The following is a 58,831-nucleotide window of genomic DNA, read 5'->3' on the forward strand; positions in this document are numbered from 1 at the left end:
AGTGGGGCGTGGCAGCTGGAGTAAGACAGGAAGTAGGCTTGCTTTACGACTGAAGGTCATAAAAAGGTTGCTTATGACGCTGAAGGTCGAAGAGGAGCTGAAGGTGGCAGACGTGGCTGAGGTGTGGTGAGCAGTTTTTTGGCACATTTTTTGGGAAAAAAGCCCGTGTGAAAGCTTCTGGGTTACAGAATCATCAGATTTTCTACCTGTAAGTGACTTAAGACTTTTTAGTGTGAACTTGCAAGCAAGTTCCGGACATGTTAGCAGCAAGTCTGGACTCCGTGAGGTTTCAGCCATTAAACAAGATGGCAGAGGGTGGCTCCGGTGAAAAGGCTGTGGGGCAACATGTTTTGGATGATGTATCCTGTCAGGAAGAGGACCAGAAAAGCTCTGGAAATGGTCTTGTGCGTTCTCAGCATCCTGCTCAAAACGTCAGTAAGAAGTTAGGAGCCACTGATAGTATGTCAGGAGAATTTCCTTCCTGTACTCCCGTATGCGCTACTTGCAAAAAGCCTGATTTCTTGCATGCTAGAAAAGTTAGTGTTCAGGAAAGACAGAGTTGTAGCTCTGTGGTTCATTTAGAAAGTAACAGCCCTCCACTAGTTTGTCAGAATGTATCACCTGAACATGAGATTTATAACTCCACCTCCCCAGTTAATCAGAATTCACTCCAGGATCCCGAGACTTACACCCCCACCTCCCCGGTTAATCAGAACTCACCCCATGAATCCGAGAGTTACAGCCCCAACTCCTCGGTTAATCAGATCTCATCCCAGGATCCTGATTATATCCTCACCTCCCCGGTTAATCAGAACTCATCCCAGGATTCTGAGAGTTACAGCCCCACCTCCCCGGTTAATCAGAACTCAACCCAGGATCCTGAGAGTTACAGCCCCACCTCCCCGGTTAATCAGAACTCATCCCAGGATCCCGAGAGTTAAAGCCCCACTTCCTCAGTTAATCAGAAATCATCCCAGGATCCCGAGAGTTACAGCCCCACTGCCCCAGTTAATCAGAATTCACCCCAGGGTCCCAATTATAGCCCCACCTCCCCGGTTAATCAGAACTCATCCCAGGATCCCAATTATAGCCCTACCTCCCCGGTTAACCAGAACTCATCCATGGATCCTGAGAGTTACAGCCCCACCTCCTTGGTTAATCAGAACTCATCCCAGGATCCCAATTACAGCCCCACCTCCCTGGTTAATCAGAACTCACCCCAGGATCCTGAGAGTTACAGCCCCACCTCCCCGGTTAATCAGAACTCATTCCAGGATCCTGAGAGTTACAGCCCCACTTCCACAATTAATGAAAACTCACCCCAGGATCCCACCAGTTACAGCCCCACTTCCCCGGTTTATCCTAATTCACCTCAGGATCCCAGTTACAGCCCTACCTCCCTGGTTAATGAGAACGCACCCCACGGTCCTGTGAGTTACAACCCTATCTCCCCAGGTTATCCCAATTCACCCCAGGATCTCCTGAGTTACAACCCCACCTCCTCGGCTTATCCCAGTTCACAGCAAGATCTTGTGAGTTATAGTCCCACCTCCCTGGTTTATCCTAATTCAGCCCAGAATTCCAGTTACAACCCTACCTCCCCATTTAATCAGAACTCACCCGAGGTTCCACTGAGTTACAGCCCCACCTCCCCGGTTTATCCTGATTCACCCCAGGATCAGGAGAGTTACAGTTCCACCTCTCAAGGATTCCTCACCTGATAGTGAAAATTACAGTCCCACTTCCCCTGGTCTTGGGAATTCCTCACCTGAGTATGAGAGTTATAGTTCCACCTCCCCAGTTCTCAGGAATTCCTCACCTGATGATGAGAATTACAGTCCCACTTCTCCACCTGATGGGAATTCACCTAGTAATGGGAGTTACAGTCCCACCTTCCCAACTCCTGGAAATTAACCTATGATGGACATTAACAGCCTTGAAGCTCAGGTTCATCAGAATTCATCACCTGATGAATCATCAAAATTCATCACCTGATAGGGTCAGTCTTGCCACCCAAGCTTTTCAAAATTCATCACATGATTACATGACTTACAGTCCAGTTGGCTGATAGGACAGTAATGACCAAAGCAACAGGTGAATGCATCATTCAAACTTAAGATGTCTAGTACCAGAGATGCTGGGACTGAGAGACAATTACCTTTACTTTAGATGTTCCTGCCATTCTTGCTGCAGGCCACATGATGGCATGCCTGGCTTCTCTGTCATGATATGCTGTGCCTGCCTTCAGTCTCATAGCACCAGTACCAACAGCTCTGCTGGGACTTCAGATTTTGGAGCCTGTCCTGGTGACTTTCAACAGGATGCTGTGGACAACTCTTGAACTTGGTGGAAACACTATTTCCTCTTCTCTGAGCAACCTTTGATCATACCTTCCCAATTGAAGAATTCCTGGAGCCCAAGGAGGTGGGCCTGAGAGACAGTTTGTTACATTTTTTCTGGATGTTCCCACTGTTCCTGCTGCAGGCCACATGATGGCACATCTGGCTTCTCTGTAATGTTCTGCTTTGCTGGCCTCCAGGCTTGCAGCACCAGCACCAAAAGCTTTGCTGGAGCTTCAGAGTTTGCAGCTTGGCCCTGGTGACTTTCAACAGGATGTTGTGGAGAACTCTTCAACTTGGTGTAAATAGTATTTCATCTTCTTGTGAGCAACCTGTGATCACACTTTCCCGAGTTAAGATTTCTGGAGCAAGAGATGATCGGCCTGAGTTTGTTACTTATAGTTTCTCTGGATGTTCCCACTGTTCCTGCTACAGGCCACATGATGTCATGTCTTGCTTCTCTGTCATGTTGTGATTTTTTGGCCTTCAGGCTCATAGCAGCACCAACAGCTTTGCTGGAACTTCAGACTTTACATCCTGGCCCTTGTGACTTTCAACAGGATGCTGTGGCCAACTCTTCAATTTGTTGTAAATAGTACTTCATCTTCTTGTGAGCAACCTGTGATCACATTTTCTTAAGATTTCCAGGAGCCACAGCTAGTGACCCAGAAGAGACAGTTTGCTACATTTTCCTTAGAGTCTCCCGCCATTCTTGCTGCAGGCTACATGATAGCATGCCTGGCTTCTCTGTCATGTTCTTCTTTGCCTGCTCAGTCTCATAGCACCAGTACCAACAGCTCTACTGGGATTTCAGATTTTGGAGCCTGGCCCTGGTGACTTTCAACAGGATGCTGTGGACAACTCTTGAACTTGGTGGAAACACTATTTCCTCTTCTCTGAGCAACCTTTGATCACACCTTCCCAATTTAAGATTTCTGGAGCCAGAGAAGGTGGGCCTGAGAGAGTTTGTTACTTATATTTTTTCTGGATGTTCCCACTGTTTCTGCTACAGGCCATATGATGGCACATCTGGCTTCTCTGTCATGTTCTGCTTTGCTGGCCTCCAGGCTCGCAGCACCAGCAACAGTAGCTTTGCTGGATCTTCAGAGTTTGCAGCTTGGCTCTGGTGACTTTGAACAGGTGTAAATACTATTTCATCATCTTGTGAGCAACCTCTGATCACACTTTTCCAATTTAAGAATTCCTGGAGTTGGAGCTGGTGGGCCTGAGAGGCAGTTTGTTACTTAAATTTTTTTTAGATTCTTCCATTCCTGCTGCAGGCCATGTGCCTGGGTTCTCTGTCATGCTCTTCTTTGCCAGCCCACAGGCTCCTAGAAACTGCACCAACAGCTTTGCTGGAATTTTCAGACTTTAAAGCCTGCCCTATTGTCTTGCAAAAGTGTGCCTTGGAAAACTTTTAAACTTGATGTAAATACTTTAGAGTGCTTTCGTGAGCAACTTGTGATCACAAGTTTCCAAATTTAAGTTTTGTTCAGGCTGAAAGAATGTGGCTTACACCTGTAATCCTAGATACTCAGGATGCTGAAATCTGAGGATGATGGATCGAAGCCATCCCGGGCAGAAAAGTTCCTGTGAAACTCTTATCTCTTAATTAACCTCTTGAAAAGTGAAAGTGGTACTGTGGCTCAAAGTGGTAGAGTGCTATCCTTGAGCAGAAGAGCTCAGGGACAGTGCTCAGGCCTTGAGTTCAGGCCCCAAAACCATGAAAGAAAGAGAGAGAGAGAGAGAGAGAGAGAGAGAGAGAGAGAGAGAGAGAGAGAGAGAGAGAGAGAGAGAGAGAGAGACATTCCCAGGAGTTAGAGCTAGTGGTCCTGAGGGACTGTTTGAAACTTACATGTTACTGCTTCAGGCCAGATGATGGTATGCCTGGCTTCTCTGTTGTGTTCTGATTTGCCTACCCTCAGACTCCTAGCAACTGTACCACCAGCTTTTCTGGAACTTCCAGAATTTAGAGCCCAGCCCTGTTATCTTGCAACAGGGTGCTTTGGAGAACTCTTGAATTGGTGTAAATACAGTATGATGTTTTTGTCAGCAACTTGTGATCACAAGTTTCCAAATTAAGATTTCCTTTTGGCTGAGCACTGGTGGCTCATGCCTATAATCCTAGCTATTCAGTTAGCTGAAATGTTGGGTTTGTGGTTCGAAGCCAGCCCGGGCAGGAAACTGGAAGTGGTACTGTGGCTCAAAGTGGTAGAGTTCTAGCCTTGAGCAGAAGAGCTCAGGGACAGCACTCAGGCCCTGAGTTCAAGCCCTACAACCAAGAAACAAAAACTAAATATTTCTAGGAGCCAGAGCCTGTGGACCTGAGAAACTGTTACTTACATTTTCTCTAGAAGTTCCAACTGTTGTTGCTGCAGGCCACATGATGGCATGCCTGATTTCTCTGTCATGTCCTGCTTTTTGCCAGCCCTCAGGCCCCTAGCACCAGCACCAACTCCTTTGCTGAAACTTCCAGATGTACAGCCTGGCCCTGTTGTCCTGCAACAGGGTGCCTTGGAAAATGCTTGAACTTGATATAAATACTATATGATCATTTTTCTGAGGAACATGTGATCACAATTTTCCAATTTAAGATTTCCAGGAGCCAGAGCAGATGCTCCCACCATTCCAACTGCAGGCCGCATGTTGGCATGATTGGCTTCCTGTGGTTGTTTTGGTTTGCCAGTCTGCAGGCTAATAGCAGCAACACCATCTCCTTTGCTGAAATTTCCAGACTTTACAGCCTGGCCCCATTGTCCTAAAGATGCTTTGGCAAACTGTTGAACCTGTTGTAAATAGTATATGATCCTTTTTCTGTAGTAGATTCTCAGATGGCAGCCTACCTCCACAGTCTTGGTGAGAAATAAGATACTACAAAAGTGTTATTACACAATTGGGACAATTTCCAAATACAAAATTGGTACTTTGTACTACTACAGAGAGTCACAATCTATGGTGTTGTGCCTAGTGTTTTGTCGTTTGTGCCAAAGAACTTTGGAAGGTGTCCTATATTACATATTGTTTGAAGCTTTGGTGTATAAATTAGAACTTTAGTCAGAAACATGCTGATCTGTATTGTTATTACTTGTTATTGCATGGTGTTATATTTGATATCAAATTCATGAGCAATGATAGTTTGTGCTATTTGCCACAAGTGCCTATAAAATGTTCACAAAAATTATACTATTGAAGAGAGGAAACTGAGTCTAAATAATTACACAGCCATCTCAGCATTTGACCAGGTGATGGGACTGTCCACAAGCTCCAAGGCCTAGAAGTGAGACAAGTTGCCTTAGAATTGCAGATGCCTGGATCAATAGGTAGAGCTAGGAGGGCCCAGATTTAGGGAATATCTACATACTTTTTGTTGTTTAGCCTCAGGGGAGCCCCGATCCTTGTGCTGTGTGTGTGTGTGATGCTTTGCTGAGACTTGGTCTCCACCCAAACGTGGCTGTTGTCTTTAAAAGCTTGGTTTAAGGTTTACTAGATGCTGCAAGTCTTTGAAACAGTTTACTAACTGCAGATCACTAGCACTCCAATAAAGACTCCAAAATGCATCCTCTCAAAATGTGGCTTCTCTGTTTTCTCATGTCTGGATTAATATCTGATTTAAGTTACAATATAATGGGGGCTCATCCAGGATGTGAGCCAGTGAGACCCCAGTGTCAAGGAGGACACCTGGGTTCCTTGAAGCCACTTCAAGCCTTGGCAAGCAGGTTGCCAGCGGATGAAAACCACCAGAGGGGAGGTACCCAGGGCCCTATGGACTTTCTGACGTTCTGACAGCCAGCTTGTGGAAGACAGACACGCCATCCAAAAAATCTTTTTGGAGTCACTCAAAAATTTTCTGGAAATAAGTCTCTGTCCTGTCTTCTTTCTATCTGCATTTCCTTAAATTCTGAGGATCGATCCATCTGGAACAGTGGAGATAATGGGGTGTGGATGCACTCGGTAACCCATCCATGATTTCCAAGGGTGTGATGGCACCTTGAGGCTCTGTTTGGCCATGTTAGGGTGAGGGTACCTGTCATAGGGCTGGGGTTGGGGTCGACCACTCACTCGGTGCCCGGTCTGGCCATGGTTGGGTGGGACCCTAGGGGAGCCTTGATCTGGTCTGGCTATGGTTTGGAAGACCACCCATCTAGTATCTCTGACCGTAGTTGGAGAGGACAACTCACCCCACATCTAGTCTGTCTGATCTTGTCTGGTCGTAGTTGGAGGGGACCACTCACCACAGCCATGCTTTCGGAAGGGCCACTACCTGGCATCTGGTCCTGCCATGGTTGGGAGGGGGTACCTGGACAGCCCACCTGGTATCTGGTAGTGCTCTCAAACTGTACAGTGGGGAGTTTGGCTAGCTGAGTGAGAGTGGCAAACTGGGTTCAGTTCACTGAATGGGAGTGGCCAGCCCACTTAGCAGACTCAGTTCTGATAGGGATGAGCTGGGTGCTCCCTGGGTCCAACTCGGCATTCGGTTTTTTATTTTTCTGTTTATAACATTGGTACCAGTATTAAATGTGAATCCTTGTTTTCTTTGTTCTTTATTTGGTCATCTTTGGAGGAATAAAAGTTTCAGGCTCTGCTGTGGCTGGGTCACAGAACAGGCCTCAGTCTTAGTTCTCCCAGGTTAAATCTTGGCTTCAGTGTAAATTGTTATGTAAAATGCTCTAGTCAAAATTGGGCTAAAGACTAGAGTCATGTACTGGGTGGACTGAGTTCAGTGTCAGGGGACCCTGACCCAGCTTTCCTTAGCTAAGGTGTTTGATATGCTATTGTGCCTGGAAAAATGGGGCCCAACTAAAGTGCTTTGTTAGAAAAGATTGTCTTAAATTATGGTCATCTATAAGAGTAAGATTAGCAAAAATAGCTCTTGCCACTGAAAAATGTACAGCCAATAGTCCTTTTTATGTACTTTAAAATTGTGCATAACTGTGTGTAAATGTGTTCAAGATAAAACTATCAGCATGCTGTAAAAAATGAATGGGTTTATACTTAAACCACAAAAAGATAAATGGATGGGTTTAAGTTCCCCAAGGAAGGTCATCAGGTCAAGAGGGTAACCTTACACAAAGAAAGTTCATCTAACCCTAAGGAGTCAGATGGGAATATACCCATTTTCTAGGATGGGTCTGTTGGCTCATCTTTGTTCTGTCTCTTTTTCCTTGTAGATGGACACTGGAAAACCTGATGGTAAACTGTGTGATATAATTGGTATTCTAAAACTACCCCTGGGGATGTATTAAAAAATTGAAAAGACTTAAAAGGAGAGTAAAAATAAAAAGGGTTAGCTAACGTAATTTGGTTTCTATGCTCTTTTGCAGTTGGATTTTTTTTTTAAAGGCATAAAGATGCTAAGGCAGGATTCTTGGCACAGTGCAGATGCTTGTAATTCTTGCATTTGAGTTAAAAGATTTTCTAAGTTAAATCAGACTGCAAAAAAAAAAAAAAAAAGGAATGGCTGTTTTAAAACCGGTGGCAATGGGCAGTACCTAGTGCCTCCAGGTTTCAAAAAGGTTAATTCAAATGCAAATGAGAGCTGAGGTGAAGAAGTGGTTACTAAAAGGTTTTGGGGGGAAAAAGTCAGGAATGGATTCATGGATATAAAATTTGGAAGTACAATTGTCCTAAATGTTTGTTTCAAAGTGGAAAAAAGAAAAAAAAATAGGCTTATCAAAATGATTGTTTAATTAGTATTTCAGTTTGCCCTTATAGATCTTTTGTAACTATTTCTAGCAGGACCAAAAAAGGACAGATGATTCTTAAAAGTTTGTTAGATGTAACTTTGGTCCTTAATAATTTCCAGGTAAGACCATACTTAAAAACTACTTCTAATGGGCACTTTGCTGCGTTTAATTGGAGTAAAGTAGATTTTTGTAAAGACTCATAATTTTTCTGACAACTGCAGTTCAAAGCCAGCCAGGGCAGAGAAAGGTCCCTGTGAGACTGTTATCTCTAATCAGCCAGCAGAGTGGTGAAAGGAGGAGGTACTGTCTCTTGAAGTGGCAGAGTGCTGTTCTTGAGCTGGAGAGCTTGAGGACAGTGCTCAGCCCCTGAGTTCAAGTCCAGCCACTGACAAGGGAAATGCCAGTGGGGCATTTATCCTAGTGTAGAGAAAACATTCCTGAGACAAAGCAATGGAGCATCTAGAGATGCTTGGATGACAGAGATGATGTCAGATACTGGAGATACTTGTTTGGCCCTTTCAAAAAGTAATAAGAGCCAGAAGGCCATAGGAAAATAGTTTGTAAACATGACTTTCAAGTTCCCTTCTCTGTCAACTTAGTAACTGGGCAGGAATTTGCCAGTCATCTGTGATAGTGGGTAGTAAAAATCTAAGGTTGTCAAATGGGAGGGGATAGTTTCAAATCCCCCTCATGACACGCCCCCCCCCCCGCAACGACCCTTCCCCCCCCCCAAACTGCTCAAAGTTCTAATTGGCTGTGATTTCTGGCTGGCACCAGCCACATAAGTTCATGTGTTCAGGAAAGGAAGTTTGTGGAGCTGAAATCATGTCCCTATTGAGAGCTGTCGAAAGGTCTACACAGATAACTTAGGCATTGTTAGGGACACCAGAGATCAAGTTCCCCAGGCAGTCAGGAAAATGCTTTTGCAAAATTAAGGTATTAAACATGCTATACTGCTATAGCCCAAGAAAAAGGTTTGTGAAGTTAAAAGTTAAACATATGTGCACTTTACAGTTTGGAGTAAATATTGCTCCTAATGACATCTGATCCTGGCAACCTCTTGGTAAATAGGCTGTTTTAGGTCCCTGGCTTGGCAGGGTCAGTGTCCCTGAGTCAGCCTGAAGAAGTTGCACAAGATGTATCTTTGCCCATCAACTCCCCTTAAGATCAAAGTACCAGAGTGAGTTTTGGAAAAATAAGGCATGATAAAGGGAGAGGCATGGGAAACTTTGGTAACAAGTATGCAAAGTGGAGACTGCACCTGTAAGAGATGGTTACAGGCTCAAGCCTTCTATGTCTGCCTAGGAAATCCCAGCCTTAGTTTTAAAATACCTTGTTAACAAAGTTGTTGCCCTGGTAAATTACCTAGGGGCCACTGCCTAAAACTGCCTTAAACCAGTGGGACTTCAGCTTGCCAAGCGTATGCAATACATCTTTAACCAGTCTGTGTAGAAATTTGCAGGCAACCAAGTAGAAGGTATTACAAACTGTTGGACAGACTCTGGGAGACAATACTGCTGCTCATCCCTTCCTACCTGGAGATTTCATTTGGGTAAAGTTCAACTACAGCCAAAAAGTCATCTGGAGGGGACTCTACATCATTATCCTCACCACCTCCACCATGGTGGTTAAAGGAGAGTGGACTCCTGCCTGACTCCATTACATGCAGATGATTCTTGGTGGAAGGCTGCTTTGGATCTCCTAAATCTAAGTCTTTTGTCGGACATAGATTTATAAATATTACCTACCCAGACCTGGGAGAGGCTGATTATGTTGCTATGCTAATAAGACAGGTATAGGCCAGAAGGGCTTTCCTTGTAAACTTCGGTTAAAGTAACTTAGATAAATGGGCCCTCTTACTGAAAAATCAGTGATTTGATTAATGTACATAAGAGCAGTGGGGAATGAAGAGAGGAAACTGTATCTAAATAATGTTACAGCCATCCAGGTGCCTGCCCAGGTGATGAGGCTGTTTTCACGGCCATACAGGTACCTAGACTGGAGGTAGGGGCTGTCTGCCCAGCTCCAAGGCCTGGGGGTGAGACAAGCCATCCTCTGAATTGCAGATGCCTGGCTCACTGGGTAGAGCCAGGAGTGCCTTACTCTGGGGAATATGTCCATATGTTTTGATGTTTAGCCCCAGGGGAGCCCTGATCCCTGTGCTGTTTTTATGTATAATGCTTTGCTGAGGCTTGGTCTCCACCCAAACATGTAGCTGTTGTCTTTAAAAGCTTGGTGTAAGCTCTATTGGGGACTACAGGTCTTCGAAACAATTTGCCACCTGCAGACCACTAGCATTCTAATAAAGACTCCAAAATTCCACCTCTGAAAAAATTGCTTCTCTATTTTCTCCTGGCTGGATTTATATCTGATTTAATGTATAACATTATCTCTTTAGAAATACAAATGTGATTTGTAAGTGAATGTGGAATGTCAAATGCAGCTATTTACTGGATATACATGACTTATATAATTCCTTGTATGGTGTCAGATAAGTTGCTAACAATCTTGATACATTTGTATAAGGATGCTGTTCTCAACTAAAAATTCCTTTGGTGTTTGAAAAATACTATGTTATACTTTTAGACTTTAGAATCTAATAAAACGAAATAGCTGCAACAAAATATTTTTTAGTCTTTAGTGTATTTACTAAGATAAATACACTCCTTTAGAAAAATTACCTATTACGTCTATGAGATATCTAACACCTTCTTTATGTTGGATTCCTTATAAGATACCTGAAGGATGCATCTCCCTTCTTTATAAAACATTCAGTCCTTCTTGAACAACTCCTTAACCTACTGATAAAGCAGAGAAAGTGGAGATTGCTCTACTACCAAGTAACTAACATGAATTTCTGTTATCTTTCCTCAGAGATCTAGTAAGAGAGAAACTAGGATGCACATTGAAAGCTGTGCCTGAGGGAATTATATGAAATCTGAGCTTGGAATTAGGACCTGATGGGTCTCAAATATCAGGGCTGAGGATTGTAGGTGAAGGTGAAGATTAGAGGGGAGAACTGAAGGGGAAGAACAAACAACTATATGACATTTGATAAAATCTAGGGTTCAAGTTAGTTTTCTCACCCATTAAAGAATTAAAATGCAGGAAAGTGTCTACAGTAGAAAGAACAGGTTTATTGAAAGTGAAAGTAAAACAGCAAAATGGACTCCATTCCATGAGAAAGGAAAGCAGGGGAGTGTAATGCCCAAGTACCCTCTAGGTATTAGGTCTTCTGTTCTCCCCATAAGTGCATGTTCCTGGTCCATTTTGCCAGAGGGGCAGTCATGTGTTGATGAAAGTCCTGGAATTGGTTGACTTTCCCCACCTTAGAGCACAATCATGGAAATTCCCTTATGATTGAGACCCCTGTTTCCACACACAGGAACAGAAAGAACTTTTTCGCTGGATGGAGGCTAGGTGACAGGTGTCAGGCTATAGGCATAACATGTGCATGGTGTTCAATTGGAACAAGACAGGTACTTTTAAGTTAGTCATGCCATGTTAGAGTCAGTCTCAGCCATCATTTTTTGTCCCTATCTACCTAAAGAGAAATGCCTAACTTCCCACCTTCCCTTCATTTCCCCCTCTCATATGGTACTCCTAACTGCCATTAGGGAATGAAGGCAACAAACTGTTCTAGCTTCTTCCTTGCTAGTAAAGGGCAAAGCACTTATGTCTATTGGGATCCTCCAGAATGACTCTTGTACTCAGAGGGAGCATGATCAGTGTGTTGTTCCAGTGGACCAGGATAAAACTCTAAAGTACAGTTCATATGAGGTTTCATTTTTATGACCACCAGTAGCATTATGACCTCCAAACTAGAAGAGGCACATCTAACAAGCTGATTGAGAATGCAAGGTTAGAACATTAACACTATTACTATACTAGGTTAAGGGTCCCAGGAAAGACAACAGTTAAGATAGTCAAGACTGTGATAACCTGAGGGGCAGGAAGTCCCAGCCCAGGTTGGCATCATTGCTATGCCCCATAGCGGAGTGTCAAAGGGGATCCCACCCCCACGATGAGGGGGCCAGAACTGACACCAACCCTACTGCAGGAGGCTGGGGGATATAAGAGGGTGGGATTTCCTGAAAAGGAAACAGAAATACAGACTTGTCACCAAAGAGGTTATTGCCTTGTTTCTACTGCCTACCCCTTCATTTCCTTTCAACATCAGATAGGTGAGGGTACATGGTATCCTAGACATCTAAAAAGACAAACTACATCCTGAGAAAAAGTCCAATGTTGACATAGCCAATCATAGATGGGAGAACAAAAAGTTTAAGAGACATGAAGGGAGGACAATTATTGATGGCATTTTCCCGCTCTCTAATGATTTCATAGGGATGAAATAAAGTTGTCAAATGGTGGGGAGTTTAGCCACACTTATCTTGAGGTGTTCCCCCAACCAGAAAACACCAGGAAAGCCAGATGTTCAGCCATTTTTTCCTGACTTCTTCACCATTTTGCCAAGTGCATACTAAACTTGAGGTGGTAGTTTCAAATCAATCCCAGCCCAGCCCCTAAGATAGTATAAATAGGCTTCTGGTCAGTTATCTCCACTGATTAAAGAATTAAAGAGCAGGAAAGTGTTTAGAACAAAGCAGGTTTATTTGAAAGCAAACTTAAAACAGCAAGACGGACTCTTGTTGCAAGAAGTCCCAGAATTGGGACACTGCAATCTCCTTCTAAGAACCTAATAGATAGAGTTCCCTGTTCTCCTTGTAAGGTCCAATTGGCCAGAGACATGGTCATGAGTCCTCAAGTTTGTTCCCCTACCATGGACCATGAAGTTTCCCATTGGTTTGAGCCCCCATCCCTGCACACACATGTACAGAATGAACTATTGATTGAATAGTGGCTAGTGTGACATGTGCCAGGGCACAGCACATGCATTTGAGACCCAGAGTCCATGGTGCCTGATGGAAAAAAGATGAGCATTTCTTTTTTTTTCTTTTTAAATTTTATTGCCAAGGTGATGTACAAAGGGGTTATAGTTACATACAAAGGTAGTCAAATTTTTTACTCCCTTCCTCATTTTCCTCCCACCTTCCCTCCCCCAACCCCCTCCACTTTCATCTTTTATTTTTAACCTTCCCAATGATGGACATCATCATTCTAATCTACAAAGCTTATAAACTCTACGAACATGAACAATAAAACAGTTTCTTCCAGGTTGGATGATATGTACATTTCTTTACTTTTGCTTACTATCACCTGTTCCCTCTTTTTCTCTCATTTCTTCCCTCCCCCCACTACCCTGGAGTTGCACTGCCACAGTTTGGCAGATGAGCATTTCTTGTTGTACCATCCTCTGCTATGGTAGAGCTGGTCAATGCTGCCATTATCTGGCTCTAACTATCTATCCAGGAAGTTTCCCCTTAAAGTTTTTCTATTTTTATTGCTGTTAATAACTGTAGTATCATTTAAATCTTTATATAAATGCATAAATATAAATACATAAACAGTAGCACATGGTTTTACTTTTTATTTACTCTTGTCTTCCTGAAATAATTTTGTTTCATAAAGTTGTTTGTTTCACAAATGACTCTGAGAGGGGACTGAAAGTGGTATACTATTAATTTACAAAGGAGATTCACAATTTTTGTTTGCTTTTTATTTGATATCAAGTGCACATATGACATGAAAGCAGATGCAAGGAGATAGCAAACGTTAATCATATGATAAATGTCCTTAAATCAGTACAAAACCCATTGGGTGCTGGCTGAAATTAAAAATCGAAAGCTGGTTATCATTTAAATAAATTTATTTAAAATGCACTTATTTTAATATACGTTGTTTTGTAATGTTCCCATTCCTATTTTAAAAGAAATTGGCCTTGTGATACATCACTATACTTTCTGTGCTAGGTCTTTGATTAGAATAGTTGCTAGGAATTTAACAAGTTATCAAATGTCCCCTGCAGCATACTGTTAAAGATCTGACAGTCAAATGGTTCACATATTGCAATCAAATCATGTGTATAGGATTTGAACAATTCCAAATGAAACCTGTCATGAAGAAACGAAAGTAACATAGCCTGAAGCTTTTGGAGAATGTTGATCCAAATACAGTGACATGTGCACATCTTTCTGACCTTTTTTTTCTCTTTAAATTAGCATTAAATCTGGGGGTGTTTAAGGTAATACAGAATAACATCTGTATGGGTATTGCATATATATCCCAATAAATCTTATTTTTTTTCTTTTGGTGACTGCCAAAAGATGTTTTTAATGCAATATCAGTACATTTATTCCCTGTTACCCATAAAGCATATTGCTATAAAAAAATTAAGCAAAAATTCAAATGCACTACAAATACGCAAATAATGCTCTGCTCTTCTCCAATGTTTAAGTTTTTTTCCCCAAAGAATGCCATCTCTTTTATTCTAGCAAGACACATTATTATTTGACCACATTAGCCTCCTTTCTCAGAAACTTGAGATTTTGAAGATGTCATTCTGGAATGATAAAATATTTTCCCTTTCTTGCTCCTATATACCCATAATGATACTGTCTGGTCAGTTGAGAAATGGGCTTAAATTCCTGCTTGCTTTGAATAGTTTGGTCCCCATTAAAATCATCTAATTTATAGAAATCTACCTGTCATAGGTAGATTTTAATGAGAAAATAAAAGTGAACTCTAAAAATGTAAATAATAAATTATCGAGTGCTCTGCAGCTGAAAGAATTTAGTAAACCTTTGTCATGTTATCTTTTTACTATTGAACATTTTGAGACTGTTTCTCTTGGATTTCTCCCAAATAATATTCATATTTTACATTTCATCTCATTAGATATAATAAAACAAAAATGACTCATAGCAGACAATTTTATTAGAAAGCAAGTCGGTTTAATGTAATTTTACTAAGTGAGTCTCATTCATTTAACTTCCTGTGATGGAAGGTAACTCCAATATATATCATTATGTATTGAGGCTCTCTTAAGAACTGGAAGGGAACTATATGGATACCTTCTTGGTTAAATAGGAATTTGCCCTCAAAAATCTACCCCTTGGGATCCAAGTTTTGTTAGTTCATGCCTATAGTTCTAGCCAGCAAGGAGTGAGATTCAGTGGAACGTGAGTCAAAGCCAGCCTTAGCAGCAAACTCCACAGGACTTCATCTCCAATTAACCAGCAAAAAAAATAAGCAGGTCTGGAAGTGGCTCAGTGACAAAGAGCAAGCTGAATAAGCAAAATCAAGAAAGTAAACGGCCTTGAGTTCAAACCCTAGCACAAGAAAAAAATTCTCCCTTTGGCTTAAGAAAGAAAGCTGTCTTGAATTTAATGTAATTGTCAAAGTGATTAAATTAAAATTTTAATTAAAAAATTAAAATGTACACTATACTTGTATGTATGTATGTATATATATGTATAAAAAAGGAAAAGCTGTCTTGACTGGACTTTGATAAATTATATTCTCTGAAAATGATACGTATCTGGTTAGTTGCTGCCATACGTTATGTGAAATCTTGAAGTTACATTTGTTAGTCTCTTTAAAACACTATTAAGTATCATATTTACAATTTAAATATTAGACCACTGAGGCGTTGAGGTCCAAAGGTAAGGCAAAAGCTTGCCTAATATAGCTCATATGTTACATATTGACACCATGATTACCTTAATCTGTTTGGAGGGGAGTGTGTGTGTGTGTGTGTGTGTGTGTGTGTGTGTGTGTGTGTGTGTGATTTTTCTGTAGTATCATTGTTTCTAATTTACTGGTGACAAGGCACATATTGAGTTTTATTTTTAGCTTACTATACTCAACATGGCTATTTCAGTCTTAGGAATGTCATACATGGATTGTGCATCTTGTATTTTTTGTGGCTCCAGGTTTCCCTTTAATGGATGGAATATAAATTACCAGACAGAGAAGGAGAAATTGAATCATCATATTTTATCAATACTACTTCATGGATCCCATACTTGATAATAATATTCTTGTCTGTAACTCTTGACAAACATTAAGACAATAAATTCTGATACATGCTAACAACAGTTAAACTTAAAACGTGGTAGAAAGGAAATATGCAGGAATGGAGATATTGTAATGTATTTCTACTTGAAGATGCCCATTAATCCCCTAAAACTCTTTTTGGTATAAGAAGAAGGCTTATCTGGGATCAGAATAATATAGCCATTGGGGTTCACATATCTTAATAGGCACCTTATAAAACTGATTAGGAGATGACTTATATATTACCAAATTAATTTTAATAATTCCCCCAATTAAACTCTATTTGAATTGACTACTTTTCTTCCATGACAACTAACATATATATGTGTACTTTTTGTGAGCAACTAGTACATTAAAGGGATATACAAGAAAGATATGACCTGAGAATGTTTAGTGGCCCAAACAAAGCAGATAAAAAAACATAGTAAGAGATGAGAGGTGGAGAAAAATTAGGAAACTCTAGGAATAAAACAGTTTCTGCATGTGGAGACATGAAAATAAGAACTTTGTTGCCATATAATAATTATATTTTCCTAAAGAGGTTATTAGAAGAAATTATACAATTACAGTTTTCTTCTGCTTTTAGTGGAGTGAGTATACTATTCTTGTCATTTTCTTGATTTTCTCTGTATGTGTATGCACACACATGCATACACACATACATTTATATGTTTCTCAGTAACAAAAATGAGAAAGCAAAACGTATAGAGGTTTTATTTATTTATTTTTTATTTATCTTTTTATTTATACTGTTGTGACTCCAGACACTATAAAATTATTGTAATATTACTGTGACGTAAGTTATGGGTTTCTGATGTGCTTTGTCAAGATAACTGCGTTACTTTCATCAGCTTTCAGGTCAGTTAGTCACTAACAACTTTCAGCTGTATTTCTTCTGTCATTTCCAAGGAAGGCCCCAGGCAGGTCTAAGGAAAAAACAGTGAGATCTTTGGGTCTGTTGCTACATAATCAATTAATTACTCAGACACTGTTTATCCAGATGGTCCAAGAATGTAGACAATGTTTAATTGAGTTCTTAATTATTTTCATTAGTTGTACAAAGAAGTTACAATTCCATAAAGCAGGTTATCAGTAAAATGCTTCTTGATCAATGTTACACCTTGTATAACTTTCCCCCATTTACTTTTTCCCATCCTATCCTCGGTTATGTACTTCAATTTTTACGTAATGCACATTGAATACAATGACTGCATTTTCCCACCCTTCCTCCCCTTGAAATAAATGTTGTGTTTTTTTTTTAATAAGGCATCAAGCAATATTGGGAAGGGATAGGATCTCATTCGAAGCCTCCACCAGGAAAAATTTGCTAGTTAAAATCTGAAGAGTTTTTCTTAAGACTCTAAATAAATAAAAGATCCTCCTTAAACATTGCCTTGTTGTTTCTTCATGTGAACTTAATTCCTGTTTTACCAAGAAAAGATGACTTCAGATGTGATTTTTCTTCAGTTCCCTATTGTAATATTCTATCACCTGTTTTTTTCTGTTTCAGGAAGTGAGTTTTCTAAAATGTTGCTCAGAGTTCATACTTCTGTCTACCTCACTGACCATCCATCATCTCAGATTCCTGGAATTTTCTCTATTAAAACAAATTCAAGGTGTGGGAGAAATATCTCAGGTGGTAGGATACCTACCAATGAATGATAAACATCAGATGCTGAGTTCATGTCCCAGTCTCAGACAAAAGAGAGAGAGAAAAAATCAGTCTCTTAGTCTCTATTAGTTACCTGTTGTCAATTGATTATAAAAACCTTACTTGATAGTCAGCTATCCAGTACTGCAATTAGTGCCCAGACAAATCCACTTATAAAGCATTTTATTTTTCTTTATGGTTTTGGGGCCTCAGACCATATTAAATTTCTCCCTTTATTTTGAGGTCTGTCATTCCAGCATATTGAAGTGAGGAGCAAGCAGTAGAGAAAAGTTCAATCCACAGATGGGAATCCACAAAAAGTATTGAGAGAAAGAGAGAGAGAGAGAGAGAGAGAGAGAGAGAGAGAGAGAGAGAGAGAGAGAGAAACTTTCTACAATGCTCTTTAAGAGCAACTATCAGCAACTTACAACCACTAACTACTAGGATCAAGGTCAAATTTCTCCTAACTTACCAATATTTCCACAGGCTGAAGATCAAGATTTTAACATGTTAACTTTATGAAACATTCTGGATGCAAAATATAGCATTTTACACTGGTTCTTAAAGTACACATGTCCATCTCAAAATGCAAATTTTGTTTAATCCATCTCTGAGAGTTCTAAGATTTTCAGTAGTTGCATTATTATTTGAAAGTCCCAAGTCTATCTATGTCTTCTCCAATACCTCATCCAAAATCTTATTTATGAACCCTTATACACATTGAAAAAGAAGTGATATAACTCCATCCAAATGACATGACACATGACAGTAATCCTAGGTAATTGGTCTATGGGAGGAGGATTGTGAGTTTGAGGCCAGACTAGACAAAATTATCAAGACTCTATATCAAAACCAAATTACAAACAAAAGTCTAGGGACATTGTATAAGGGATAGGCATGTTTGTCTAGCATGTGCAGGATGTTCAGGCCTCAGGCTGGGTGCTAGTGGCTCACACCTGTAATCCTAGCTACTAAGGAGGCTAAGATCTGAGGATTGTGGTTTAAAGCTAGCCCAGGAAAGAAAGTTTGTAAGACTCTTATCTTTAATAAACTACCAAAAAGCTGTAGCTTAAGTGGTAGAATGCCAGCCTTGAGCAAAACTGTGTGCAGGTCCTGAGTTCAAGTTCCAGAACCACCCCCCCATTCCCCCTCCCCACATATACCCACAAGACTGGAAAAGCATTACATCCTTCCAAGTTACAATTACACGGATTAAAATTAACATTCTAGAAGGGAGAAATAGAAAGGAAGGATGAGAGCAAATCCAGAGCCAAACCCAGTAAAGTAACCATTAAGCTCTGTATTTCCCGGTCTAACATTCAGGGACCAGATTATGGAAGGATCTGGATTCCTCAAAGTTTGAGCAGCTTCACCCTTATGGGTTTGCTCGATGAAACCCATCTGGCACTCAATTCAGCTGGGTTTGTCTCCTTCCAAAGCATGCCATGCTATTCTCATGTCTATCTTATTATTTTCTCCATTGCAGTTTTGGCTTCACTCCCACAACTCCACATATTTTCCTGTGTTGAGCTATTTGCAGAACCTCTGATCTTGCCACACATTGCATGACCTCCCAGGCTATCCTTCCAAAATACAAGTGGAAACCACTATAACCCCCCGATTTTTATATTATATGTGCCAGCACAGCCTTTACCTCCATCCACTACTTTCAGCAGTGTCTACATGTCTTGCTTGCTTGACACAGGAGAAGAAATCCCTAGGAAGATTTCAGTATATATACATGACATCCAGGTAATTCCTTCACAGAATCTTCGTCTAAATATCAATTCATATTTCTATATACTTGAGAAAATTACAACTCCATCTTCGTTGTTTCTTGAGATTCCCCCCAGGCATCTTCAAGCTGTCTTAGTGCAAAGTGACAAAAATAAAACAACAAGAAAACAAATAGAAACCGGTAGCTATAATCCTAATTACTCAGAAGACTGAGGTCTAAGGATTGAAGTTTGAAGCCAACCTGGGAAAGAAATTCCTGAACACTTTTTTTTAAACTGATTCAAAAGCTCAATTGAGAAGACAAATCAATAGAACATACCATACACTTTTCAAAAAAAAAGTATAAATGGCCAATAAATATGTGAAGAAATAATCCATACATATAACATTCCTACATATGAAAACCAAAATGACATTGAAATACTTTCCCACTGCAGTCAGAATGGCTGTCATGAAGAACACAAACATCACATACTAGCAAGAATATGGAGGAACGAAACTTCTCTACATTGTTGGTGGGAATGTAAACTTTTCAATTTGTATGGAAATAAGTATTAAGCACCTAAAAAAGAGAAGAACAATACAATATTTGTGTGTGTGTGTGTATTACTATTTAGTATTTATTCAAAAGAATGTAAGTCAGAGTATAATAGGAGAACTTGGAAACCCTTGTTCACAAAATCCAGTTGGAGAAACAGCCTAGATATCCTACAATTGATGAATGGTTCAAGAAAATCCCCTGCCTGTGCAAAATAGTGTGTTATGCAGAAGTACAAAATTGCATTTCATGAAGAGGGATATTATTTAAATGTTGAGAATTCATTTTAAAAGTTCTTTTTAAATATGCCAAGACATTTCAAACAATTGTCTGATATTGCACTGTTATGAACAAGGGTGAAGGTTTAAAAAATACAGGTAACTTTCTAAGTACTAAATATATACAAGTAGGAAAATGATTACAGGAAAAATAATGAGGTTTGTGTGCCTAGCAAAAGTTACTAATGGGTGAATGCATGCCAATCTCTGATACACAGAGAAAGATGGATGTCAGACTGATAGATAGCAGGGTGAAAAAAGGGAAAAAAAGAAGCGTAGGTAGTGGATGGATGAATAATAGGCAAATTTACAACCAAAAATGGATAAATAAATGGAGACATGATGCATTGACAAATAGGTAAGGAAAAGTTACGTAAATGAACAGATAGAATTAGTAACAGATCCACACATGGGCAAATATTTTGATGTACATGGACATAATGATGAAGAATACTGTCTGTTGTGTTCTCTACTCTCCTTTTCCTTAAACAGAGAAATACCACGTCTTTCTATAGTATATTTTTCTAATCATTGCAAATAGCCTAACTTACTTTGCTGGAACCATTAGAAGCACACTATATTGCATCAATATGAAGTGCAAGAGCGCTTATCAATCAACCCTGACACTCTTATCTACAATTAACCAACATAAAGCTGGAACGGAAGCAGTGGTGCAAGTGGTAGGGTGCTAGCCTTCTGGAAAATTGCTCAAGTGCAGTGTCCCCAGGCCCTGAGTTCAAGCCGCAGGACCAGCACACACACACACACACACACACACACACACACACACACCAGTACTAGTAATAAAATTGTTCTTGGGAGTTCTTAAATATGTCCCTTTTCTTGATAAGGTTCATCTTTAAAGTCTTACTGCTTGCTTCTTTTTGACATGCTCATTGAAAACTTGATCCAACAACTTAGCTTGGATTTTGGACAAGACAAAATACATTCAAATTTTATTTTTGCCATGGCAAGTGAGGTCTTTAGTCCAATTTTCAGAAAGGCTCCATTTCTGTATCAAATCTATTGTTATAACTTTTATGGACTGATTCTAGGCCTAGAAGTAGTTTTTCTTTTTTTTTTTTATTTTGTTTCTAGTTCTGGGGGTTGAACTCAGGGTCTGAGCTCTGTCCGTGAGCCCCTTTGTGTTCAAGGCTAGCACTCTACCACATGAACCATGGCCCCACTTCCAGATATTTCTGAGTAGTTGATTGGAAATAAGAGTCTCACAGACTTTTCTGCCTGGCTAGCTTTGAACTGTGATCCACAGGTCTCAGCCTCTTGAGTAGCTAGGATTACAGGCATAAGCCACTGGTGTCCAGCTCCTAAAAGCAGTTTGCTTTTCGTGGTTTTCTCCATTATGATTCAATAACAGATTTCTAGATTTTTTTTCTTTCTTTTTCTAGCCTATTCTTCCAAATTTATTTTCAAACTTCTCCTGCAAGCAGGGTGCTAGTTGCTCATATCCATAATCATAGCTAATCAAGAGGCTGACACCTGGAGGATAACATTTAAAATAAGTCTGAACAGAGAAGTCAGCAGGACTGTACTTGCAATGAACCGACTAAAAACCAAGATAGAGATGTGGCTCAACTGGTAGAGTGGCAGGACTGTACTTGCAATGAACCGACTAAAAACCAAGATAGAGATGTGGCTCAACTGGTAGAGTGGCAGCCATGAGCAAGTAAACCAAATGAGAGCACAGGTAAGAATATCACAGTCCAAGGTTGCCCCAGGAAAAAATATAAGACCCTATCTGAAAAATAATTTTAGCAAAAGAGAACTCAGAATGTACTGTTATACAGTACCTGTCTAGAGGACTCAAGTCCATGATTTCCAACAAGAAAAGAAATCTGAATAAATGTACAGTAAATGAAGTAGTTACAACCTGTTCTTAAAACACAATGAATTAATGAATGCTAAAATGAATTGATAAAACTTTAAGTGCAAGCACAATATTTACATAAGCTCAAAATACCTTTTGTGAAATGTTTACTAACTCTATGTTATTTTAACATGTATTTATGAATATTATTCTCTCCCAGTACTCTCCTTTCTCCAAGTAATCAGCTCAATTCTCATACATGAAGATTGAGATTCAGTTAGTTATTACTTTTCAAATAATAAAATATAGTAATGAAAATAGCAACCTTAGAGTGAAGAAATCTGGAAGCTAGCATGTTAACCAAGTGATTAGTGAAAGCGATCAAGTGATTAAGTGTGCTAATATAATGTATTACCTGATATTATAGAAGAGGGTATTTCATCTCTGTTGTATTTCCCCAAAACTATATAGCTCCAGGATGATCATGAGAAAACAACAAACAAACTCAAAAGTGGAAACATTGCACATGGTACTTTTCAAAAAGGATCAATATCATGATCAACAAAAAATACCTGAGAAAATATCACTATACTAATGAGATGAAGTAGATAAGACAACTGCAACATAGTAGGTATACTGCATGGCATCCTGAAGCAAATAAAGTACAATAGTGAAAAGAAAAAGTTTAGAATAAATGATACCTATTATCAGCAAATGTTACTGGTTTAGCATCAATAGTGATTTCTTACTTTTGATGAATATATAATAGCTTAGTACTCCTAACTGGTTCACCTTGTACCTCATAATATATTCTCATTAGATAATACATGTCAATATGATAGTACTAATTATCATTTATATGCTTATGAATCCCCTACCTCTATTTTCAGCCCAGTACTTTTATTTGGCCTTCATAGTTAATAAAAATTTCTTGAGTAAAATAAATAAGTCAATGAATATCATTTTATAAGGATTGACTGAGATTTTTAGAAACAACCTAAGGATCGCAGCATTTTGTATTAATGTCAGGAATTGAAACAAAAGACTAGGTTGTTGACTTCTATCTGTGATGGTTTTAGAAATTGTATTAAATCTATAATTGGTTATCCTATTCCAAAATGATGAGTATAATAAAATCCATCTCAAAATTTTTATGAAAATCAAATGTTAATTTATTTAAAAGCTCTCTATAATGTGATACGGTCTATGTAAATGTTGCCTATTATCCTTGTCAATTTTCAGTTTCCTCCAATTTAATCATAAAGAAGCCTATTGCATTTTAAAAATTTTGACATGGAGAAATTTTTTTTTCAAGCCCATCCATGTTTATGCGTGTAATTACTCGTGTATAGGACTAATTGTACCACAAGTGGTTAACAGCATCTGCTAGGAGATTTGAGGGCAAAATTGCCCACTTGTACCTTGTTTTGAAGGTGCAATTAGCTGCTTACAAAACTAATTGAGGGCATAAAAAGAGAGAAAAAAATCGTTCTCAGTTAAGGCCCTAAAGCCTTCACTCTAATCTTTGCGATAGAGAATGGAGCTTGCAAATGGTCCCTCTTCATGATTCCACATGTTACTTTGGAAGATTACATGATTGACACACCAGCTGCAGAGCCACCAAAACAATAAATGTCTTTAAGGAAACTTCAAGGATCTGCAATGTACAGAAGTTTCAAGTCACTAGTTAAATAAAGTCCCTGACTTCATAATGCCTTCATTGGGCCCTCAAAAAACATATTCTAATAAAATACAAATGAAAATAAAACTAACTTCAAAAAAACCCAGAGTTTTAATATCAAGTCTACTACCTCTTAGCTGGTTAATTTTTGCCAAGTCTTTTAACCTCATTACCACTAAATTTATCCTATTTAAAATGTCATCATAAAACCAAGCTTGATGAATTGTAAAAAAAATAAATATGAACACTTTCCATTAAACAAACACAAGTGTTTGGATAGGTTTATGTATTTACACAAGGTTTTACAATCCTAATTTTTTTAAATTTTATTTATAACCACCAAACATATACTTACCTACTCTTCTCAACATCCATTGGAAGTGGCTCCTTTTGTTCTCAGAATCCCAACTATGAAAGCACATTAACTGTTGGTCTAAAAGAAGTGAGAATATCTTTAGGTTGTTATGCAAAGTGATTACAAATCAGCATGTCCATTTATAAGTACAATGTGTTTTAATCAATAGCAGTCTTGGAAATTGCTATCCTTAAACAATTACAAAATTCAAAAGACAGTAGAGAAAATCTGGATAATTGTGAATAAATTTGAGACCATACTATTCTCCCTAAAAAAATGTGACAATATAGCATCAATCCAATACTATCCAGCACCTCGGAACATTTCTGTCCTAGAACATCATGCAAATAATTTTGTTTATAATGAATTCAATACAAAACAAACTTTGGAACAATTACACAAATGTCATATGCATCTGTTGGGGTCCATCTTTCTCACCTTGATGGAAGGGGCTTGATGCACCTCCCCCAGCTGGGGAATGCGGCCCTTCCACCCTCTCTACATTGGAATCCGGAGAAACCGGTTGGGCAAATAGACCCCCGACTTAGCTGGCAGCCAGCCCGGCGCCTACCAGCCCCGCCCTGGTTCGGCGCGCTCAGAGTGACTGCAGCCCCTTGGGAGTCACGTGACAGCTCATGGCCTATCGGAATCCTGGCCAACCCCCTTCCTTCAGAATCATCTCCCCTTGACCTTCCCTCAATAAAGTTAGTTTGCTCTCAGAAGCCTACTCCGTGGTCTATGTACGCTAGCTCCCAGGGAAGGATAGTGGCCACATTACCACGTAGGTCGCGTGCACGCCAGGCCGGAGTCACCCCTACGTCTCACCCTAACATACCTGCAGGCCGAGGGTTAGGGGAGAGGACGATACGGAGGGTAATAAGAGAGAAAGAAATAAGCATCCGAGCTGGGTCAGAGAAAGAACCCCAACATAGTGGCGCCCAGCGTGGGTTGCACGAATCCACGCGAAAAAGCCCGGCTCCCGACCGGCCCTGACGGAAACAGGTTGGAAATCCTGAGACGCGCGATCCTCCCACCCCAGGTAAGAGGATGGGACAAGTCCAGAGTCGGCGAAACAATTCACCCCTTAAGATCCGAATGTTCACCCTCCAAAACGCGGGGATTAACATCTCAGAGCCCTACGCTATACGAATTTGGGAGGAATTGACCCAGAGAGTCCCGTGGTTCGCTGAGGCCAACCCACTCTCATGGGAAACTTGGGACCGACTACAGCCAGAGGTGGAGGAAACCGAGTGGGGAGAACAACTACCACTCATAACTTTACAGGCTATTAAATCTCTCAAGGCTTGCTTTTCCTCGGACCCGGGGGAGAACCCCTGGACTCAGGATAGGACGGCCAGAGGGAATTTTGACTTGGAGGGAGCCCCGACGCCCCACTCCGAGAAGCCCAGGGACGAAGGTGGCCCGGAACTTCAATTCAGGCACCGCTCAGGCACCGCCGGCTCGTTGCCCCTCCCCCACTGGAGGCCCGGCTCGGCTCCATACATATGCAGATGCAAGGAGCCCGACCGAGAGGCACCAGCAGCCCAAGAGCTATACGCTTTCTCCTAACTCAGACGATTCAGTAAGCCTTAACTTGGTGGCCATTTCAGCCTCTTGGCGACTACAGGAGATGCAAGACTTTAGAGAATTTAGGAAAATAGTTCTTGAGGGAGGGGGACCAAACACCCCCTGGGGGGAGAGTCTACTCGAGAACCTGGCCCACCGGTTCCCTACCGCTCAGGAGTGGAGAAGCCTGGCCCGGTCACTGCTTGATAGAACAATGTATGAGGAGTGGTGTGCCCTCTTCAGACATGAGTGCTATGCTCAGGAAGAGAGAAATCAGGCCACCAATCCGCCAATCCCCATAACCTTTGACATGCTGTTTGGATCCACCCGCTCCCAACGGGATCCCTTCCCTGCCCCCTACCAGGAGCAGATAAAGGCCGTGGGATTGGCAGCATGGCGCGGTCTGAGAGGAAGGCCCCTAGAGTCCTCGTCAATAAAAGCCATCCAAGAAACCAATGAGAGCCTTGCCGCCTTCGTTGGCCGAGTGAGGGACAATCTCCACAGACAGTTTCCTGGGTCCCAGGTAAATCATTTTTTAAGGACCCTGGTGTGGGAAGGGATGACAACAGAATGCAGATTGGTCTGTGCAGGAGTAAAGGAGAGATCAGTGGACAGCTGGATTTATGCTTGTCGGGGCACCGGCGCGCGAGCCTGCCAGATGCAGCCGCCGACCACTCTGTCCACTGAGAAGCCCGCCCCGGCCCCCACCGGTGAGGTAAGCGGGGAGCGCTGTTACACATGCACCGGCTGGGGTCACACTAAGTGGGTCTGTCCCTCTAACCCCACAAGATCTAGCCCGGTAAGATCTGGTGCCCCGAGGGCACAGTCCCCAAGCCGGAGAGCTAGGGAGGTACCCAGAAGACTTTGCCCCCGCTGCCAAAAGGGATTCCACTGGCAGAGAGACTGTCGATCCAAATTTGATGCCAAAGGAAGGCCTTTAAACGACTAATGGGGCGCCCTCCAGCCCCGTCACCCAAAGGAGGTGATCAATCCCTAGACAGGCCCAATAAACAGCCCGAGGTTAAGGCCCTCTGGGCAGTTCCCATCGTCCCGGAGAAGAGACCAAAGACTGAAATCATCATAGCTGGAAAAAAGTTCCGAGTCTTAATAGATACCGGAGCGGACCAGACAATATTAAAGGAGGAGTTAGTGCCCCCGTGGTGGGACCTAATCCCTGGCCCACAGACGTCGGGGGTGGGAGGCACAACTGAAAGTAAAACAACCAGAGACTGGCTCCCTTGGGATAATATGAATGGTGGCAAGGGAGTAGTACGTCCCTTAATAATGACCAACTCACCAGATAACCTACTGGGACGAGATATCTTGGGAAAGATCAAGGCCGCGGTCGTTACAGGCCAGGACCTGCCAACCAGCCTAGTGACTGCCAAAAGGCGCCTCCCTCTGAGGCCCCAAAGTTGGAGGCCCCCAATTCTACAGGGCCTCACCCCCAATTCTAAGGGCCACTGTTCCCTCTGTTCCTGCCATTTGATGGCACCCGGGCTCCCCCATTTGGGTGGAACAGTGGCCTATTCCCTCAAACAAATTAGAAAAGTTAAAGGAAATAGTTTCAGAACAACTGTCCCTTGGGCATATTAGATCTTCGCTGAGCCCTTGGAATAGCCCAGTATTTGTTGTACGAAAGGCCTCAGGTAAATGGAGCATGGTACAAGACCTAAGGAAAATCAATGAGAGGATAGTCCCCGCAGGCACCCCCTTAAGAGGGTTGCCATGGATCCCCTCTATTCCTCGGGATCTCAATCTTATTATACTTGACATCAAGGACTGTTTCTTTTCCATTCCTCTCAATCCCCAGGATTGTGAGAAGTTTGCTTTCTCGGTGCCCTCGGTTAACTACCAGGGACCTGATCAGAGATATGAGTGGGTAGTATTACCTCAGGGCATGGTTAATAGTCCTGCCTTCTGCCAACAGTATGTGTCACAAGTTCTCCAACCCCTTCAGAACCAGTCAGATATTGTCTTTTTTATTTACATGGACGATATTATTATTGGATCAGTAGATGCCCAAGTACTAGACTTGGCCTATAGCAAGGCCCAAACACTCCTTCAAAGAGGAGGGCTGCGTATAGCCAGTGACAAGGTTCAGAAAGTATACCCCTTCAAGATCTTGGGGGAAGAGCTTAAACTAGACTCTGTATGCACACTCAAGCCCCAGTTATCCTTCCAGGCAACTTATACTCTGGTGGAGATGCAAAGACTGTTAGGTGAAATTAACTGGCTAAGATCCTGGCTTCAACTGCCTACACAGGAGCTGTTACCGCTCCATGACTCTTTGAAGGGCAAAGGGCCCACTGATGTTATTACAATAACTCCATCACTCCAAACAGCCTTCCAGAAAATCCAATTGGCCTTAAATAAGGCACAGCTGGCACGCTACAAGCCTAAGTGCCCACTTTGCCTTTGGATCCTCCCCGGATCCGAACTCTCTTCAGCTGCAATTACGCAATCAGGCAAGCCCCTTCAATGGGTGCACGCATCAGTGGGAGGAGCTCCCAGGGTTTATTCCCAGTTAGACCAGCTAGCTGACTTGGTATTTAAGGGCAGGGACACTTCCCTGAGACATTATGGAAGAGATCCTGATGTGCTAACTATTCCCTACCGGTTGTCAGATTTTGAATGGGTCAGGAGAAATAATTCACGTGTGTCTAGTGCCCTGGAGGGCTTTATGGGTAAGATAGATTGCCACTATGGCACTTCAAGATGGGTGACCTCATTTTCCATGCTACAATGGACACCCCCTGTGCTTTTCTCTACCAAGCCTCTTGTCAAGGCTGCCAATGTCTTTACGGATGGTGGGCGAGCCGGCTCTGCTGTAGTGGTGCGCTCCGCCTCGCCCCCTGCCGGGGGGAAAGATAACACCCATTACTTTGAAGCCGTCACTGGCTCTGCACAGTTTAAAGAGCTGTACGCAGTCGCCTTGGCACTGACCCATGTTAAACAGCCAATGAACTTGTTCTCTGATAGTCTATATGTGGTTAATTTGCTACCCAACCTGGTATGTTCATATATCAAGTTGGATGGAAACCCAATCACTCCTCTGATGATCCAAGTCAGGTCTCTGTTAAAAGAGCGGAGTGAGCCTATTTTTTTACAGCACCTTCGTGGACACCAAGGACTGCCTGGGGACCTGGCACAAGGTAATCATATGGCTGACCAGCTGGCCACTAATGGAACCATCATAGCTCTGGCCATTGTACAACCTCAAAACCTCCAAATGGCCAAAGGGCTTCATGAGCGTACTCACTTAAATTGGAGAGGGTTACATCAGAGATTTCCTTCAATTCCTATAAAAGACTTAAAAAAGATTATAAGGACTTGCAAATCATGTATGCCTTTCGTGCAAGTCCCTCCCTTGCAATCTCCAGGTGTGAATCCCAGAGGTTTAAGACCCAATTTAATTTGGCAGACTGATGTGACCCATTACGCCCCCTTTGGAAGGCTAAAATATATATTTATGTCCATTGACACATGCTCCGGTGCGTGTTTGGCCTCCCTGCATACCGGTGAAAGAGCACGGCATGCTGAAAGCCACTTCTTACAATGTTTTGCTATCCTAAGACTGCCTTTACAGGTTAAAACAGATAATGGACCTTGTTTCACCAGTAAGCCTCTACAGGCATTTTTCCAAATGTGGAATATTAAACATACCACTGGAATACCTTAAAACCCAAAGGGTCAAGCCATCATTGAGAGGCATAATAAGACCCTGAAGGATCAATTATTAAAACAAAAAGGGGGGAGAAGCCCCCAGGACCAGCTGAGGACAGCGATGTTTACATTGAATATTTTAAATTTCTCTAAGGACCAACCTCTGTCGGCTTTCCAGAGACACTGGTCAAGCCAAACACCCTACTTAAAAGTGGAGGCCCGGTGGAAGGATTCTCTGACAGGGGCGTGGCGTGGACCCGACCCAATTATCAGTGCAGGAAGGGGATTCGCCTGCGTCTTCCTTACTGGGGAACCGAATCCAATCTGGATACCAGCTAGAGATGTAAAATATTGTCCAACAGAATGACCACCCAAGGGCACCTCCCCTTGAGGGATGTCTCCCCTTGTTTCCTCTCAGGAAAGCAAAGACCGAGGTGGAATTTTCTAAGGAGAAACTGGAAAGCCTGCCTGCACCAGCGATGGACCTGGACCCAGTGTCGGCCCTGTTTCTTCCCTGGACCCTGCCTGACGCCCTTTGGAGTAACGTTTGCTGTGGCAGCGTGGCCCACAGCCTTGCACAAGGACCAAAGGGAAATTTTGCACGGTTGTCCCTCCCTTTCACTCCCCCCTTTGCTGCTTATCTCAGGGGTCCCCATTGGGGGGAAATAGGAGCTAAAGGACTTGGAAACTTTAATGTTTTATTATAAATGTTTATAATAAGTAAGGTATTGGCACCTTGCTGCAATGTTTACTATGAAGTGTTTACTAACCTCAGTTGTTAAGTTACCAGCATCCTGGCTGCCACATCACCAGGACCTGAACCTGCCCCTCTACCTCACCATCGAGGGAAGGAAGAGCCATCTGCGCTGCCTTGAGCGACACCAGACTGGACCAGAATTCCTGTTTTCCGTGGACTGACCCCGATAAGAGACCCTCCATTGCCTTGTGCCTTGTTGTAATTACTCATGTGTTACAATCGCTCATGTGTTACAGTTGCTCATGTTTGCATTTGCCTTGTATTACGATTGCTTATGCTCATGTCTGCTTTATGCTCCCATTTACCTTATGTTTACATTGGGTCTCTTGTTGTAAGCGATGGGCCAGAGCTGTCTAGGTACCAAGTGGCCTTTGGCCTTTTAGCCATATAAGAACCCCAAGAGGCTCGTCACTCGAACCCCAGGACCCACTGCTCAGTAAGGTCCGCCGGCACCGGAAATAATTATCAGGCTCTCTTTCGAGTGCCAATCCCACTCTCCCCAAGGCCTCTCATCGGGCCCGCCAGCCCGGCAGGAAGGTCAGCCTGAAGAGCTAGGGAGTTAGCCCAAGACGGGTAAGACTCCCCTTGGGGGGGGTGGCAACCTAAGACTTGGCTCGCTCTTGAGTAGGGGGCCTCCTGCTGTTCGAAAAAAAATATAAAAGAGGCAGATGTTGGGGTCCATCTTTCTCGCCTTGATGGAACGGGCTTGATGCACCTCCCCCAGCTGGGGAATGCAGCCCTTCCACCCTCTCTACATTGGAATCCGGAGAAACAGGTTGGACAAATAGACCCCCGACTTAGCTGGCAGCCAGCCCGGTGCCTACCAGCCCCGCCCTGGTTCGGCGCGCTCAGAGTGACTGCAGCCCCTTGGGAGTCACGTGACAGCTCATGGCCTATCGGAATCCTGGCCAACCCCCTTCCTTCGGAATCATCTCCCCTTGACCTTCCCTCAATAAAGTTAGTTCGCTCTCAGAAGCCTACTCCGTGGTCTATGTACGCTAGCTCCCAGGGAAGGATAGTGGCCACATTACCACGTAGGTTGCGTGCACGCCAGGCCGGAGTCACCCCTACGTCTCACCCTAACATACCTGCAGGCCGAGGGTTAGGGAAGAGGACGATACGGAGGGTAATAAGAGAGAAAGAAATAAGCATCCGAGCCGGGTCAGAGAAAGAACCCCAACAGCATCTATCCTTCTCTTTGAGAGAATGTAACACTGGGAAAGAAGACAGCAGTTAGCAGTTACAGTCCTGTGCCTTTAATGACAGGGCCATGTTCTAAGAAATGCACATATAGATAACTGGATTGTTGGATGAAAAAAATAGATTTTACTACACACATATATGTGGTATAGTTGAGTTTATGAATCTGTGAAGCATGGACGTTACTTAATACTGTAATTGTAACAGTAAGTATCTGTATGGTAAACATAACTATATGTATCTTTTGTAGCATATCTAAATGACATGACATGGTATAGAAGATAATATTGGTGCACCTGTGTACATCATACATAAATTGCAGGTCCGTAAGCTGCCCTTCATAGTCAAAGAATGAATACTGAATGCCAAGTTCTGGGACATTATTGTACAGTACTATAGATTTTGTCAATACTCTATGCTTAGCCTATTGTAAGTTAACTTGGGCATATTTCTCCTTGGTATTAAATGCACCTGAACTTATTGCAACTTTTTAATGAAATTTCTACCCTTGTATAACAATGCGTTGATTAAAACATGAACATTGTACAGTTATACACAGTCTTTAAGACTTTGCAGTGGACATGTTTATGATCATAATATTGATATCTATCCAAAAATGTGTAGATCTAGGTTTGTGATATGTTTAGTTTGAAAAAGTAAAAATATATAAAAATTAAAGATAGAAAACAAAAAAATCTTCAGAAAATATATTTGTATATCTGTATAGAACTTGGCACTATTCATTCTTATTAAAATGAGAAATCACTAATTGTTTCTTAGAAATAGGTTCAAAAAGGTGTGTGTGTGTGTGTGTGTGTGTGTGTGTGTGTGTGTGGTGTGTATTTGGGAGTCCTGGGGCTTGAACTTAGTGACTGGGCACTGTCCCTGAGCATTTTGCTCAAGTATAGCACTCTATCACTTAAGCCACAGCTCCCCTTTTGACGTATTTTGGTAGTTTATTGGGGATAAGAGCCTCAGGGACTTTCCTGCCTAGGCTGCAAACTGCAATCCTCAGATTATAATGGCCCTCCCATGTAGCTAGGATTATAGGCATGAGCCACCAGTGCCCAGCCCCAAATGGCTTTCAATCAAGAAAACAAGACCTTGATTCTTTTTTTTCTTATTTATTGTCAAAGTGATGTACAGAGAGGTGACAGTTCCATATGTTAGGCATTGGATACATTTCTTGTATTGTTTGTTACCTCCTCCCTCAGTTGCCCCCTCCTCTTCCCCCATTCCTTCTTCCCCCATGAGTTGTTCAGTTGATTTACACCAAACAGTTTTGCAAGCATTGCTTTTGTAGTCGTTTGTCTTTTTATCCTATGTCTCTCGATTTTGGTATTCCCTTTCACTTTCCTAATTCAAATACTAGTATATACAGTTTCCAATGTACTCATATAAGATTCAATGATAGTACAGGTACAACCACAGGAAGGGGATACAAGAGGATCATCAACAATAGAAGCTACGGTTTCACATGGCATGTTGAAAGTAGTTACAACAGTGATATATCACTCGTTTCCATAACACGGAGCGCATTTCACTTAGCATTATCTTATGCATTCATAGGGTCATAGCTATTAGGCTCTTGTGATCCTCTGCTGTGACTAGCCTAAACCTGTACTAATTATTTCCTATGAGGGAGACCATAGAATCCATGTTTCACAGGATGGAACTTCCTTAACAAAGCCCCAGAAATGCTACAAATCAATGAAAGGATGGACAAATGGGACTGCATCAAACTGCAGAGCTTCTGTAGGGCAAAGGACATAGCTCGCAAGATAAACAGAAGGCCTACAAATTGGGAAAAGATCTTTACCGGCCATACAACAGAGATAGACCTCATATCTAAAATATCTGCAGAACTAAAAAAATTAAACTCCTCCAAATCAAAACCGCAAAGAATCAACAGCCCCCTCAACAAGTGGGCTAAAGATTTAAAAAGAGACCTCTCTGATGAGGAAATGAGAATGGACAAGAGACATATGAAAAAGTACTCTACATCACTGGCCATAAATTAAATGCAAATTAAAACAGCATTGAGATTCCATCTCACCCCAGTAAGAATGTCCTTTACCAACAAAACTAACAATAACAAATGTTGGAGGGAATGTGGCCAAAAGGGAACCCTACTTCACTGTTGGTGGGAATGTAAACTGGTTCAGTCCCTCTGGCAAGCAGTATGGAGATTCCTCAGAAGGCTAAACATAGAGCTCCCCTATGACCCAGCAGCACCACTTTTGGGCATCTACCCAAAAGACCACAAACAAGAACACACTAAAGCCACTACCACAACAATGTTCATCGCAGCATAATTTGTCATAACTAAAATATGGAACCAACCCAGATGCCTCTTAGTAGACGAATGGATCAGGAAAATGTGGTACATATACACAATGGAATTTTATGCCTCACTCAGAAAGAATGACATTGCCCCATTCGTAAGGAAATGGAAGGACTTGGAAAAAATTATACTAAGTGAAGTGAGCCAGACCCAAAGAAACATGGATTCTATGACCTTGATTCTTATGTAAGAATGATCGCTATTATTTTTGTTAAGAAATAGAGATACTTCGATGAATCTGATAGACCTATGGTTAAAATTATACTGATTGAGTAGCCCCACATTTTAAATCCTTTTTCATAAAAAAAAAATCTTGCTCAGAAGCCCAACAAATATGAGATGAGTACTAGCAAGCAGCAGTGAAAAAAGGTAAAAATGTAGAGGAATGAGGAACTGACATCCAATCCTTACTCTGATAAAAGCAACTGGGGATTTTCTGCTATCCTAGAGGAGCACTTAAAAAGCTATAGATTTTGTCTCTCATATAATACACCTTTAACACAAAGAAATTTCTGATTCTATTTTTGGCCAATTCAGTACCGTAAATTGAATCCTATGCTTCAGAAGATCTCTTACACATATGTTGAGTAAATTACTTAAGCAACAAAATGGATAAATTAACTAATATTTATAAATGAACTGGATGCAGTTTCAGAGTTGTTGCCTTATTGCTGAACTGAAAAAGATTAAAATCTAAATATAATAGGATATTGAGTAAAAATATCAATAAGATTGTATATAACTGAACTGTGTTTTAAAGTTACTTTATAAAATGAAAATATGTATACACCTAGAACTTTTTCCTCTTTATTATAATAGGAAACTCAGAGGACATACATATATGTATCTGTTTTGCCTAAATTCATATCTTTCTCTTTTGGTAGTTAGGAAATCCTCCTTTTTATGAACAAGAACTTCCTCCCCTTCCATATGAAATGTGTGTGTCAAAATATTCTACTCATTCTTTATCCATTTACCCATGTCTGGCCAAGGTGTAGGTGCATTGTGTTGGGTAGATGAATCAGATCCTCTGGCCCAGAATGGGAATTAATGGCTCATCACTGTCTAGTTACTTGGGGGAATATGCTTTAACGAATCAAGTTTAAGGCCAGTTGGGGAAGAAAAGTTAACCAGATTTATTTTTTTTAGAAACCTAGCAAATATTAGGAATAGAAGCCTAGGTTAGCTGGAAGGGCAGCAGTGTAGCAATTATAAGGTCTTCAGTTCAAATCCCAGGATCACCCCCAGGAGGGCTTAGCAATGGAACCAGAAATCCCCCATTAAAATAGTATACACTATAAACCACCATGGTGTACACCACCCACTGTGAACTAAATTTTATATGGTACATGGATTTTTATTAAGTAAGCTTTCTCATATGTGAAACCATTATCACAAGAAAGGGCATTTTGGTTTCCTTGCTTTAGTTCTAAGCTATTAAATGTTCCTCTAATTATTGTGTTTGTCTTTTATAGCAAATCAGATTCTTGCCTAACTTGGTAGTGATAACCTAATCTAAGGTTTTGTGTGTGTGTGTGTGTGTGTGTGTGTGTGTGTGTGTGTGTGTGTTACAACTTAGAGATCCCTCTGGATACTAATAAAAATAATTATGAAAAACCTTATAGGCTATTTTATGTCATAAGTAATACATAACTTACAATTAATGAATTACTGAAAATAATTTTTACCAAATCAAAGTCTGACAATATTTTCATCTCAATAGAAAAGAATTAAAGCACACCTAGATAATAAGTACCTGAGCCAAATTTCTACCAAAAAACAGGAGTCATACATTTGGTGTGGAGAGGGGCTTTCAATCTGGGTCCCTACTACTTGAGCCACATTTCCAGTTCTGGATTTTTACTGGTAATTGGAAATAAGAGATTTGTCTTGCCTGGGATGAGCTCAGCCTAAGCACCTAGAATTATAGAAAGAAGTATAGATTCTATAATACAATATAGATTATATAATATATATTCTATGGAATTATAGAATTTATATAAAATTATATAAAGCTACTGGCTTTATACATTCTTTCATTAGACATTTAGTAAATTAAAGAAGATAGAGAGATGGGTGGATAGATAGATAAACAGAACGTGTCAGACCCACCATTTCTGCCAACTTCCAGTGAGGAATCAGTAGAAATCTAAAGGACTGGGCAGCTGGAGACAATTGCATGAAGAAGTGTTTCCTGAAAACATACAGAAAAGGAAGTGTGCCCATATTTATATGCCCAGACCAGCATCCTAGGCTTGTAAGGCAGGAGAATAAAACAGGCTCATTGTTGAGCCTTCTAGCATACAGGGACTGGTGTACATAACATTTACTTAGGTCTTCCTGCCTGTCTTTCCTTTATTTCAAAAGTTGAAGATCAGCTACAGGAAATGAGAAAGGTAGTGCTGTTTGGTTAGTGGTGGCATAAGCACTAAACTAAACTGTCTGTAAATGGATTCCTTAACAATCATTCTCAAGTGTATTGCAGTGCATCAAGTAAAGCAAGGAAGACTATTTCTCTTCCCAATTTCATCTCTGATTGTTTTTTTTTTTTTTTGCCAGTCCTGGGGCTTGGACTCAGGGCCTGAGTACTGTCCCTGGCTTCTTTTTGCTCAATGCTAGCTCTCTGCCACTTGAGCCACAGCGCCACCTCTGGCCGTTTTCTGTATATGTGGTGCTGAGGAATTGAACCCAGGGCTTCATGTATGCGAGGCAAGCACTCTTGCCACTAGGCCATATCCCCAACCCCCGGTCTCTGATTGTTTTTAGGATATCATGCTGAATATCATGTTACTCCTACTATCCATCCTTTACAAAAAGTAACAAAATATTTTAAAAATGTTTTCTATATTATGTTTGAAAATAATTCTGAATTAATTCATATCAATGCTTGCATTAGATTTCCCCCCAATTTTATTGTTATTATAAAGATACGAAGGGGTTACAGATAAAGTCAGATAATGAGTACATTTCTTTCTAGACAATGTCACCTCTTCCTTTGCTCTCTCCCAGGTTTTCCTTCCCAATCCTACCCACAAGTTGTATAGCTCATTTTCAACATAGTGTCTAGTGAGTATGACTGTTGCATTTATTCTCTCTTTGCTCCTCCACTTTTGTGCCCCTCTTACCCTCACAAAGACAGGTAAATGAAAAAACAAGATAAAAAGGAAAAAACAGCAGCAAAGAAGAAACCGCTTGTTTTCATTTCCTTACAACTCCATCCGTTTTAAGACCATTTTTGTTAGACATAGCTCTGATTGTAGGACAATAAATAAGGTGACTGCCAAAATTTAAACCAATTTCACCATCTCCTAGATAAACTCTAGAGTGACTAGTTTTGATCTTCAATTACTTAAAGCAGTGAGCAAGTCTAGCATGACAAATGGACTTAAATATGATGGATGACTTTATACATATACACTCTTGATTCTGAACGTGAACTGTAAAGTCAAACAAGAGAAGAAAAAGTTTGGCAAAAGAAATAAATAGAAGCCACTTTTCATAGTATTACTAATGGATACCCACTGTCAACACTACTCTGTCACCACTTCTATAGCAGAGTCACATATTACTTTTCTATGCCCTCTGTTAGAATTCTATGAAACCCAGAGAGAGTTATAATTTCTAAAGAAATGTGTTACACTACTGTATCATAGTCAGTATACTTGAGGGATTTTACCACAGCTATGTGCATTACCAAATAGTGTGAGGTTCCAAAACTGTTTTTTATATACCCATATCACAAAAGCAGGTCAATAATGATACTCAAGGGGCTGGAAATGAGGCTTAGTGGTAGAGTTCTTGACTAATACGCATGAGGCCCTGGGTTCAATTCCTCAGTACCACATAAAAATAATTATAAAGAATTTTTTAAAAAAATGTTACTCAAGCTAAAATGCTCAGGCTCAAATTAACCACCTCCTTCTGCATATTATATGTATCATCTATTTGTAATGTATTAAAATGACAACTTTGGGCTGGGATGTAGCTCAGTGGCAAAGCGCTTGCCTAGCAAGTTCAGGGTCCTGGGTTTGATCCCCAGTACCAAAAAAGAAAAGACAAAAAAAAATACATTTAAGGGCTGGGGATATAGCCTAGTGGCAAGAGTGCCTGCCTCGGATACACGAGGCCCTAGGTTCGATTCCCCAGCACCACATATACAGAAAACGGCCAGAAGCGGTGCTGTGGCTCAAGTGGCAGAGTGATAGCCTTGAGCGGGAAGAAGCCAGGGACAGTGCTCAGGCCCTGAGTCCAAGGCCCAGGACTGGCAAAAAAAAAAAAAAAAAAAAACAGTTAAAATGACAACTTTGAAATTCATATGTATATTCACATCACTGTGCATTTCTAAATAGAAGGAGATGTGCCTTAAAATTCACTCATAAAATATATAATTCAGTGGAATTTATATAGTTATAAAATGTACAGCCAATCTCATCTAATTCCTTTACCTATTCATTCCTTACCAGCCACTTTCCTCAATCTAAAGCGAGCAAAAATATATTTTCTGACTCTCTAAATTTCTATTTTAAAGATATTTATTACAAATGGAATCATACAGTTTGTATTGTTTTGTATTGGGTTTTTTATTAATAGGTTCTGGGGCTTGAACTCTGGGCCTGGGCCTGTCCCTGAGCTCTTCAGCTCAAGGTTGTCACTCTCCCACTTGAGCCACAGTGTTACCTCCGGTTTTCTGGTGCTTAATTTAGATAAGAATCTCATGGACTTTCCTGCCCTGGCTGGCTTTGAACCGAGATCTTCAGATCACAGCCTCCTGAGTAGCTAGGAGTACAGGAGTGAGCCAACAGTGGCCAGCTGTGTTGTACATTTTGTTTAACATGAGTTCAAGATTAATCCACGTTGTAGTTTGTATCATTTTGTTTTTGATACCAAATAATATTTCCTCATATGAATATATCACATTTTGTTTATCAAAACATTTATTTATGAAAATTGAAGTTCCACACTTGAAATATTTTTAATCATATTTGTATTAAGAACATCCAAATATGGGTAATTTTTCTTGGATATACTCCTAAAAGTGATAATTACTTTATCATATGCTAACTTCATATTAAATATTTTCAGGATTGGCTGGGGATATGGCCTAGTGGCAAGAGTGCTTGTCTCATATACATGAAGCCCTGGGTTCGATTCCCCAGCACCACATATATAGAAAATGGCCAGAAGTGGTGCTGTGGCTCAAGTGGCATAGTGCTAGCCTTGAGCAAAAAGAAGCCAGGGACAGTGCTCAGGCCCTGAGTCCAAGGCCCAGAACCGACCCCCCCCAAAAAAACAACCCCCCCAAAAAAAAACAACCCCCCCCAAAATAATATTTTCAGGAGCTGCATATTTCCCATAGAGACATATATATATATATATATATATATATATATATATATATATATATATATATATATATATATATACATGTTTTCAACAGATTATAAGAATTCAATTACTCTACATTCATACAATACGTTATTGTAGAAATCATATATGCTTGTAAAACATATGTCACAACTATTATATACAACAAAATGTAATACTATAATTCATATAAATATTTTGGCTAGTGGCAAACTTATATTTCACTTTTGTGTTTTTTATTTTGTGTTTGTGTATGACAGTCTTGGAGCCTGAGCTCAGAGACTAGGTACCTTCCCTGAGATTTTTTGCAATCTACCACAGCTCCACTTACGATTTCTTACAGATTCATTGGAGATAAGAGTCTCATGGACTTTGCTGCCTGGGCTGGCTTTGAATCACAATCCTCGGATCTCATCCTCTTGAGAAGCTAGGATTACAGGCATGAGCCACCAATAGCAAGCTTGCACTTGATATTTTTAATTTATGAGGATTTTATAGTTTTCCAAGGTATGAATATTGTCTAAAAAGTAATTGTGTAATATAATAAACGTCTTATTTAAAATATATTTTATTTGTTACAAAATTAAATATGTGTCTCTAGTAGCCTGTAGGGATATTTCAGATATCAACAGTGTCATTATTTAAGACAAAGTATAGTCATCCAAATGGGATGAGATGTCTTATTCAGTGATGTACTCATTGTCAGTGTAGCAGATTATTGTGCTAGAAATTAATTTTCATCACTCTTGACCAATTTTTTTTAAAAATGGGGAAATACTCAGGTACCCATGGCTCATGCCTGTAATTCTAGCTACTCAGGAAGCTGACATCTGAGGATCACAGATTGAAGCTGGCAGGGGAAGGAAAGTCCTTGATACTCATCTCCAATGAACTACTCAGAAGTATTTGGAAATGGCATTATGACTCTAGTGGTAGGGCACTAGCTCTGACTACAAACAATGCTCAGGGACAGCACCCAAGCTCTGAGTTCAAGCCCCAGGACCAGCAAAAAAAATGAAAAAGAAAAAGAAAACAAAAGAACAAGAAGAGGGAAAAACTAATACTTTTATCATTTTGAATTTTAGAATGCTTATTTCAGATGATATGAATGAGAACTAAAAACCGAAGGTGGTTTAACATTTTTTTTTTTTTGCCAGTCCTGGGCCTTGGACTCAGGGCCTGAGCACTGTCCCTGGCTTCTTTTTGCTCAAGGTTAGCACTCTGCCACTTGAGTCACAGCGCCACTTCTGGCCATTTTCTGTATATGTGGTGCTGGGGAATCGAACCCAGGGCTTCAAGTATATGAGGCAAGCGCTCTTGCCACTAGGCCATATCCCCAGCCCAGGTGGTTTAACATTTTGGAAAATATTAGAAATACACACACACACACACACACACACACACACACACACACACACACACATATTACACTTGTTTTCACTCTGTCCTCATTTCAATAGAATACTGACAATTATATAAAAGATCAATTTACATGCATTTTTCACAGAAATGTAAATTATTTACAGAGACATACCATGTTTTTATTTCACCCAATCAATATATCAATACAAATAAACTTATTTTCTTTCCCCTTTTACTTTTCCTCCTTTTTGTGGGTTGTTGTTACAGGAGCTTAGTGACTTATGCTCTAACTTGGCTTTCTTACTCATGGCTGGCATATTATCCCTGGAACCACAGTTCCAGGCTTGTTAATTTGGGGGTAGAGTCCTTCAGAATCTTCTGCCTGGTCTTGATTTGAAACAAAATCTTTCAGATTTCAGTAACTTGAGTAGCTAGAATTACAGATGGGAGTCACTGGCACTATTTTGCCCCTTCTATTTGTACTGTGAATGAGAATATTTCCACAGGGTATATGCATTTTTGTGTAAAGAATGGAAAAGCACAAGGAATTCTCAAGGGCTGTTTACTGAATTGAGTTTTAAATATATTTGATCAGTATCACAATTTGTAAATACTTCATAAAAGCATAAGGGTAATTTCAGGGTAAATATTAGAGAAAAATCTACATAGTGTCAGTGCTAACTTAGATGTTTCCACAATAATAACAAATGCTGTAAGGGATGTGGCCAAAAGGGAATCCTACTACCTTTTTGGTGGGAATGTAAACTTGTTCAACCACTATAGAAAGCATTGTGGAAGTTCCTCAGAGGGCTAAACATAGAGCTTCCCTATGACCCAGCAGTCCCACTTTGGGGCATCTACCCAACAGATTACAAGCTAAACCACACCAAGGCCACCAGCAAAACTATGTTCATCGCAGCACAATTTGTCATTGCTAAAATATGGAACCAACCCAGATGCCCCTAGGTAGATAAGTGGATCAAGAATATGTGGTATGTATATGTATGCACACTGGAATCCTATGCCTCTATCAGAAAGAATGGCATTGCCCCCCCCACCATAAAAATGGAAGGACTTGGAAAAAAATCATGCTAAGTGAAGTGAGCCAGACCCAAAGAAACATAGGCACTGTGGCTTCCCTCATTGGGAATAATTAGCACAGGTCTAGAATAATCCTAGCAGAAGACTACAATAGCTTAATAGCTATGTCCATATGAACACATAAGATTAAAAGTGAAATGAACTCCAAGTTAAGGAAACAAGTGATTTATCATTGTTATTTTCAACATACCATATGAATTTATGCCCCTTTTCTTTTGTCTTTCTTTCCCGTGGTTTAGTCCCTGATATCGCTGCAACTGATTTTATTAGTACCCTGGATATTTTATATGCATGTACTGGAATTAGAGAAGGGAAAGGGAATACCAAAGTTGAGAGACAAAGGATAAAAAGACAAACCAATGCAATAGCAATACTTAAAAAACTATGTGGTGTAAACCAACTGTACAAAATGAGGGAGGAGGTAAAAAGTTGGATAAAAAAATGTACTCACTGCCTTATGTATGAAACTGTAACCCCTCTGTACATCACTTTGACGAAAAAAATGATAAAAAGATAATATGGCACAGTCGATTTACAAACTGCTGCTTTATTTTTTCATGCGAGTATCAGGGCTTGAAATAATAATCTCTTGCTCACTCAGCCTATTTACTTTTAGCTGGCAATCTCCCACTTGAGCACACCTCCATTCCTGGTTTTCCTGGTGATTTTGGAGATGGACTCTTACATAATTTATTGCCTTGACTGGCTTCAATCTTCAATCATCTGATCTGTGATTCTTGACTAGCTAGTATTACAAGTGTGGCTCACTGGTGCCCAGTGTACTTCTGCTTTTTTTGTTGCAAATGAAAAAGATTCATGGTCTGTGGACTAGAAGCTTATTCAAATGCCCCATTTCGTATAGCACTATACTGGAACATTTTCCCACATATCTGCCTAAAACTTGTCTAAATTATAAAATATGTAACTTTTGTTGATTTGATCATTTTTATTGAGCAGAGTTAAGATTTAAAGTTAGATATCAATTTACAGAGGATTAATGATTTGCCATTTTTTTCATTGCTGTCTCATAGTCTAAAATATCCAAAAACCTTACATAGTCCTCAGGAGTACCATAACCAAATTTGTATCTTTGTATCTAACATTTGTCTATATTTTTCCCACTGGCACACATATATATGCATATATATATTCTCATATATACACATATACAATTATATATATTTAATGTTCTCATACATACTTATCTGTATACTCATATATGATCATATATACTAACCTAATGAAATTGCTTGGATGGAGAAGGCATAAAATTGATGATGAACATATGGCTGGATTTCAACAATTAAGGACATAGTTACCCTTAAGACTGTATCATCATGAGAACCTGCAAAATCAGTAGCACTTGCCTTTGGGTCTCAAAGTTCTTGTGGCCTTCATTATCTGGAGCTTCTGGTCTAGTGTGAAATTTTGCACAGCTCAACTGACAGGGATCCATTAGCCATTAATATATGTAAGCCAACGTATACAATGAAAAATGTGTCAACTTCCTTCCCCCCCTCTATTTACAAGTACTTCCTTATGTACTGCTTCCATAAAAATAGGATGTGATTAGTTATTTTGTGGGTTTATGGTTTAAATCCTAATGACAAGTGAATTTTCATCAAGTATTTCCACTTATAATTTAGATAACAAGTGTTTGATCTATGTTAATTCAGAATCTATAAGTTTCAAATATATATGACTCGGAAATTTCAGAAAGTTACAATCCATGTAATTAAAATCATCTAGCATAAGTGCACGTGCTATGTATATGTGAATAAGGCTGAACTCAGCACAAACAATATAAAATGTGTATGTCTCTCTCTCTCTCTATACACACACACACACACACACACACACACACATATACTATATATATATATACTACTTTATGTAAGGAGTATTATTTAGGTTCTTTCTTCATAGTAGTAAAATAACTTTCCTATTTGACATAGCAATAAAATGGCTTTCCTATTTGGTAAAATTTTTCTCCTGCCAGGACTTTTTTCTTCACCTATAGTCCTAGTTCCTCAGGATACTAACATCCAAATCACTGAGCTTCAAAGCTAGCAGCCTGGCTCAAGTTGTAGAATACTATCTAAGCAACCAGGCAAGCAAATTTGAGGCCCTAAATTGAAACCCAGAACTGACAAAAAAATTATAATTTCCTAAATGTGCCACAATAACCAGCAATTGAGTTTCATTATTTCTAATTAACTTGACATGGTTCACAAGGATGAAATGTATTGATTGTTCTAGATTTACATCATATTTTACATTCTTAGAGTTTATATTAGATTTTTTTTTTCTGAATTAGGATTATCTCAAGACAGCAAAGCAGCTTGGTTCTGGTGGCTCATTTCTGTAATCCTTGCTACTTAGGAGGCCTAAAGGATTGAGGAGGTTCAAAGCCAGCTAAGGATGAAATATGTGCAATTCCATCTCAAATTAACCAGCAAAATGTCACACTGTAGGTTTGGCTAAAGTGTAGAGAACAAGATGTGACAAAGTAAAATGAATGAGTCCAAGGCACCCTTTGTAATGGCCAAAAAAAATAGCAAAATGTATTTGTAGTGGCAAAAATAAAGCACAGATCCTCTCTCAGACAATGTGTCAAACTTCAATAGTTCTACAATAAGCAAGATATCATGTTACAACAAAACCAGTGATTAAATAGTAGTGCCCACAACAGTGAGGTAATATATTAATTTTCATAAAATATATTCACTATGTACACAAATGGAGATAGAAGCAAATAAGATTCCAAGACATATGAAAGAAATACCAGATGTTACTGTAACTCATATAATGTGAAAAATTCAATGACAGAACTAACACTAGACAGAAGATAATATACTTTAGTATATACTTTAGCCTACCCAATATTCTTTTTTACTTAGAATATTTATTCTTATGTATAAAGGAAAACAGTGATGTTGTAGAAAACAACAAATGAAGACAGATTTTTATTTATATATTTTATTTTATTTATACTTAAGTATTTCACTATTAATGAAATTTTGTTATAATTTTAGATTATAGTAATTCATTGCTACTGTACAGGAAAGTGATTGACTTTGTGTGTGTATGTGTGTGGGGGACATGGGGCTTGAACTCAGGCCCTGGGCATTGTCCTTGAGTTTTTTTGTTTGTTTTTGGGGGATGGTAGTGCTCAAGGATAATGCTCTATCACTTCTTCTATAGCTCCCGTTCTGATGTTTTGGTAGTTAGTTGGAGATAAGTGCCTCATGGACTTTCTTGGCTGGGTTGGTTTTGCTTTGCAGTCCTAAAAATCTCAGCCTTCTGAGTACCTAGGACTACAGGCGTGAGCCACAGCTACCCAGCTATGACTGATTTTTATATAGTAACCTTGGATCTTAAACTTTTCTATAGCCATTTGTAAGTTCCAGATTTTTTGTCAATTCTTTTGGAGTAAGCACATAAATAATAATGTCATTAATGAAGAGAGATATTTTTGTTTTGTTTTCCATTATTGTATTAGCTAGAATTGTATTGTATTAGCTAGGATTTCTGGTGCAATGTGGAAAAGGAGTGGTGAGAGGAGATATATTTACCTTTCTGGGCATGTGGGTATGTTCAAGGCAGGAGCCTTGGCAACTTAATTGAGCTCAGCCAGCACCTGTTATACTTCTGCCAAACAGTGCCAGTCACAAGAGAGAACTGGACCTGTGGAGAGAAAAGATAATATACATACTCTCAGCTTGATCCTCCTCAGCTCCCACCTCACTGGGCCCCAAAGACTAATTAGTATAATATCCCTCTCTAACCAATAGTTGTCCTTCACATGAGAAAATGACACACTTAGTGCCAGGTGGGGTAGGGTGGGCAGAGCACCCCCTGGTAGCATTGGTGGCCACATTCCTCCCAGGGTGTGGAAGGTGCAAGGCCATAGAGCACATCACCTCTCTCCACAGAGTGGACAGACCATGATACACAAAACCTTGGTGTCATATAAAGGCAAAGCTGGAACAGGAAGCTCTGCAGAGGGAAACACAAAAGGACAGACATCCTCTGCCATGTTTTCCTAGCCTGAGAACTCATTCTGATGCTATGGGTTGAGAACTTGGTGAGCCTTGGCATGCCATCTGCAGTTCACAAAGCAGCTGCTCTATAGATACAATGCAAGGACAGAGGTGGCATAGGGAGCATGAGATGGAGAGAAGTACAGAAGAGTTGGTACAAAATGTAGGTGCAGAACCCATGGACCGAAGTGTTAACTGGTCTTCAGTCATCATCTTGGGTTTCAGTGCCCATGGTACATATTATTTTTCAGTGTGAAGAACCACCCCCCCATATCCAATTTCGATGGCTAGAAAATGAAAATCATTCCATATGTGAATAATTTGGGTTTGTTGAATACCCTTAGTGCACCAGTACAGTGTGGAATTTGATTTGGGATTGTATGTAGGCTGTCTGTCATTGAAAAGAAATATTTTATGTATATGTGTATGCTGTTCCTGGGGCTTGAATTCAGGTCCTGTACTATCCCTGAGCTTTTGTTTTGTTTGACTTTTGCTGAAGGCTAACCCTCTTCCACCTAAGTCACAGCTCCACTTCCAGCTTTTTTTGGTAATTATTTGGGAAAAAAAGTCTTAGAGGCTTCCGTGCCTGGGCTGGCTTTAAATTGCAATTCTCAAATCTCAGCCTTCTGATTAGCTAGGATTACTGGCAAGAACCACTGGCACCAAGCCTAGAAATGATGTTCTGTACTTACAAGGCCAACTCACCAGATGCTACAACTGTCTATACATATCCAAATCTTAGCCTATCATTGTCTTATTCATGTTATCATCATAGGAGGAGGAGGAGGAGGCTGGATCTAAGGATTAGTCTGAACATCAGGCCAAATATCTGTGTCCTGGACTCACACAAATTGCTGGCAGCAGCAGGAAATTAAATGGAGGAGCAACTATAAACATTTTAATTCAATTTTAAGTCATCTATATGTTTGTTAGCACCTGATAGTTTATATTCTGATGTGTTTACTTAAGTGTGTTTTGTGTGGAGGTAAAATAAGATAAGTTTTGACAACTCATCTGAGAACTAGAGACCAGCATCCATTTTAAACACAGACGGAGATAAAGTCAACACCATAAACCATAAATATCTGATTATATTTACTAGCCTACTGAAAAATGCGTTGTGATTTACAAAGCAAAGTGAAAATTAGTTTTATTGTTTCAAACTTGTACATTGTTTTGCATAACATAAGGATGCTAGTGAAGCTGTCCAATTTATTGTTTCAGAATGGAGGGGCTGATAATGCAGTGGGCTTACTATAGACCCAAAATGAACATTCATCTTGGGTTTCCATAAACTATCAAATTTTTCTGATTGCATTTTCAGTTCTGACAACAAAATATTATTTTCCTTTATAAGCGAGTTTTTGTGTGTTTTGTATTGATTAACCACACTATCTTTATAAGGGTTGCTTCTGGCAATGTGTTTAGTATTTGTTTCCCTTTGTCTTTTTGTATCAACTATACATTAAGACCCTAGAATTTTTCTGTTTAATCTGCTCACATTCTCCAATGATAGACCTAGGATTTTAATTATTGTGGAAGAAAATCATTTAACAATATATTAATATTATCTATTATCTCACTAAAATATCCTAAATATGGTACCTTTCTGATATTCCTGATGTCAAAAAATGAGCAAATCTCCTTCCAGAATTCCTAACATAACGTCAGTTACCTAGCCATTTCAAAGACTGAGTGTTTCAGCTATAATAAAATGATACCGTTTTATAAGAAATTCAGTTCATAGCCAAAAGAACGTAAATGTATATAGAAATCACATACAATTAAACTTCCTTTTTACTGAGTGCCAGTAACTCACACCTGTAATCCTAGCTACTGAGGAAGAGGAGGAGACTTGTAATACTTCAGTTAGAAATCAGCTTGGCAGAAAGCCTGTGATACTCTCTCCAATTAACCAACATCATGTTGTATTGGAGGCATGGCTCAAGTGGTGAAGTGATGGCCATGAACAACAAACCAATCAAGACTGCAAAGCTCTTAGTTCAAGCCTTGGTACCAGGATACACCCAAAATAATTCAACTGAATTTGCCGGACATACTGACATCCTCTGGACACTTCAAAGGATGTAGGAGTAATTTGCATTGATGGATATCCTATATGAGTATATTAGTATAAAGAAAAGTCAGTAAATGTCAGTTATTAAAAATAAAATTCACAAGCTGGTGAGCTTAAGGAATTTATATTGTTACTACTTCCTTCCTTCCATCTCAGAGGAAACAAGGAGGTCTTCCATTAAACTAGTATACTGAATTTGAGCATCTCACTGACTCAACCAACTATTTTTCTAACTCAAACATCTTCTACATAGGCTCTTCCTTCTCCTTAATAAATTAATCTGTCCAACTCTCTACTGGAACAGGCCTGAAGACCAATGGAACAGAACTGAAGACCCAAAAATGAGCCCACAGAACTACGCCTACTTACTCTTTGATAAAGGAGCCAAAAAAAATAGTCTGGAAGAAAGATAGCCTCTTTCTTTTTTTTTTTTTTGGGGGGGGGGGGCAGACCTGGGCCTTGGACTCAGGGCCTGAGCACTGTCCCTGGCTTCTTCCCGCTCAAGGCTATCACTCTGCCACTTGAGCCACAGCGCCACTTCTGGCCATTTTCTGTATACGTGGTACTGGGGAATCGAACCCAGGGCCTCGTGTATCCGAGGCAGGCACTCTTGCCACTAGGCCATATCCCCAGCCCAAAAGATAGCCTCTTTAACAAATGGTGCTGGCAAAACTGGCTCAACACATGCAACAAACTAAAACTAGTCCTTATATATTCACCCTGCAGCAAAATCAATTCCAAAAGGATCAAAGACCTCGAAATTAAAACAGATACCCTGAAAACACTAAAGGAAGGAGTAGGAGAAACACTTGGGCTCCTTGGCACAGGATGGAACTTCCTTAACAAAGACCCCGAAATGCTACAAATGAAAGAAACAATGGACAAATGGGACTGCATCAAACTGCAGAGCTTCTGCAGGGCAAAGGATGTAGCTCACAAGATAAACAGAAAGCCCACAGAATGGGAAAAGATCTTTACCGGCCATACAACAGAGATAGGCCTCATATCTAAAATATCTGCAGAATTAAAAAAATTACATTACTACAGAACAAAACCGCAAAGAACCAATAGCCCCCTCAACAAGTGGGCTAAAGACTTAAAAAGAGACTTTTCTGATGAGGAAATGAGAATGGACAAGAGATATATGAAAAATACTCTACATCACTGGCCATAAAAGAAATGCAAATCAAAACAACATTGAGATCCCATCTCACCCCAGTAAGAATGTCCTATATGAAGAAAACTAACAATAACAAATGTTGGAGGGAATGTGGCCAAAGGGAACCCTACTTCACTGTTGGTGGGAATGTAAACTGGTTCAGCCCCTCTGGCAAGCAGTATGGAGATTCCTCAGAAGGCTAAACATAGAGCTCCCCTATGACCCAGCAGCACCACTTTTGGGCATCTACCCAAAAGACCACAAACAAGAACACACTAAAGCAACCAGCACAACAATGTTTGCCACAGCACAATTTGTCATAGCTAAAATAGGGAACCAACTCAGATGCCCCTCACTAGATGAATGGATCAGGAAAATGTGGTACATATACACAATGGAATTTTATGCCTCACTCAGAAAGAATGACATTGCCCCATTCGTAAGGAAATGGAAGGACTTGGAAAAAATTATACTAAGTGAAGTGAGCCAGACCCAAAGAAACATGGACTCTATGGTCTCCCTCATAGGGAATAATTAGCACAGGTTTAGGCAAGTCACAGCAGAGGATCAAAAAAGCCCAATAGCTATACCCTTATGATGATACTATACCCATAAGATGATACTACGTGAAATGAACTCCATGTTATGGAAACGATTGTTATATCACTGTTGTAACTACTTTCAATGTGCTATGTGTAACCGTAGCTTCTATTATTGATGATCTTCTTGTATCCCCTTCCTGTGGTATGTACCTGCACTACCTCTGTATCTTATCTGAGTACATTGGAAACTGTGTATACTGGTCTTAGAGCTAGGAGATTGAAAGGGAATACCAAAATGAGAGACACAGGTTAAAAAGACAAACGACTACAAAAGCAATACTTGTAAAACTGTTTGGTCTAAATGAACTGAACAATTCATGTGGAGGGGGAGGGAAAGGGGAAGGGGAGAAGGGGAATGGGGGAGGATGTAACAAATAGTACAAGAAATGTTTCCAATGCCTAACGTATGAAACTGTAACCTCTCTGTACATCAGTTTGACAATAAAAATTTTAAAAAAATAAAAGAGCACTGAGACTCAAAAATAAAAAATAAAAAATGAAAGACAAAATTAAGCTGGGTGCTCCTGTAATCCTAGCTACTCAGGAGGCTGAGAACAGAGGATTGCAGTTCAAAGTTAGCCCAATAGGATAGACTTTGAGACTCTTATCTCCAATTAACTTCCAAAAAAGCCAGAAGTGGAGTTGTGGCTCAAGTGGTAGAGCACTGATCTTAAACAGAAAAGCCCAGGGATAGTTTCTGGGCCCTCGGCTCAATAACCTGGAACTGGCACACATCAAAACAAGACAAAATTGAACAAAGACCTGCTTGACAGCATACCATTGATATTTTTTCATTTATTGCTCCTTTTTATTCATTTTCTACTTAGATAATGAATACATTGTAATTCATAACCTCACAGAGTAATTACAAAATTGACAATAATGAATACTGTAACAAATTATTTCCCACATTATATCGCAACATGCATGTAATCAATGCTTTGCCATATTTTTATCAAAAAGAAAAACAATATTCTTTAAATTTACTAAACATTCTTAGTACCTAAGTACCTAGTCCATTATAGACTTTTTAATCAAATGTATATTTTACATTAAACATTATGTGAATTTCCAGTCATGAATGCTTGACTTGGGTATAGTTGTTGATTCCTGCTGCTATGATTTAAACTTGATGGGGAACATTCGTCTACTAGCTTCCTTACATTTTCATATATAACCTGTAGCAACTTTAGCTTAATGCCAGGCATTTTGCATCCACAGTCTCATTTAATTCACATCAGACCATTCTTTTGGCAATACTGGTGTCTGAACTGAGGAGTTTGAGCTTGATACAAGCATTCTATAATGTGGACCATTGCTATCACTCATTTTGCTTTAGTTATTTTTCAGATATGATCTCATAATTTTGTCTAAGGTTGGCATTGGCCAAGGACCCTTCTACTTTTAGACCTCTTACATAATTACTATTACAAGCATGAGGCACCTTGTCTAGTTTGGTTAACATTTTTGCCTGGACTGGTCTTAAATCTTAGTCCTCCTTATCTCCGTCCAGCTAACCAGAATTGCAGGCATATGCCACTGTATCCATACTTTTTAAAAGAAAGATACTCTCAACTGCATTTTATACAAAGGTGAACTAAGAATGAAAAAATCTAGATTATTTCTTAATATCTTAGACTTCGGTGGTAGCTGACTTTAAATTTTAACATATTTGTCAGATTATAAAGTTTAATGTTCTTTCTACAAAATCCACTGGTTAGGTGTTAATCATGAATTTCTGTGTGCCTACAAGCAACAGAAGAAAATAAGACAGTCTCTTACATTTTACTCCTTGAATTCAATTCCCAAAAGCTATCCTATCTTAAAAGAGTATATATAATATTTAGGATGTTAAACAAAATTCCAACTCAATTGTGCTGGCCCTTGCCTGTAATCACAGCTACTAAAGAAGAGGGTAGCCCAAGCAAAAGCAAGATTCTACCAGAAGAATAAACTAAGAAAAAGAATTGGCGAGTGGGGGAGTAGTACAAATAATATATAGCTTCTACCCTGAGTTTAGTTGGATTTCAGTGGCTCACAGAAAAGTCCTTGAGACTCATATAACCAATAAACTACTCAGGAAAATCTGGAGCATAACACATTATTTTGTTTTTTGTTTTTTATAAAGTAGCTTGAGTAATATGTAAAGCACATTCGTTAAATAAGGATGAAGTTACTGTAGGTAAATTTCCTTGTAAAGGTTAAAGTAGGGTAGTTTTCTTTGTATGTCAACTAAAACTTCTATATTTGGAGATTTGATCATCTCTACTGATTTCTCAGGAAGTCAGAGAAACACCACAATTTTATATTAATGATGTGGAGCATTAGTATGACTCTTGTTTTGATTTGCAAGGCCCTGATATAGTAGCCTAGTACAAATCAATGGCTTACTATACTTTTTATTTAACAAAAGGTGGACCATATGGCTGCAGATTTAGGCCACCGAGATAAAGAGGAAAAGAAGACTGGAGGTATTCAATTTCCAGGGAGCTCCTAGAAGACAACATGGTGTTTAAGTACAAGTACTTTGTAATAATACAATCCTTTGTAATAATTTCAATCCTTTCATGTAATTTTTAAGAGAATCTTTGATATAGTACTTAGTCTCTAAATGCTATTTTATTTTACAAAATAATAGTAATATCTATTTCCTGAGGTTATTATAATGATTAAATGAAATGTTAACCTTTCAAGGTGATGGTATTTACAGATGGCATATCTTGGAGAACAATTAATTCATGATGAGGGCTTCATATTCATGAATTGGATTTGTGTGTCTATGACATGATTAAAGGGAGACTGGTTTCCTCTTTTGGTGTCTTCTACCATTTGAGGATACAGCAAGAGTTATCACTATGGATCAGAGAAAGAACCTTCACCAGACATTCAAACTTCTGCTGTCAAAATATGGGACTTCCTAATATCCAGCAGTTTGGGAAATAAATTTCTATTATGTATAAATTGCCAAGTCCTAGATGTTATTTTGTTAGTTCAGATCAAAGGAACTAACAAAGATAATAAATATAAATAATTCAGGCAAAACAGAATAATCCATAAATAAATATCAGTTACTATGATGATCATGAAAATCATGATTGATATGATATCAATTACTATCATTCTTGCAGTGGCATTCCTACATTTGTGGGGGCTATTAGACGTAAGGGACACAAGTCTGGCATGTGTGATGATTGAATAAAACCTTTATATCAGATTTTGGTTTATATTATCTGAATACTGAGAAGGCTAAGAGAAGTACCAAGAAAATCAGGAATAAAGCTGGGATAAGTCCCTCAAATTTGCCAGTGGGTTTTTGACAACGTCAATATATCATTGACAAAGAACTCATTATAGTGAATTTTCTTTCAGGAATGTAAGAAAAGAAGGTTCTTGCTCTTTCAATGTGCTAAATATTGCACATACCTAAAGATGTAGTCACAGGAGAGGTGCAGCATTTTAAATGAAATAAATTCACTGAAGGTGATGCCAGCAGATGAGTTTCTTCATGGTTATTGTGGCAACTTATTTGGCTCTTACTTCAGATAAAAACACATTCTGGCATCCTGCTCTTGGTGATAGAAAGTTGAATATGATTTTGTAATAACTTCCATTAATTATGCTTCAGTCATATCTTCATTAATAAGAATGACATTTGAGACTACTTAATGTCTATCGCAAATAATGGACAGAGTCCAGGGAGACAAGTTACTTTGAAGACTGACACATTAAAAACTACCCACAACCTCTTAAATTTTGTGGACTGGTCAGGCTGTATTTCTCTAAAGACCATATTTAGAAGTGGGTCGATCAGGAGAAAGAAACTGTTTGATACTACCCACACATTGTTGCAAAATTCCAGTTATTGTTTAACCCCCAACCCCCACCCAACAAATACTTCACACAGCTTTATACAGTCCATGCCACAAAACATACCAAGCAAACAACTGACACATTAGTTAAGAGGCCTTCCATTTTACTTTGACAGTTAATGATAATGGAATTTAATTGTGGAAAAAAAGAGAATAATTTTAGCTGAATGTCATTTGGTTCATTCAAACTGGAAATCAGGGACATTTTTAACAAAGGTTTTGAAACTTCTTTTGAAATCAGGAAGCTGCTATGCACAGATAAGAGGAGAGGTTTGAGGATTCTCTATCAGAAATTTCAAGGTTTTTTTCCATCTGCTTTTTTACATTAACTGGTAATTATCCAGAAAGGCACATAATAGTGAGAAAATGACAGAAGCCAACAAAGGTTTTCCTAAGATATGTAAATTGTCAGTGATCGGCAAGGTGCAACAGAAAGGCTTTCTACAGCACAATTATTTATGCCAGTTCAGTTTGCTTTTAGGTAGCAGTTATGGCCTGCTACAGAGCAGCTCCTTATCATGGGCCCTGCACATTAGCTTCCACCAGCAACTAAGAAAATGTGGCAAAAAGGTTGCTTAAAAAGCTGGTGGTTGTTCCTTATTTAGAGATTGCTTACTAAAAAACACTATTTTGATGATGAGGCTATCACATGAAACAATACAAAAATTCCTTTAATTTTCCAGAATTCAATATCTACGGCAGACTTTACAGTTTAAATTATATATGTATGTATATATATATATATGTGTGTGTGTGTGTGTGTATATATATGTATGTTTGTATATACACAAATATACAATCATAAAAATAAAAACAGACATATGTGTTATACATGCATTATATATGTGTATACATATGCATTTCCACATTGTGAATGTGGACTGCATCAGGACCTTGTAGGTAATCAAATCATGTATTCCAAGGATAACAAATGACATTGTAAAGTTTCTCAGGAATTTCCATAGTATACTCCCAAGCTTGGATTCTTTAGACATCCAGAATGGTCAACAAAGTTTTAATCTGACTTTTCTTGAGTCCTGTTATTTTTCATTTCATACTTGCTTTGGTCTATTAACAGTACCAAAATCTTAATAAATTTCTTGATATAGATACATCATAGATTATATATATATATGCACATATATACATTTACACACATGTATATCTATAAATAGAATTATATATCTATAAATATCATTATGAATAATACTAACATTATAAAAGCAATTTCAGTAATGCTATGTTTTTATCATTTATGGTATGGTTATCAAAAGTAAACCCATTAACTCATTTAATAACAGCAGAGATGTTTATCATTTTCCTTATTCATAGATGAGGAAAGAGACTGAGAAATGCTGCTTAACTAGATCAAGAAAAGCTTAATAGTAAATTAGAGTTTGATCTTAGGTGAATTTTATCACTAAAGTACTTTCTCTTATGTACTAAAAGATAACCATTTAACAGAATACATGGATAATAATCTTTAATACATAATTATCTCCAGAAGTCACTTGCTTATATCTCTGCTTTGTCTTCATTTGCATATTTCTTTCATTTTTTTCTCCCACACTCAGCCTTAAATCAGTAACTCTCCTCAGCTCAATGTTTCCATGACCAGCCTTCCAATTGAAGCCACAGACTCAACATGGCATTTGAAACCCTTTCACATGAATCTTGGCTCAGTAATCCACAGTCCTCCTGAGTATAGGATCTATATATCCATGTAAAATGTAAATTATTCTTCAGAAATTTTAAATTATTTCCTGGTATTTATATTTTATATAAATACAGCGTTTACCAGAATGAACTCTCTGGCTGGCATTCCTGGGAAATGAACAAAATCACACAGTCATATATCTCTGGTTAAATACCCCCTCACACACACACAGAGACAGAGACAAAGACAGAGAGACAGAGAGAGACAAAGAGAGAGACAGAGAAGATTTTTCAATGTGTTCTGCCAACACAGGGTATTTCTGTTAACAATTATATTCTTTTCCTTTGTTTTCTAAAATATTACCAATACTTAGAATATCTCAAGAGTTTCTAAAGGGAACAACTAAAGAATTAAGTCATCTCATGTGTCTGTCTAAGTTAGCCATATCTGAAGGTTTTCTTGCCTTCAAAACTTTTCCCATGACCATAGCCTATTGTTGGGGATTCATCTTGGCCTTATTGGGTAAGAGCGAGGAGAGCACTCCTGAAATGCAGCCCTACCACCAGCCCTGGGGCAGTGTGGAAGTGAGCCACACCTATCTCCTTCTTGGTCCTGAACCAGAAGGGGTAGCTTTGAGACCATCCCCCACCTTGCACCAGCAAGCACATGTGCTCTCCTTTTGCAGGCTTTGCCCGGAGGGCGGTACTATGGGAAGTGACGATAGCCCATGAGGGAGGTCCTTGGGAGCTGTTCTTGGATGGACAAGCTCGCCAGCCTATCGACAGCTCATGCTCAATCCTCGTCATCACTATTATATTACTGTGAGCCCCTCCTGATTAAATTGGATTGCTCTCCAAAGTGTCTCCAAGATCCGTCTGTGCCTGGCTTCCTTGGTGGGTAAGGAGGGAGGAAAAGGGGATCTCGTTTGGCCACATGCACCTTAGGCTAGCCAGTGTCCCTTCACTCCACCTTGGCTGCCTGCTGGTCGGGTGCCCAGTAGAGAGGGTGAAAAGGGGAGCACTGATAAGGGAGGAAGCTTAGCATCCCCGCACCAGGGGAGGTAAATCTAGCCCGGCAGCCTATATTTGTATTGACTTCTTAGAATATTGGAATCCAATATGAAAAAATAATAACCATTGATTTCAAATAATTTAGTCTTACAGGTTATGTAACTGAGGCCAATAAAGGCCTTCATTGGAGTGTGAAGAAAGATGATATCCAGGGAAGTCACTTAAAGTATTTGACTTATCTTTTTTATCTACATAAAATTTCCCTACACAAATTTCCCTCATGAAAAATGTGTGCTAAGCTATTGTTTTTACACAATACTTTGTTACAGGCAGATAAAATAGTACCAGGAGTGGTCAACTGAGTCTAAGAAATAAAAATTATCTAGTAACTCTTCTTGTAGCCTGACAAAAGGAGGTCCATAAAATTATGATAGTAATTAACTAAGATTATTATAGTAAGTGGGTCATGTTTCTGAATTAAATCTGGACAACTATTGAGTTGGAAATTATAAAGGGGAGAAAAATAGAGACAAAGAATGACTCCATGACAGTTACAAATATGTCATGAAAGACAAAAGGGAAAGGGAGAGGGAAACAGAAACAGGCAAGGAGGATTGGGAAGCAAAAGAAGAAAGGGAAGATGAGGAGGAGGGATAGATTGACAAGGTAGGATAAATGACAGAGGGAGGGAGAGAGGAAGTACTTGTTAGACATGTTATTTTTGATGCTGTAGTCTCATATATACTTTACTAAGAAGTTTGCTTTTTAACTATACTTAGTAGTTTATTTGGTATGCAAAGACCTTAATGAGTACAAATGTAAACAAACATAATAGGTAAAAAAAATAAAACATTCCGAACCTCAGAACCAATATGTGGAGATTTTTGTTTTGTCAGTGAGTCTAATTTTTTGGACAGTGTGGGACTATAATCAAATACTTTAGTAATTAAAAATCTCTACTCCAAAAAGCACAGCTTTATCAAATTTTTCCTTGAAATAGTTACTGGTAACATAAAAAATAGATAAAATATTTTTTTTTATTTCTTCTGCTAACAGACAAATTAGTCTAGGCTAGCAGTTATTTCTTCTGTGTGATAGTAAATATAAACATTGCTAAACCAGGTTTCAAATTATGGTTCATGGAAAATCCTGGGGAATATATTTACAAGGCCACATGGATTTGTGGATATTAACTATTTAAGGAGACAAAAGGAAATAACATGTTACAGGAGAAAAAGTCAACCTTCAGTTTCCTTATATCTGCATACATGGTATAGTCAAAACTGCTCTTGTGTCATCCATATTCGTTGAAAATGTTCTAGAAAAAAGTGAAATTTACCCTGGGTACTGGACATACATTTATTGGTTGTAGGGATGAGAAGTGTAACACCAAAATGGAGAGACAAAAGGTAAAAGGAGATCCAAAGCAACCGCAATACTTGCAAAACTATGCTGTAAACCAACTGTACAACTCAGGAGGGGAGGGAATAGCGGGGGAGAAGGTGGGAGAAAAATGAGGGAGAGGGTAACAAGTTTGATAAGAAATGTACTCACTGCCTTGCATATGAAACTGTAACCCCTCTGTGCACCACTTTGACTATAAAGAAATCAAATTAATAAAAAACGAAACTACATTTCTTGCTGGGTATGTATATATATAAATCTTCGAAAAAAACAGCTCTAAATAGCAAAAAAAGATTTTGCTGACAATTTCATTTATTATCCCTTTAATATCTGGGCCATAAATGCATCATAATGGAGATGTAACACTCATGGCAGCCAGATATCAGAGAGAGTAGCAGAGTCTGGAGACAAGATATGCCCTTCAGAATCATGTCCCCAATTGAACTATTGTTTCCATGTAGGCCTCATCTCCTTATAGCCCATTCAACTGTGAACTTATCAATGGATTAATTCATCAGGAAGAGAGTGCTCTCATGATCCAGTAACTTGTTGATAGAGCTACAAGCTGGGGATTAAGCGTTCAACACACAAGCCTGTTAGGAAACCACCTCATATTCAAGTGCTAACAAGACTATATAGCTGCAAAGAATATAGTTGTGCTGGCAGCTTTAGTGCCGCCTTGTTGTGTTGTTTTTTTTTTTTTATATATATGCCCAGTAGTAGAATTTCTGGGTGTTAGAAAAACTGTATGTTTAGTCTTTTGAGGAAATTCCATATTGTGTTCCAGAGCAGTTGAACAAGTTCATATTCCCACCAACAGTGTAGTAATGTTCTCTTTTGGCTATAATGGCCATTCTACCTTGAGTGAGGTGGAATCTCATTGTTTTGATTTGCATTTTGTGGTATATGTACACAATGGAATTCTACTCATCCATCAGAAAGAATGATATTGAACCATTTGTGAGAAAATGGGAAGGCTTGGAAAACATTTATTAAGCAAAGTAAGCCAGAACAAAAGCAAAACATAGGTTGAATGATTTCCCTCATTTGTGGTAACAAGGATATGTCTATAAATCCTGCAAGCAATCACACTGGGTGGTAAAAGGAAAAAATACACTGGGATATGATAAATTATGCAAATCTTTAGGGATTTACACAGAGACCAAAGGAGGTTAGTATTAGAAGAGGATCACATAGATGCAATAGCAATGTGGATCTCACCATATAAAGTAATACTTATGAAAATGACCTCCAGAAAGTGGAAAAAAGATGTTTATTTTCCTTTGTTGCTGTTTTGTTATCATTTTCTTTTGTCTTATTTGTCCATTGATCTGTCTTTTGGAGAGTAAAAGGGATCACAAAAATGGTGGGACAAAAGGTGAACAAATTCAGCAGTGATGCTCACTAGACATTATCTTGAAAGTGAACTTTAAAATTTGTGGATGTGGACCAGAGGGAAAAACTAGGAGAGAGCAAAGGAAGAGGTAACATTGTTCAAAAAGAAATGTACTCTTCATCTGACTTATATAATCATAACCCCTCTGTAGTCATCTTTACAATAACAATAAATAAATGAAAAAAAGATAAAACCCAAGATGTTGTG

The 58,831-nt window shown here is 39.5% G+C and overlaps 1 long non-coding RNA gene across 1 annotated transcript; it reads left to right on the forward strand.

Annotated features, from left to right (window-relative positions):
- The first annotated feature begins 13,074 nt into the window (after positions 1-13,074).
- Positions 13,075-31,008, forward strand: LOC125344322. The gene is made up of 3 exons (XR_007209466.1): positions 13,075-13,291; positions 24,833-24,837; positions 30,995-31,008. It is a non-coding gene; the product is annotated as an uncharacterized LOC125344322 (long non-coding RNA).
- The last annotated feature ends 27,823 nt before the right edge of the window (positions 31,009-58,831 follow it).

Source organism: Perognathus longimembris, chromosome 28, assembly GCF_023159225.1.
Source record: "Perognathus longimembris pacificus isolate PPM17 chromosome 28, ASM2315922v1, whole genome shotgun sequence".
Classification (NCBI taxonomy): Eukaryota; Metazoa; Chordata; class Mammalia; order Rodentia; family Heteromyidae; genus Perognathus; species Perognathus longimembris.